This window comes from Panthera leo, chromosome B4 (assembly GCF_018350215.1).
Source record: "Panthera leo isolate Ple1 chromosome B4, P.leo_Ple1_pat1.1, whole genome shotgun sequence".
Lineage (NCBI taxonomy): Eukaryota > Metazoa > Chordata > Mammalia > Carnivora > Felidae > Panthera > Panthera leo.
Window position 1 is genome coordinate 49,432,488 of NC_056685.1, and position 60,136 is coordinate 49,492,623.

The 60,136-nt window shown below is 38.1% G+C and overlaps 1 protein-coding gene across 3 annotated transcripts; it reads left to right on the forward strand.

Moving 5' to 3' along the window:
- The first annotated feature begins 28,616 nt into the window (after positions 1–28,616).
- Positions 28,617–48,615, forward strand: MGST1 (microsomal glutathione S-transferase 1). Of its 3 annotated transcripts, none has more exons than XM_042945909.1 (4): positions 28,617–28,844; positions 34,812–34,959; positions 37,186–37,280; positions 48,000–48,615. In XM_042945909.1, exons 2-4 carry the CDS (start codon positions 34,834–34,836, stop codon positions 48,244–48,246), a joined length of 468 nt encoding a protein of 155 aa, XP_042801843.1. In that variant the 5' UTR covers positions 28,617–28,844; positions 34,812–34,833; the 3' UTR covers positions 48,247–48,615. The 3 variants fall into 3 exon arrangements, with proteins under 3 accessions (XP_042801843.1, XP_042801844.1, XP_042801845.1); XM_042945910.1 differs by having other exon boundaries at positions 28,617–28,813; XM_042945911.1 differs by lacking the exon at positions 28,617–28,844 and adding an exon at positions 28,855–29,037.
- The last annotated feature ends 11,521 nt before the right edge of the window (positions 48,616–60,136 follow it).

Consider the following 60,136-nt stretch of genomic DNA (forward strand, 5'->3'; position numbering starts at 1 on the left):
GCTAATATAGTGGGTTTATTCTCCACCCCGCGAAGTGCCCATGCCAGCATTACATTTCAGTCCTTTACAGAAAGGGTTATCCATTCACATGGTGTCTGACACAACATTGCCTTGGTGTAAGAGAGCCATTGTTTGGCAAGGAAGGTACAACATTTGGCTCATGCCCAAGATATTAATGTGTGTTTCTCATAACCCACAAGGAAGCTTGACAAAATGTGGAAGAGCCTATTTGAGGGCTCAGGGCAACAGCTTCGGGGCAATCTTTGAGGGGGGTGGCCAGTATATTGATTATACCTGCAACAAGTAGGTGGAGCCATGTCCCTCCCTGGTAGTAAAAATATTTAGAATAAAGAATGAAAGGATAGGAATAGGATTTGTCTATTACATATGTGTGTGTGTGTGTGTGTGTGTGTGTGTGTGTGATATATATATATATATATATACATATATATATATATATATATATATATCACATAATAAAGTTTGTTTATTTTGAGACAGAGACATCAAGAGTGGAGGAGGGGCAGAGAGAAAGAGAGAGAGAGATAGAGAGAACCCCAAGCAGGCTCCATGCTTCCAGTGCAGAGCCCAATGGAGGGCTCAAACCCATGAAACCACGAGATCATAATGGGAGCCAAAACCAAGAGTTGGACACTTAACCAACTGAGCCACTCAGGTACCCTGTCCATTTTTATGACACTTTCATTCTCCCACTTACCTCTTATCCTAGAAAATTTAGGCTCTGTGAGGTTAGAAGTGGAAGCTATAACTACTGCTTTGCCCCTATGGGGCTTTGTGCAGTAGACCACCAGGCAAAAAGGAGTTACTCTATAGGCCAGGGTAATTGACCCTGACTACTCTCAGGATCTAAGGATTCTACTACACGTGGAAGCAAGAAGGAACGTGCATGGAACTGAGGTGATTCGTTGGGTCTTTCCTTGATGCTTCTGTGCCCTATAATAACTGTGAACAGGTGACTGTAGCAATCACAATCACAACCTGACAAGGACAAGGACACCAGAGCTCAGACTCTTCCAGAAGGAAGATGTAGGTCACCCACCAGGTAAGAAATACAGACCAGCTAGAGTTCTGGCCAAGGATGAAGAAAATTGAAATGGATGAGAGAAGAGAGATAGGATACATGTCGATATGACTATAAGATTGGCTAAAGCAGCTGGGAATGTAGCTTGGGTTGCTAACCTCTTCAAGTTGTTTTAGGAGATGTCAACTGACACAATCTTAGATACCTGGATTTGTATGTCCAGGAAGTGAGGGCATCTTTTTTACATATAAGATCATATATTAGTAGAGGGTGAAAACAGAACTGAATTGCTCTGAGTGAGCTTTATCGGACTCGGTCAGTTGTGTCCCGACATTGGCTTGCCTCTTTACTCAACCTCAGTAAGTTGCCTTACTTTCCATCCAGATTCATCCCAGCAATGGCTCACACCATGCCGTGCTGCAGTCTTAGTCACCTTATTTCCTAATACCACCGAATGCTCACACCTTCCCCAGGAGATGAGGACTGGGCTTCTGCACAAACATCATGCCACCCACTGCAATGGGGGAGCCATAGTAGTTGTACTGTTAGGTCCTACTTGCTTGAATATATGGGGGCTCTGACTCCTCCAGTGGCTGTCCAGACAGATCCAGTAACCAAGATGGAAGCATGGGGAAGTTAAAGTCGCAAGAGGTAGACTTTGACCAGTGAAAGATGGAAGATAATCTGCTTGCCCTTCCTTTCCCATAGAGCTTTCTTAGCAATGCTTTTATTCTGCCTTGTGTAACTGAAAAATTCCTTGGATTTCTTTGAGAAGCTGGGCCAGTTCCATAACAGATCATCTTATATTTGCTTTTCCTTTTTCCCAGCCTCAACCTCTCCTTGTTCTTTATCCTTCCCCTCAATAAAATGCTGGTTAGCATTTGTGCTTTGCCTTAAACTCTGATTTTTAGAAAACCTGGGCTAAGATATTGCACTTTTGAGACATGTTGAAGACTTGGACTACATGAGTCACAATGCAGATGGCAAAGAGGAGTAGATGTGTGAGATAATTAGGGAGAATAAATTCCTGCATTTGCTGTTGCATTGGATTGGACTTGGAGAGCTGAGTGAGGATAAGGGAGGCAATTATGAAAACTTTGAAGTTTATAGCATTGGCAACTGCTGAAATGATACATTAACTGAGGTTTCAAATATTAAACGTTTGGGGAGAAGGTAATGAGCTGAATTTTGAATCCATTCTGCTTGAGATAGCTGTGGGACAGCCAAGTGTTGAAGTCTAGGAGGAAGTTGGAAATGTGTTCTTGGAGCAAAGGCAGTGGCTTTGGTAAATGAAAGGTTGAGGTCAGCTCACTACAGTGTAAATTTTTTATACACATAGATTTTTTATGGCCACATTTCTGGCAGACACGTAGGTGTGTTTCAGCAGTGAATATAACACCTTTTGGAAAATAAATCATCCAATAGCATTTATTTGAATGTCCCATGCCCTAAAACATTTTAACACTCCTGTCATTTATTTCTTCCAAATCATCTATCATTTATCCTTTCCTGGCTAAGGTTACATTTTTCCACAGGGCTGGCTACGATGTGCTATCACAGGAACCAGTAAGGCTGCTTTCTCAGGAAGCATCTCTCTACTGCCTTGCTCAAGCTTGATATTCACAATTAGTGGCTCTACTACTGAAATGAAAGATGTAATTCATCAAAACTCTGTAGGTCATTAGTGGGTTGGAGAGACTGAGATTTTTCCTAGATTTTTCCTGGGGGGAAGATTTTTATTGTAAAGAGAGATGTATGTGTGTGCATGTGTGTGTTAGGATTGGGGGAGTAGGAGGTGGGGAGCGAGAAAGAGAGAGAGAGAGAGAGAGAGAGTTAGGGGTGTCATGAACGATGTAAAATAGTGGTTCTATTTAGTGGTTAGGAGCTCAGGCTGCCTGGGTTCAATTCTAGCTATGGTGACCTTGGTTCTATCCTCTTGGAAAAGTTATTTTACTGAGATTTAATTTTTCCACACCTATAAAATTAAGCATAATCACTGTAAATGCCCGTAGGACTGTTGTGTGAATTACATGAGAATATGGATGAAAGGTACTTAGGTTATAGAAAGCTCTCAAAAATTATTAATAGTATTTTTGAAGTATAGATTGTGGAGCCAAGGACAAACATTACCTACTTTATAATTCTATGTGGAAAAGGCCTTTTTGGACATGTATCTTCATTTATTAGTGACTTTAGTTTCAGGATCCAATTTCCTTTCTCTCAATTCACTTACTGTATAATTTAAATAAATAAATTTATTCCAGGCACCCCTTACTCCACCCCAGTAGAAGTCTCATCCACCTGCCTCACTTCTTGGTTCGCTGAGAATGCAGCCTCAAGGATTACAATGTTCACTCATTTACTTGGAAGGTGTACTATCTGCTTTACCTCCAAAATACACCGTAAATTTTCTCCTCTCATCATCTACACAGCCTTGACAATGTAAGTGACCTCCTGATGGCACCCTAATTTTCGTTTTTTGCCCCTACCATCTGCTTTCCTCTCAAAACAGAGACCATGTTGGGAGTCATTCAGTTGATTCCTATTTTGATTAGAGTGAAAGCCAAACTTTTAAACATGGCCTCCAAGCTCTTCCATCAGTAGATTCCTGCCACACCTCCCACCTCATAATGTGTCACAAACGTGTCTTCACAAGTGATGTTCCTACTGTGATTGTTACCACAACATATCCTTCATTTTCTTCACAGCTCTTATATCACAGTTTTTTGTAATTATCTTGTTTATTTATTATTCCATTTGTATAAACCTCTCTCTCTGAGGCTAGATGCTTTATTCCTACCTTGTTTATCTTTGAATCTCTACTGTCAAAAGAGCCTGGCATGGAGAAGTTCCTCAATAAAGATTTGTTTAGTAAATGAATGAATGAATGAATGAACACAGGGACAAATACCGCCCATCCACGTCTCCATAAATAATGGTGTCAGAAAATGAAGTGACAAAGAAGACCACCCACATGACAGCAAATACAAAGTGGCTTTATGCCTATGGGTAGTTGAAAAGAAGTAAACGTGAAGGTTTTAACAGCTAAGAAAGCAGAGCATAATAATAGCAGACACATGGTTTTTGTCTGTTTACCAGGGATTATTCCAAGGAATTTAACCATATTAACTCATTTAGCTCTCACTACAACCTCACAGAGTAGAAACTGTTATTAGCATCCTTACTTTATAGATGAGGAAGAGTCACAAGGGAGTTGAGTAAATTGAGGCTCAAGATCACGCAGTTAACAAGTGTCAGGGCAGGGTGTGAACCCAAGCAGTCCGTTCCAGAACCCACACTCATGCGCACACTACTGTCTGACTCTCTAAAGTAGTCTAACAGACTCATCAGTGTGACACTGATGTGACGTGAAGAAAACAAGAAGCATATCTCATAAATGTTTATATCTACCCCAGCACTTAATCCATTGCCTTACCTGTGATGATTGTGTATCAAATGGAATCTGATATTAAAGTCCCTGAAAATGTCAGCAGGGCTGGTGAAGAAGTAAAGGCCCTAAGATAGACCTTAAAGATCAACAAGTTAGTTGGAAAAATGTTCTAGAGATTGGCAAAAAAAGTATGATTAAATAAAATTGGGAAGCATGGTGATAATAAATTCAAATAATAGACTGTTCATGGAATCCCGAAAAAAAAGTAGGGAGAGAATGAATGTGTTTCTGGGGAAAGAATGGCATTCAAAAGAAAAAGGGTAACTTTACTAGAGAATACAAATATATGATTAAATTGGCAAACATGACCCTTCAGTGGAGAGGAATGACTCACCAGACTGCAGTTTGATGAAAATATCATCTCTTGAGGCCACACGATTTCCATTTCTCTGATTCCATATTTACCAAGCAACCTTTGAATTTAAATTCAGTTTCTCAATGTTTCCTAGCATGGATGAGAAACAAAAAACCAAACACGCAAGCAACCTGTCTGCTTTAAAGTAAAAATTTTCATGGGAAATTATTAGACTTTCTCCGGATTATCAATTCCAGCCACGCTGTTTGAGCACTTTGGAAAGACCTCTTTGAGCTGTGGTGTCGTGTGGAGATGATTGGAACATCCTGCTCTCGGCTTACCTACGGTGGTTGTGAGGATGCCTGTTTTGGGTATAAATGTGGGCCTTATTATCATCTGGAGGAGGTGACCATTAAATTCCTTGGTCTGTAGCTGTGAGGATCATATACTGGATCCACATTGTCTTGTAGTAGTATATCTCCACCTTAAATGCTCATTTTTCTAGGAAGGAACGTCCCTTTGAGACAGTTTGCTTATTTGGCTCTGTTCGACCTTGATCCCTCCTCCTTCTCTATCCTGTGAACTAGCACTGATCTGGTGGACCAGCAATGGACATTTCCCCAACTGCAGACTAAAATAATAACTGGCCTTCCATGATAGTGGCATCCTGTAATATTGGTGCTGTGATCCCCTTTTTAGTTGTGGCCTTGGGAAAACCTAAGAGATAGAGGTTGTGTGATCTTGGCAATAACTTGGAAGATTTTTTTTTATTATTCACTTGCATCAAAAAGCCACAGAAGAATGAAGCATTTAAGCCTGTTTTAAAAGTAATCACTTTCAGGGCACCTGAGTGGCTCAGTCAGCTGAGCGTGTCTGACTCTTGGTTTCAGCTCAGGTCATGATCTCACAGCTCATGAGTTCGAGCCTTGCGTTGGGCTCTGTGCTGACAGCACTGTCTCTGCCCCTCCCCTGCACTCTCCCTCTGTCAAAACAAACAAACAAACAAATAAATAAACAAACTTAAAAATAATTTAAAAAATAAATAAAAATCATTTTCAATGAAGGATTATGTAGCATAATCTCTCTCTGTCTTTCTCTCTCTCTCTCTCTCTCTCTCTCTCTCTCTCACACACACACACACACACACACTGAATATCATTACACAGTCTTTCAATTTTTTCATCCCCCCAACACAGACAAGAACCACACATACCGTGTGGGGTGAAGATTTTGGAAAGAGGCATGGAAATAACATTAGCTTGAAAGACTTAAGTGAACTTGTTAACCACTGTGACCTTCACCTTTTGTCCTACTTCTAAGCTCCTAACATCTTCTGATTTTCAGCATCACTGCACAAGCTTTGGTGCATGGGTCCCTCCCAAGGCTAATGTTAATAAGTAGATATAAAAATACTCACAATTATGTAGATCTTAAATATGAACACACTCTAAGACAAAGGGAGTGGAGTTTATCACAGAATGGGTGTTTGATAGATAAGGAATATGGGCTGGATGGCTAGAACACTGCTTTGTACTCTTGCATCTGTGACCTTCAACCCCATGCTTACATACCTAGGCCTCACCTCCACCTCCAGTCTTGACTGAAATCATCTATACTACGTATGAGGCTTTTTTCTTCCCACCCCCTTTTCTCCTCTGTGCCATTACTTTTTCATACTTAATGTCTATGTGGAACTAACTCACTGCACTGTTTTTCAATTCGTACTCCCCAAAGCCTCCTCTGGAGTCATAAAACCATGAATAAGAGGAATTAGCAAACAGAAAGCCTATGATTTTAGAGTATCTGGGGTAAATGGGAATATAATTAGGCTGGTGCTGGTTTACAATTAGGAGAGGGATTATATCTGCTTTTACTCACTATCTCTGAAGGTAACCTGGAGAAATATGACTAATTTGGGGAAGAATTATCACGTTCGCCCATAGCTCTAGGTCAGGCTCTCTCTCCCCCAGCTGTGGTAACCCTACAGGCCCCTTCTTACAGAGAAAGCACCAGCTAGCACCCCTGCTGCTTTATAAATGCTCTCTCCAACCTGAAGGGATTGTGCTCACAGCACAGTGCAATTTTCATTTAGAAATGGGCTTCCAATTGTGTTGACACACCTCATTAGCTAAGCCCTACCTCTTAAGTCAGGGACTTTTGTGCAGGTGTTAAGTACTGGGGGAAAAAATAACAAGGAAAGGAAGAAAAGCATCATTCTTCACCTAAACAAATAAGGGACGACAGCATTCTTTGTCCCAAGTCCCTTGTACCATGTAATTCTAAACTTTATTATTGTTGTTGTTATTGTTTTGTTCTTGCTCACTTTTCTTCACCCCAGGGCAAGAAGCCACATTATCTGTGGAGGATGAGGGTGAGATTAGATATGGGTTTAGCTTTTTAGAATTATAGAAAAATTGCTCAATATCGTTTTTCTCTAAAGGGCTTCCACCGCTGTGCATTCTCTTCATTGTCAGGTGTGCCATTTGGAAGTATTCAGTTAAATTTATTTAAATGTTTCATTTTATCAGCCTCTGCTGAGGGCATATTTGGCACTTTATTTTACTTATTGGTTTATTCGATGAGTTGTTTCTCAGTTGTCTACGGGAATATGTGTACTGATAACTGCAGCAGGTGTTTAAGCGTTTGGAAGAGAACCAAGCCAGCTTGGGCCACGTCCTGTGGCAGTAAATTTCAGCTCCACTGTAGGTTTCTCTTGCTCGTCGATGATTTACACGTCAGGAAGAGCATCAAGGAGGTTCTATTGAGTTAGATGACTCTGCCATCCTCAGAAATATTTAATGAATCAATTCTCTTTATAAGACCAGGCTAGAGACAATTGCTCGTTCACTTCACTCTTTTTCTTCCTGTTTCTTTCCAAACGCTTTCCCGAGAAAGGGAATTGCAGCATAAACCTGCTGTGTGCAATTAATATGCGATGCTTGCTTTTTTCTGGACCCCTTTGTATGTTTCATGATTAGCTTTTGTGAACAGCAGAAATAGGAGACAGAATGTCAAGAGAGAGAAGGGACTGAAAAGGCTTTTGTAACAAACCATATTGTCAAACATTACCAGGAAACACACGGCGGAACAGTGGCAACGTGTAGGGAGGAAATGCACCAATGGCCACCGCAGACAACAGAGTACATTTAATTTCCTTTAAGCTCTTTATTTACAGGTTACGGTTTTGCAGAACATATTCTGGAATGCTCTTTGGGCAAATTGATAGTTTTTGGAGCCACAACATTCATCTTCATGAACTCAGCGCCCCCTTTCCAGGTTTCCTGGAATTATTTTTGTTTTGGCTCTCATTCTATGTCCTTTTCGTTTGACCTATTTTTAAACTGTACTCTTCCTTCATTCTAATTATTGGCTGCCTCTAATGATGTTTCCAGAGACGCCAAAGCATGATTCTAGTTTTGAATTGCGCCACTCCACCAAAAACAATCAGCAAAGTAGCCCACCACTTGAAACACAGATCCTATTCTGTTCAAAAACATTTCTTACAGTCCAGAAATTGTGTTAAAGTCTTCACTTGTTCATTGGAAACATGGAGACATCACAGTAATTCCAGTCAGTCTCCAGCTCTGTTCTGGAAAAATTGCCCTAGAGCGGTGTTCCAAAGCTTGAATAACCATAAGAATCAACTTCTTGAAAATACAGATTCCTGCCTAAAATTAGACTGGCTTAGATCGGAATCTCTAGGAAGAAAGTCTCAGGAAGCTGTGATTCTGACAAGAGTTTATTCTTACTATCAAACAAGTTTGGGAAATGCTTCTGTGTCTATGAGCTACTGGTCCAGAGGAAAGAGAATGATCTATGAACAGCAGACATAGGTTTAAGCCTCTGCTTTATCATTTACTAATTACATGGCCTTGAATGAGTGAACTTCTATGAATCTCAGTTATCTAATCTGTAGATTAAGGGTAATACTAAGAGTCAAGAGCTGATGTTAAAAATATTTGATAGCTAGAATGGGATGGCAGCAACCAATCAGCATCAACAGTGTCCCGAGCACTGGGCAGGGCACTAACTCTTTAACTGCTGGATCATGGATCATGGACCAGGGCAAGTGGTGGCAAGAGAACCGGGATAGCCAGGGACTCAGGTGGGGGCACTTGGAAGACTGAAGAAGTAGCTACTTACTAATCCATGAAAAAGTATTACAGGACTTTCACAATTGGGAAGGTTATGTTCATATGCCTTTCAGCAGGCTATCAGCCCTATTGACATGAAAATGTATGTACATTGTGACTAGTAAAATAATGCTTGAAAACACAGTGTCTGGTACTTTGTAGGTATTCAACAAATAGAAGTTATTATTATCAGTCATGCTTTTTTTATTATTTATATGGCACCTGTTCTACTTGGAGTACGAAGTTGAACCTGACCAAAGAAGGTTAGACCCAAGAGTCCATAGACACGCCAGGACTTCTAGAACAGGATAGCAACTGTATTATTGATCTAGACTTGAGGGGACAAGGATGTGAATATAAAAAGGGAATTCGAAGTTGGGAGATGACTCCAGGAACAAAGAACAGCTGGCATATGAAGCAGGGTTAGAATGAATCTCATGTGTCACCCTAAGCAGAGACAGAGCAGGGACTTATTATGGGAACTGTCTGCCCCCAGAGAGATCTGGCACAGATCCAAGGAAATAGCTATTCAGACATTCAGGAGTAGATGTCAAGAGCCTAGATGCAGAGATGGGGCATAAATTAGGTGAAACACCAGGTAATAAACATGGCTCAGGGACAGGAACCCAGACTTGCAGAAACTTGGCTGCATTAATCACAGTGTCATGAAAACAAATAACTTGATTTAACATGGAGATAAAACTTCTCAAATACGAACCCTTAAACTCCTCTGCCTAAGGACTGGGCTGATTGTATTGTATGGGTTAAGTCTTAGCCTATAGATGAAGGCTGAGTGTACATGTTCCCAAGCAATTCTCTGATCTACATGGTGAGAGCCAAAGACATCATTGCAAACTCCAGGGAGGTACCGAGGAAGGAATGCGTGAGAGACTATGGCAATGATTTGAAGAAAGACAGGCCTGGGAAACAGGAGTAGTCAGCAGGCATGGAAACTGTCTTTTGGTGACACATCAGTCTTTTTCTTCCTATAGTCACCAGCTCTGTCTGCCTCTCACCAATTTTTCTTTCATCTATGGACATTTGTTCCCCAAATAATGTAATTGTGTGTGGAAGCATATCTCCATTGCCCTGGGGAAATATTATATACATTTATTAAATGAAAACAGAACTATATGTAGTAAGTAAACCTGGTTTTTTTTTTAATTGAAAATACTACTTTTAAGGTAGTGACAGCAGTATAGCCTGCAACCCTGTCATTGAATTACTGTTGGAAGGAAGAATCTAGCAGCTGGCACCTCCGCGGGGCTGGGAGAACCATTGGAGCCAAAACTGAGAAAACTTCACGTTTTGTAACCCACAGCAGTATTGATTATTCTCTGCTGCCTTCTGTGGGAACCAGAAATAATTGCAGCAAGAAGGCTGGCCAGGGGCAAGTAGAAAAAGAGGTTTCCAAGTAGTTGAAGAAGCACCAGGGAGAGGAGTATCTATCGACTGGGATCTCCTGGTCCCAGGCTGCCTTTTGCAACCTGCCTCTTCCTCCATTTACCTCTGGCCAGTATTGATGTGGAGTAATTGGGAACATTTCTTCACTCCACTTAACCAGACTGCCTCCTGGTGCTCTCATTTCTAAATTTTGAGCTGGTGACTAGAGTTACTACAAGGTGGGTACCTGGTACCCAATGACTTAAATAATGCATATTTATTTATATCTTTGAATAAGTTTTTTTAGGCACTTGCTGTTCTAAGAACTGTCACAGTGAAGCTGAAGGGGGGTGAGTTTGGGCTGGGAAGACACTTTCTGTTTTTTGAGTTTAAATTAAATCCTTGACATTATAAAACATTACAGATACATTACCATTGTCGATTGTGTACCGTTCATATGTTTTTGCTATTGCATTATTCAGAATTAAGTTAAAAATTCTTTTTATTGTGTCTTAATGTTTCTAGGATGTGGACAGATCAATATTTCTAGTCTGTGCACACACTCTACCTAAGGGCTGTGAGTCATATTTGCTTTGAAAGAAATAGCACTTAAGGACTGTCAGTCAAGTCAGTTGTAAGAAACATAGAGCTCTTTAAGAATTACTCTGCTTCCTCCTCACATCTAAATATAGCTAACCAGTTGGAGTATCTGAGAAAGATAGCTAAGCTGTATTTAAAAAATGGTATAATTACAATTAATCAATGCAAAGAAGAAACTCAAGGTCTTTGTCCCTATATGTATCGAATATAGAATCTTTATTAAATTAAAATTTGTACAACACTATGAGTGAGGAATATTTGTAAGGAAATGACCCAGTTTGCTATGGTCATTTATATGTCAATATTATGGTGTTTTGTTTTAATAGGTCCCTATGCCCTGGTTGGGAAAGCACTGGGCAGTGTGTTCACACACTGGGATGGGATTTTTAGTCTCCATTTGGCCACTGCTTAACTTCATGGCTTTTAAAAGCCACTGCCTTCATTTCTTCCTCCCCAAGGTCTGAATCTCGTTTCACACTACAGGTTTTGAGGACTACTATTAAGAATTAACTGTATATCTTCAGCTTTACTTGCTGTGTCCCCATGAGAAGTTGACATTAATATCAGTACAGTTTGATATAGAAGAAATTCTCCTTTAGCACTAAAACTGGCTTGCCTAATTCAGATCTGTTTACTGTCCCTGATAGTAAATAAAAGCAAAATTGTCCCTTTGGTATCTAATAGACAAATAATGTGGCAACTGTTTATCCAGCGACTACTTACCTTTGCTTCGTCAATGTGTTAGGTGTGTGTATATTTAATCTTCTCCCTATATGAACTTCCATTTACCTACCACATAATTTATATTTGCAAAGTGATATTTGGATTCTTCTGGCATATTACTGTCACGGGTGCCAATAAAGGAACCATGCTGTGCCCTAATATCCTTGATTATATTTGTAGCAGTGTCTGTAGAGGTTGTATCAGCAGACGGAAGAATGGACTGTACCATTAAATTAGCACAATTTTGCAGCATTGCCTGGCAGACGCTCACGCTTAATCCAAGAGGTTATTCAACCCTATCCAATATGATTACTCTATAAATATTTGCCCAAGCTCAGCACCAGCCGTTATATCACTAATCACACACAGGTTTGTTATAGCGAAGACCCCCAGTGTCAGCAATTTGAAAAACAAAGCTAATTAGTTTTGATTTAGGGATGGGAAAACTTATTAAGTTGAAAGTGAAGAGTTTGCATAGGATGGCGGCTATTTAGAACACATATGAATAGGAAAGAGATTTACTATTGTTTGCATGGGATTTTGAGAAGGAATGGAAGGACTGCTAGGCTAAGGATAAGGGCATATGCGACAACAAGCAGTGATGACTGGGGTGAGAGTGGGACAATAGCACAATCCCTTTAAAAATGCTACAGCAAATAAATATACATGAAATAAACAGTGTACTTTCCATGCAACCAGCTTTAGGACAAGTCTTTGCTTTCCTATACCAAACAGATCACTGCTTCTAAACTCCTCCAATAGAGAATTCTGGTACCAACAACAGAGTTGACCCATATAGTTTGATTCATGAGGAAGGTAGCAAAGGAAACCTTTACCTCTATATCCCTCAGTTACCAGTCTACTGTGGTACTGAGGTTGTTGTTATTGTTGTTGTTGTTGTTGTTATTATAATGTTGGAATCCTTTAAAAAATATTTTGAATTGCAAAAATTTTCCATAGTAAAATATATCTTTTTTGAGAGAGAGAGAGAGAGAGCACGTGGGTGCAGGGGAGAGGCAGAGAAAGAGGAAGAGAGAGACTCCTAAGCAGTCTCCATGCTCAGTGCAGACCCAGATGTGGGCTTGATCCCACGACCCTGAGATCATGACCTGAACTGAAGTCAAGAGTTGGACAATTGACCAACTGAGCAACCCAGACGCCCCAACATATATCTTTATTAGTACCAAATAATCCAGTACTACTTATTCCAGGTTTTGAAAGGCACTGTCATTCAATGGAAAGATCTCTATCCTGAGACATGAAACGAAGAGAACTCACATTGAGTCCTGACATTGGGTCATCCTCTGGACTGCCCTCTTTAATTTTTTTTTAAATGTTTATTTATTTTTGAGAGAGACAGAGACAGAATGCGAGTGGGTTAGGTGCAGAGAGAGAGGGAGACACAGAATCCAAAGCAGGCTCCAGGCTCTGTCAGCACAGAGCCTGACGCGGGGCTCGAACCCACAAGCTATGAGATCATGACCTGAGCCAAAGTCGGACACTTAACTGACCGAACCACCCAGGCTCCCCTGTGCTACCCTCTTTAATACGCTTTCACTTAATTTAATACTCACAACAAGTTTACTTCGTAGGGCCCATAATTTCCCCTTTAAAGATGAGGAAACTCAGACCCCATGGGCTTAAATAACTTAGCTATGGTCATCTCACACTGTCTCCCATTGAAAACCAGATTCTTCTAATAATAGTTGAGATCTTGGTAAGCTGTTTCCTTCTTTGGGGTCACTTGCCTCCTCTGTGATCTCTTCTGTGAGATCACTGCTATCTCAACTTTTTTGATTACACTATCCTATCAGTAAAAAAATGGGCATTTACTCTCTAGCATATATGTATTATAAGATATACATATATACATATACATATACCATTATGAACCCATTCTCTAACTAGCAAGCTCATTTCTTTCTTAAATTACACATTTAAAATGCATAAAAATATAAATCCCAATATATTTCTCCCTCAACTGAATGAATCAAGACTCCTGTGCACCCTACTTTGGAAACTACTGGACTAGATGATCTCCGCAAGTTCTAAAAATCTATGATTTTAGGTTGCCTGTTCAGTTCTGTAAACTATAAAAAGAATGCACTGATAAAAAATCTTACAGCCATGGGTAAATTATGATAGAGGAGCCAGAAAGAACCTGGAAAAACTAGGCCAGGCAAGTTCAGCTGAGAGCAGCGAGAAATGTAATGTGGAAAAACTAGGAATTCAATACATAGGGGAGAAGTAGGGATCAAAGGAGATTATAATGAATAATAATAATAATAATAATAATAATAATTACAATAGCATACTTTCTCTGTTCCAGGCCCTGTTTTAATAATTTTACATGTATTTATTTATTACTATTATTTTTAATGTTTATTTTTGACAGAGAGAGACAGAGCACGAGTGGGGGAGGGGCACAGAGAGAAGGAGACACAGAATCTGAAGCAGATTTCAGGCTCTGAGCTGTCAGCACAGAGCCCGACGTGGGGCTCGAATTCACAGACCATGAGATCATGACTTGAGCCAAGTTGGACGCTCAACCAATTGAGCCACCCAGGCACCCCTACATGTATTTATTTATTTAATCATCACAAAACCCTATGAGGTAGGAACTATTATTATCTCTATGAGAAACAGAGACAAAAATGAGGAACAGAGACAGAGGCCAAGTAACTTACCAAAGGTCATTTATCTAATAAGTGGCTGAACTGAGATTCAAACCTAATCACTTGTCCTAAAGAATGAGCTACAAAAGGAAGCAGAGAGGACAAAAAGTCATAAACAATTGTTAAGCCTTTGTGGGTATTTGTTCATTGTCTTATTAGAAGCCAAGCCTCCCTACTTCCTTCCTAAAACCATTCCCAGTCTCTCAATCAACATTTGGATGAAGCTCTCTCTTATCCCTACCTCTGGAGGTAGAGTCACTCACCAGTTGTATTAGTCAGGGGTCCCTGGGGTTCCCCAGAGAAACAGAACTAGTAGGATAAATAGATGAATAGATGGATAAATAGTTAAATTAGCTAGGCAAAGAGGTAAATAGATTTATTATAAGGAATTGGCTTGTGTGATGATAGAAGCTAGGAAGTCCAAAATCTTCAGTATGGACTGGCAGCTTGGACACTAAGGAGAGCCGATAGTGTAGACGAACACCACTGGCAGTCTGCTGGAAGATTCCCTCTTGTTCTCAGAGGCTGGTCTTTTTGTTCCATTTAGGTCACCAACTGATTGGATGAGGCCCATTCACATTATATAGGACACTCTGCTTATTCAACGTTCACAAATTTAAATATTAATCTCATCTCAAAACACCTTCCATGTTGACACATGGACCACTCAACCACCACACGCATGACCAACTAACCACCACAACAGTGTAAGTATTTCAATGTAAGTTATTTTATCTACCCCTTTTCAGAGATGCATAAGTGACCTAATTAACACCAAATAAGGTCAGGAAGGCTTACCTCTACGACTTGATCTATTTCTGGGGACAGGACTACCTTGCAAACATGAGGGGAGAGGGTGCCTGCAATGCAGCCAACATCAAGCAAGCAAAGCTGAGTAATGGAGAGAGATTCCAAATTCATTTTATAAAACTTCATCTAAGTCCTTAAAGAAACTGAATATACTTGTGGACTAACCAATTGCGTGAGTTAATAAATCTCTTTTAATTGAATTTGGGTTGGGTATTCTGATACTTGGAAGGTAAAAAACAAGCAAACAAATAAATAAATAATAATAAAAAAACCTCTAACAAATAGAGAGAGAGAACTTGGGCAGGGGGATGAGTCCAAACTTTTTGACACTAACCTTAGAGTATAGGCAGCTGCCATGCTATCCCATACAAGAATCAGGACAGCTGACTCTTAGATCTGGAACAGCACTGCAGACATTTTCATATATTTCTAGGTGCAGAGAAAAGACTGCATGACATTTTCTGCCAGATGAACTCTTGCCTACATTATGGTTTTACCTAAGGCTCACTTAATGACTAATAAACAAAGAGAAGGATGTGGCCATACATGAATTAAATCAAAGGCAGATACATGAAAGGATTTATGACTATAATTATCTTAATATACTCTACAAAATTATTCATCTTAAACTCCAGTGAAAAATAATCTTGCATGAATCCTTCTGCAAACATTTTACTTTTTTTTTTTTTTTCAATCAGGTCAATCTCTATGTATTTGTAAACAATTTAAAAAAATTTATTGAGAAATAACTGACATACATCACTGTACCAGTTTAAAGCATACAGCCTTTGGGCACCTGGGTGGTTCAGTCAGTTAAGCGTCCGACTTCCGCTCAGGTCATGATCTTGCCATCTGTGAGTTCAAGCCCCGTGTCAGGCTCTGTGCTGACAGCTCAGAGCCTGGAGCCTGCTTCGGATTTGTGTCACCCTTTCTCTCTGCACCTCCCCTGCTTGCTCTCTCTCTCTCTCTCTCTCAAAAATACAATAAACATTAAAAAAAAATAATAAAATTTTAAATATTTTTATTTTTGAGAACAAGAGAGACAGAACACATGCAGGGGAGGGGCAGAGAGAGAGGGAGACACAGAATCTGAAGCAGGCTCCAGGTTCTGAGCTTTCAGTACAGAGCCTGATGCGGGGCTCAAACCCACAAACCGCAAGATCATGACCTGAGCCAAAGTCAGACATTCAAAGGACTGAGCCACCCAGGTGCCCCATACTTTTTTGAGGATCCTCAATCCTGTTTCCCATAGTGGCTGCACCAATTTACATTTCCATCAAAAGTGCACAGGGGTTCCCTTTGCTCTGTATCCTCACCAACATTTGTTATCTGTTGTCTTTTTGATGACAGCCCTTCTAACAGGTGTGAGGTAATATACCTCATAGTGATTTTAGTTTGCATTTCCCTCATGACAAATGATGTGGAGCATCTTTTCATGCACCTGCTGGCCTTTCATATATCTTCTTTTGTGAAATGTCTATTCAGTCCCTTTGCCTATTTTTAAATTGGATTATTATTCTTACTTCCTTATGGAGTCTAAGGAGTTGTTTATATATATTTTTATTTAATTTCTTATCATATACATGGTTTGCAAATATTTTTTCCCATTCTTTATGTTGTCTTTTCACTTTATTGATGGTTTCTTTTGCTGCACAAATCCTTTTAGTTTGACATAATCCCACTTGTTTATTTTTATTCTGTGACTTATGCTTTCAGTGTAATATCCAAAACATCATTACCAGGACCCATGGTGAAGAGCTTATTACTATACCTTCCTCTAGGAATTTCAGTTTCAGGTCCTGCATTTAAGTCTTTAATCCATTTCGAGTTGATTTTTGTGAGTAGTGTAAGATACGGGTCCAGTTTCATTCTTGTATGTGGGAGTATGCAAATATCCCAACATCATACATTTAGACTATTTTTGGCTTCCTTGTCAAATATTGGCGACTCTATATGCTTAAGTTCATTTCTAGGCCCTTGGTTCTATTTCATTGGTCTATTTGTCTGTTTTTATGCCGGTACCACACTGTTTTGATGACTATAGCTTTATAGTATAGCTTGAAATCAGGAAGTGTGAATTCTCCTGTTTTGTTCTTCTTTCTCAGGATTTCTTTGGCTATTTGGAGTCTTCTGTGGTTCTTTATAAACTTTAGGAGTAATTTTTCTACTTCTGTAAAAAAATGTCATTGGAATCTTGATAGGGATTGCATTGAATCTATAGATGCCTTTTGGTAGTATTGACATTTTAACAATAATTTTCCAATCCATGAACACAGGCTACCTTTTCATTTATTTGTGTCTTCTTCAATTACTTTCATCCATGTGTTAGTTTTCAGCATAGAGATTTTTCACCTTCTTAGTTAAATTTTTTCCTAAGTATTTTATTCTTTTTGATGCTGGTATAAATAGTATTGCCTTTTTAATTTTTTTCTCATAAAATTTGTTGTTAGTGTAGAGAAATACTACTGATTTTTATATGTTAATATATGAATTTTGTATACTGAAACTTTATTGAATTCATGAATTAGACCTCACAGTTTCTTGGTTGAGTCTTCAGGATTTTCTCTATAAAAATCATATCATCTGCAAATAGAAACAATTTTACTTTTTCCTTTCCAATTCTGTTAACTTTTGTTACTTTTTCTTGCCCGATTGCTTTAGGACTTCTAGAACTATGTTGAGAGGGGTGTGAGTGGGTACCCTTGTGTTGTTCCTGATTTTAGAGAAAAGCTTAGTCATTTGTTGTCTTATACCATTACTTTGTAGACTTGTGTGTATGAAAAAAAAAGAAGTTATATATCACTTCAATCATTCTTAGAAGACCAAGACAGAATGTACTCAAGGATTTTCTCTATGGGCTTGGCAAAAAAGAGAAAGCATAATAGCGGAAAAATCTGAATGTGTTGCTCAGCTTGGCGGTGGTAAGTTTAGAGAAAGGCACATGGAAGCTGAAGTGCTTTCAAAATGCAAGGTCAGCCCAAATGTGTAATAGAAAAGATGAACCTTCAGGTTCAAACAAATCCTGTCTGTCAAAAGAGGAACAATGTAGCAATGAGCATATGGTCAGATAACAGGCCAGGCATTAAGACAAGCCCTGGGAAATCCAATAAAAGCTATTGAGTATCAGATTTTTGGCAGGGAAACCATCTCTGAGGTCTCAAATGAAAGCAGGACTCTAGACATTGAAGACTAGCAAAGGGTAAGGAGCCAAGAATTCAAATCACATGTATGTCACAATCTAGAATTGAGTCAGAGAAATGTAATGCTCTAAAATAATTGCAATTAGGAATTAGGACATTATGGCATAATAGCCAGAACCTTAGACTTAGAAAGTGTAAGCTCTAGTAACCAGCTGAGTTATCTTGACAGATATTACAACCTCTCTGGATCTCATTTTCCTCTATGGTAAAAATAAGGGGATTGGACTAGAGGAACCCCAAGATTCCATGAAAGTGATTTAGGGATTTCCTAGCCAAGGAAATGCATATTTGCTCCAACCACTAGAGATTTAGGACCACCTGAGAAACCTGTACCTTGGTGTAAATTATTTAAATATTAAGAGTCTGTGTAAGATTTTGTGTAAAAACAGAATTATACTTAAAAAATAGTTTGAGGGGTGCTTGGGTGGCTTAGTTGGTTAAGCATCCAGCTCTTGATTTTGGCTCAGGTCATGATCTGACCATTCATGAGTTTGAGCCCTGTGTCAGTCTCCACACTGACAGTGTGGATCCTGCTTGGAATTCTCTCTCTCTCTTCCTCTGTCTTCCCCTACTCCTTGTGCATTCTCTCTCTCTCTCTGTCTCTCTCTGTCTCTCTCTGTCTCAAAAATAAATAAATAAACATTTAAAAAAGTAGTTTGAAAACCACTTGAACTGGTGCTACTTGAGTTTGTTTTCATTATTGAACATGAGAACTAAGATTATTTATCCTTCCTGCAAATAACCCTACGTGGTCAGTGGCTTGTATTTTATTGATATCATTTGAGAGTATTTTGTGGGGAAAAAAAGTTTGGAAAAGGGAGTACTCAAATATTTGAATTTCTGATAAAAAATGTTTATTATTGTATTTTACATTAAAAAAAGTAATGGATATTATGATGGACATTTTTCAAAAATAGAGATAAATAAAAGGAAGAAAATGGAGATCATACAGATGCCTATAGGCCAGAAAGTACAATTATCACCATTTTGTTTATTTCCTTCTAGTTTGTGTGTCTGTGTATGTGTGCATGTGTGTGTCCACATGCATGTACACACATGCACATTGTTTCTCAACGAGCTTAGAGCCCTATATATTCACTGTGTATTTAAAGGTGAGTATGGGTAGTCTAGTGGGAGTGTTATAATGTTATGAAAGCAATCAAATCATAAGATAATGTAAACATACCATAAAAAAGGTAAAACAAAAGTTCAGTAGAGAATGAAATCACTTTTAATTTGGCAAAAACCTCAAAATTAAGGGAAAATAGAAGTTAGGTTAAGCTATGTGAATTTTAGATAGACTGAAGTGAAAAAAGAAGATATTCTCAGATAAGACAACAGAGGAGAGGTACAGCAATGGAAACTGGTAGAACATATGTCGATTAACCAACCCCAAAGTAAGCAATGCATTTAGACTCTTTTCTCCCAGTCTTCTGATTTCTCTGCCTGTCCTGGAAATTCATATACAGTTAAGATATCAATCATTTGTACACTGGCCCCATAAGCTATTAAAGCATTTTGGCATTCCTAAGCCATCGCTGACAGAGATTAGGAAGGATAGAAGCTTCACAGTATTGACAGAAAGAGTCTTGTCACTGTCAATGTAGACCAATCTATTTTCAGATCTCATGTTAAGCAGGAAGCAACTTTATCCTACTAGAGGGTTTAAACTCCATCTCTAACTTGCTTGTTCATTGTGAGTAAGAGCTTAGATGGTCACTGATATTACAAAGAGATAGCAGACGTAGAGAATATTATTGTTTGCAGCCAGTCAGCACTTAAAGATCATATTGAAAAGAAAAACTTTTCCATAGAAGCTATAAATAGACTTCCATATATGTGGACTGCACTAAGGGCAAGTGCCCAAGTAAAGACCAAGATATCACAGTAAAATTTCTAAAGCAAGATGCAGCATGGGTTTTGCTGGACAAAAATAGAGTAGAATATATAGGGGGAAAAATCATTCTGGATCAACTTATTGCCAGTTATTGAGTGATTGAATCCAATTATTGCCATTTTCTTCCCAAGGAGGACTTGGAACTGTCATCAGAGTTGCTCTATATTCATTGTACGTTAGTGGTTTAAGCAAGACATGGCTGTGTTCAAGGGCCCTCTACATTCTCGATCTGTTTGTTGGAGGCCAACTCAGCACCTCTTAGGAGTTCCACAAAGAAAATCAACTCCCTAAGACTTTGGAGAGACTTGGATACTTTACTAAGGACTATATGGGGAATGAAAGAGAAGGAAGGTTACATTACACATTGTGCCTGAAATCCTGATGAGAATCCTCATTGGTTACATCTGTTCTTCTTCTGAAGCTCCTCTCTTCCCCAGCCACCTATCCCCATCTCAATCCTTTCTCCAATAGCTCCTGCTGACCTACTGGCTCTGGTTTGTAAAGTTTCTGCTCTAGCAACCCTTTCTTCTTTTTATCTCTCTTCTATCTTCTATAGAGTTATTTAAAATCTCTCTTTTTTAGTTGCCACCTCCTTTTGAGGGTTTCAGGAAAGGCATGAGTTTTAGTAAACTAAAAATTTTCCATAATGCAAATTTTATAGTTTCACATATGTATAACTAGGATTTATTGTCTATTTTCAAAATGTCTCGTTAGCAATTTCCAATGAGTCCTTTATGCTCTTTTCGAAGAGAAGCTCCTTTGGCTACTATTATAGCTGGGTGCAGGTCCAACTTATTTCCGTATTACATCAAGATTTAGATGTCCCAGAAGTTGTCCAAATGAAGTAAGAAAGTCCAGTCCATTTCCCAACATTTTACTTTTACTGTAATATAATGCATCCTACAGATGAGATTGGAAAGGTAGGCCGGTTGAAATCATTGTTTCTTGAATCCTATCTTGAATTTCTTGTATAGGAGAGTGACTTTATCAGAGCTGTGTTCCAGAAAGTCCAAATAGGCAGAGCTGGGTAGGCTACACTGGTGGGGACATAAGATAAATTGGAGAATCCAGTTAAAAATTGTGGTAATATTTCTGTAGTCACGTGGAAGGTATCCCCTGAAGGGCACCTGAGATCATTTTCCAAGTTCTACTACAACCTGGTGAAGTATTTCCTTTGTTCTGGACAATTTGTTATTTCTCCATTGGTTTCCCACTTAGAAAAGGAGTACATTGTAATGTAGGTAGGACTAGTCTGGCCAAAGGGAAGGCAGAACTTCCTCTTTTTATTTAATATAAGAATTCTGATTTATAAATCAACAAAAATAGATTAGTATGAATTTATTTCGGAGAGCCTGAACACTGGCCTGGGTCAATAAAAAGGAAATATTTAAAGACAGAGGCATCTGAGAGGCATCCTATCCATGTTCCCCATCCTTCCCTTTATTTTTTCAATGATCATAGCACATTTCAAGGTCATTTAACCTCTGTTCTTAAGTTTTTAAATCTATGCCAAGAAGGTAATACTTGTCCTAAAGTGCTGTTTTAAGAATCAAATTATCAGTGGAAGAAAAGACCTTTGGAAAAAAATTGAAGTGTTGTAAAAGTGTAAAGGGTAGAATGTCAACTTTTAAACAGAAATTGTTTGGCCTGTGTTCTTGATGGGTCATACCTGGCTGTGCTGAAAGAGTAAAATACATTTAATTTATAGAAAATCTATGTCCCTGTCTATGAATATTTGCTGTAATGTGCTCCATTCTTGGGCTTTTTAAAAAGTTGAGAAACATTTCTATTAGATTTATATGATTTCTAGGATAAAAATTTTAGTTCGTATAAACTGGTAACCCTCTGAATGTTTTCTGAAATGGTTGGAAAGATGTCCAACTAAGATGAGCCAAATCAGATGTTCTCAGTTTGAGGTATGTTGTTCTGTGCTCATCATAAATACAGTACTTCTTAGCATTTAATAATCTCAGTGCCCAAGTCTCCCGTTTCCAGCACTCATGCCATACCTGAGACTTGCTTGAAAATTTGTATTGTTGCTACCACTGATATATCTGTTCTAGAAAGAAACCAGCTTTCGTTTCTAGGACTGTCAAGTCAGGAGCGTTCACAAGAGCACAAAGATTCACTCTATTACTGCACATCATAGAACTCATGCCTGTAGCTTGAAAATAGAAGTCTTTGGTGTAGGCATTTGCTTGTTTGACAGTTCTGTTCTAAATTTTGAAACTACTGGTACCGTAAAGTGCCTGTCTGACAATGGTGTACCAGAGCTTAGTCATGCAAAATAATTATTGTTCACGGTTCCTTAGCTGAAGTCAATAGCTCCGTGCAAAACACAACATAATGCAGAGATCTAAAGTTACTAAATCAAAACTGAGAAAAAGAAGACTTTTAAACAGGTTTGGCAGGAAAAAAATGTAGGCTCTACGAGATTTGCCAAGTGATTTCTCTCAGCACATGGAAGGCTCTAATATTTGTAACAGAGGCTCCATGGTAGAAATGATGGGATTAGTACATTCTGGTTATTGCTGTCAGTAAGCTTATATGATGTGAAAGAAGCAAGAGCAATTACGGAGATATTAGCAAATGGTGCATAGTGCTTATTTTCTAAACTTGAAATATTTTCACGTTTGCTTCTGGGAATTCAGTGTTTTAAAGTCTCCAATATATCACCTACACTGAAGGGCTTGGTTAAATTAACCTAAATTATGTAACTAAACTGGAGTGTCAGGATGCCTTCCCTGGACTTATAGTAGCATCCATGAATGAGTGTAGTGGTATGTGCCCGAGAAGTTAGCATTAATCCTACAAATGAAGAATTATGTCTCCATGTTGCCGGCCACATTTGCCAGAGAATCTTGGCGGGATTAGGTGTTGCTATTTGACTGCTTCAGTGAAAGGGATGATGTCCTGCTTAATCCTTGGCAGACAACTGCACTTAAGAATATCCCTTTTCTGGGAAAAACAAGCAATACCTACTGTTTCTATGGAGGAGGGAGAAGCACAGAAATAAACAAGGAGTTCACAGTTTCCTCTGTAACATATTTACCTACATTTTCCTTCAATACTTTCAAACCAATATTAAGAAGGAACTGATAGAGGTGAATATGCAATTATTTTAGGTTTAGCCCATTGCCGCCTTTCGTAGAATTCATAAATTTAAAAAATGTTTATTTTTTTTTTTTGAGAAAGAGAGAGAGGGAGGGAGAATGCATGTGCGAGTAGGGGAGAGGGACAGAGAGACAGGGAGAGAGAGAATTCCAAGCTGGGTCCACACTGCCAGCACAGAGCCCAACGTAGGGCTCAATCCCACAAACCATGAAATCATGGCTTGAGCTGAAACCAAGAGTTGGATACTTAACTGACTGAGCCACGCAGGTGCCCCAAGAATTCACAGTTTTTTAAAATTAATTTGTTATTGAGGGGTGCCTGGGTGGCTCGGTAGGTTTAGCATCTGACTTCGGCTCAGGTCATGATCTCATGGTCTGTGAGTTTGAGTCCCACATCAGTCTCTGAGCTGACAGCTCGGAGTCTGGAGCCTGCTTCGAGTTCTGTGTGTCTCTCTCTTTCTGCCCCTCCCCTGCTTGTGCTCTGTCCCTGTCTCTCTCTCAAAAAAATAAACACTAAAAACCTAAAAAATTAATTTGTTATTGAAGTATAATTTGTACACAGAGAATTATATATAATTTGTATATAGATTTTACATGTGTAGTTCATTGAGTTTTGATAAACGAGTACTCTCATGTAGATATTCTGAACATTTCCATCACTCCAAAAGTTTTCTTAGGTTCTTTTTCAGTCAATTGGTACCCCATCCGACTGCAAATAGCCACTTTTCTCATTTCTATTGTCACAGATTAGCTTTCCTTTTCTTTGAACTTCACATAAATAAAATTTTACAGGATACAGTCTTTTGTATTTTGCTTTCTTTTTTTAAATGTTTATTTATTTAATATTTATTTAAATGTTTATTTATTTTTGAGAGAGAGAGAGAGAGAGAGAGAGTATGCCCAAGCAGGGGAGGGGCAGAGAGGGGGACAGAGGATCTGAGGTGGGCTGCGTGCAGACAGCATAGAGACTGACATGGGGCTGGAACCTGAACCTGTGAACCATGAGATCATGACCTGAGCTGAAGTGGGATACTTAATCGACTGAGCCACTCAGGCACCCCGATGTGTTTTTTTCTGTGTTGGTTGTTTCTTTTTATTTTGTTTATATTGACCTAGTTAGTATTTTTATGTGAATGTTACCACAATTTGTTTTCCATTCTTCTGCTGATGGACATTTAATTTTCCCCAAGTTTCAGCAATTATAAATAAAGCTGCAAAAAAATTCTTAAACAATTCTTTTTGTGTCTATATGTCCTCATTTCTGTTGAATGATACCTCAGCATGGAATTATTGGATTATAGCCTGGATCTATGATTATAAGAAACTACAAGAGTTTTCCTAGTGTGGGTGTTACATTTTATACTCTCACAGTCAATTTATAAAAATCTCACTTGCTGGGGCACCTGGGTGGCTCAGTCGGTTAAGCATCCAACTTCGGCTCAGGTCATGATCTCATGGTTCATGAGTTCAAGCCCCGCGTCGAGCTCTGTGCTAACAGCACAGTGCCTGGAGCCTGCTTCAGATTCTGTGTCTCCCTCTCTCTACTGCTCCTCTCTGTCTGCCTCTCTCTCTCAAAAATAAATAAACATTAAAAAAATTTTTAAAAATCTCACTTGCTTCACACCGTGATCAATATTTTATTTTCTCTGTCTTTTTAATTCTTGCTGTTCTAATGTTTGGGAAGAAGTATTTCATCGTGGTTTTGATTTGCATATCTCTGAATACTAATGACATCAGGTACCTTTGTATATGACCCTGGGCATTTATATAACTTCTTTTGTGAATTGTCTATTTAAATCTCTTGCACATTTTTCTAGTTTTAATTGTATACTTCTGTCTCTTAATTATTGTTATAGGTATTCTTTGTATATTTTGCATACAAGTTCTTCATCAGATAAATGTTTTGAGAATATTTTTTTCCAGCCTATAGCTTGCCTATTCATTTTTCTTAATGATATTTTTTGATTAGAAGATTTTAATTTTGATGAAGTTCACCTTATCAATTTTTCTTCTCTTATAGATAGTGTTTTTTGTGCGTGGTCTAAGAAATCCTTGCTCACCCCCAAGGTATTTCCCTGTTTTCTTCTAGAAGTTTTATGGTGTTAGTTTTTAAGTCTATGATCCATCTTGAATTAATCTTTGTGTATGGTGTGAGCTAGAGTTAAAGTACATTATTTTTTTAAATATGGCTGTCTAGTTGTTACAGCTCCACTTGTTGAAAACATCCCTTTTTCCATTGAATTGCTTTGGCATCTTGTTGGAAATCAATTGACTGATTCAGTGTGATTCTATTTCTGGACTGTATTCCGTTCTTTTGACCTACTTGCCTATCCTATACCTTTGCCATATTCTCTTGATTAGTTTCATGAGTTTTGTTATTCTTTAGTCCTGTTTCTCTCATTGTAGCTACTTTTACCTTATGTAGGTAGTAGATTCAGAGTTTATGTCAGAAGTTGGTAAAACCCAAAATGCTCCGGAATTATCTCACAGTGTATATATATGTGTGTGTGTATATATATATATAGTAGGAAAAATAAAAAAAATAAGAACTCTGTTACAGGATTGTTGGAAGAAATAAACAATCTAGTATACTTTTATTTATTTATTTTTTAATTGTTTATTTATTTATTTTTGAGAGAGAGAGAACACGAGCAGGGGAGAGGCAGAGAGAGAGGGAGACGCAGAACATGATCCAGGCTCCAGGCTCCGAGCTGTCAGTGCAGAACCTAACACAGGGCTTGAACTCACAAACGGTGAGATAATGACATCAGCTAAAATCAAGAGTTGATCATGACCTGAGCTGAAGTGGGATGCTTAACTGACTGAGCCACCCCTCTAGTATAGTTTTAAAAAGCACATTATAATTCTAAAATAAAATTTGTATGCTTAGAATGTTGCTTATTTTTATTTCACTTTTCTTAAAAGTTCTCAGGCATGTTTACTCAAATCTTCAAGAAGGATATGCCCCATTAGTTTCAGATTATAGGGACACGTTTTCTGTGGATTTAGAAAAAAAAAATCTAAAATAATTACAAGAAATGATGGGCACCTGATCCCTTCCACTTACAGTAAGCCATGCCTTGTAGTGATGTCAGTCCTTTCTGATATTTCTCCTCTGTGGATTTTTTAAAAGGCAAGAACTGCAAGATTGCAAAAGCTTTATTCTTCTAGACCTTTCTGATTTGATTTCCTTTGTCTTTGCTGTGGCAGCTACTGTGCTGAATGACCACTGCTCTCCCCACCCCCAAATCACTGACCTTTTAAACTGTTTTAATATTTACTAGGGAATTACTTGTCCTGGAGCTTGGATAGGACTTCCCTGAAAGATTTTATTATAGACTTAAAACAATGATGAAGAGAAGGGTTCAAAGTCTGAACCCCTCCCTTTACCCAAGGTAAAACAAATTGGATAAAAACTTTATTTTCATTTTTTAAATGTTTGTTTATTTTTGAGAGAGACAGAGTGTGAGTAGGGGAGGGGCAGAGAGAGACACACACACATAGAATAGGAAGCAGATTGCAGGCTCTGAGATATTAGTGCAGAGCACGAGGGGGACTGAAACCCGGGGACTGGAACCCATGAGCCATGAGATTAGGACCTGAGCCAAAGTTGGAAGCTTAACCGACTGAGCCACCCAGGTGCCCCAAAGGTGTCAATTCTTTATTGCCCTAGTTCATACCCCAATTATCATTCTCATTTCTAAACGGAAATATTTTCTTCCTCAAGTCTGGTCGCCTTCTTACATTTTTGGCCATTGTCTTTGTTTTCTAGATTATAAACTCCTTGAGCAAAATTATCTGATGCTATTTATCTTAGTTTCAGATTTTAGCATCAAGCCAAGTGCTTTGAATTCACTTCATAAATGGCTTTTGAATTAAATTAATTACTGCCAAGGGTTGACATTGTACTAAAGACAGTGTCATATATATAACAGGCAATAATTGCTCATGGATTATTGATAGCAGGAGCTCACGGTTTCTTCATTGATTAGTTAAGTTTGGATACATTTTATAATTAGAGCATCAGATGAGTCAGGTGCTCCTTTCGCTCCTTTCTTTTCAAAAACATGTTAGAACTGCTCAACTGGAATTCTAGAGATAAAGTTACTTAATAATAGCTCTCTGTGCCTTTGTCTGTAATATTATGGTTTGGGCTGTATCACCTCCTAATAGATGAAAAGAGTACTAACCTCCTATGGTGAGAATTCATCTCAAAGTCCGTCCTACTCCTGTTAGTATTATAGACAGGTTCCAGAACACTTTACTGAGATAAGTAAACAAGTATAATTTTCAAAGATACAGACCTGAAAATGAAGCACTGATGCTAGATTCCCAAATACTCCTACTGAGATGCTTGTACAGAAGTTGTTCTCAGACTTGTGATTAATTTCTGCTTCCTAGAGCAAACTGGTAAGTCTTACTTCCCTTTTTGGTAGAACAAGGACTTGTCCATCAAATCCTGGACAGCTAGTCCTGAGGGCACTCCTTAGAACCTGAAGTAGGTAAAATTAGGATGAAAAAAAAAGAAAAAAGAAAAGGCAGTATACTACACAGGAGGTGGTAAATGTGTGAGAAGTATTACCAGGAGAGAAGTAACATAGATTGCAAACATAAATCCTTAAACGGTTTTAGATAAAACCAGGGAAGCTAGATCCATAAATATTTTTGTGGGGACTAGGAAGCTTGGAAATATCCCTAATCTAGATATTGACGTTAGAATAACCATGCCTCCCTAAAATACTCCCTAAATGTCCCTGAAAAACCGTACTAAGCTGATTGTGTAATCAACTGATCCAATATAATCTCCTCTAAATCCAGTTTGGACCCTGAACAAGAGGGGACAGAGTGAGGAAGCAAGTTGCTTGGGATCCCAGATTTGGAAGACTATAGGTGCTCTTTACTAAATGTTATATGGTGTCCCTGCCAGCTTTTGCCTGCCACGTGCTCAGGCAAAGCGAAGTTCACTGGAAGGCAATTTTATCAATGATTTCTAATCAGGTTTTGTTTTCTCCCCCAGAGATTTAAATCTTCTATAAAGCTTTAAAGCTTTCAAAAACGCTACAGTAAAACCTTTAAAAACTGTTTTCAGCTAACTAGGACTCACCTGCCTTTTCCTTGCTTTCCACTCCCACATTGGAAAGGTCCGAGGAGACCAAGGTCCTATACTAACCGCTCACACCCCCACCCCCCCCACCCCCCCCCCCCCCCCGAATAGGGGACACAGCGGGGGGGGGGGGCGGGGGGAGGGCAGGGCTTCGACCCGAGCGCAGCGGAGGAGGTCCCAGCGGGGAACGCATGGGCCGCGGTTCCTCCCTCGCACAACAATCGGGTGACTTGGGGGAGGTGCTTCGCAGGGCTGGGAGTCCTGCTTCTGGAGCTGCAGCGCGAGTACCAGGAAATTAGCAGAGTGGGTAGGGCGCCTGCCTGCTGTCCCGTCTGCCCGCGCTGTGAACGCCCCGAGGTGGCAGCGCGACACGCCCGCTGGGGACAGGTTTGTGGCTGGATTCCTACTCGGATTCACTGTACGTGCCGGGCAGGGGATGCGGAAGGAGAGGGCACCGAGAGGGTGGTGGGCGGGCAGGAGCCTTGCAGGAGGCGGGTGTGGGCTGGAGTGGTCTTTGCCCGCGTGAAACTCCTTTGCTCCATTTAGCTGCTACGCGCTGGCTTTTCAATCTGTCACCTCCGAAAGGGAGCTGAGCCCCTCCTCCCTTGTAGGTAAGTTTTCCCCTTTGTCAAACTCCGGGAAAGAAACTTGAGTCAGTCTTGAGTTTCAGTGGTGAGTTACTCATGTTTTCTTCTCAAGCCAGAGGAACGTCCACTTTGAATGGGCCCCCTGGAATTTAGGGAGAATGAAAAGTAGGTGCAAGTTGTAGTTATATGTGAAGGTGCTACCGTTGAAGCAACGTCTGTTCACCCTGAGAGTGTGAATTCCTGCAGCCCTGGGCCAAGTTGGCTTTCCCACCTCCGGAAATACAGGAAAAACTTGCTCCTCGTGGTTCACTTTCACAGGCAAGAAAAACACCAGCAAGTCTAATGATAATGAGATAACCACAACGGCCACAGCAGCCGCAAAGTGCAGGAGGACATAGGTTAAACTTTGTAATGTTGTAGCCAGCTCCCCAGTCCAGAGGCAGAAGCCGTGGGAAACTCTGATTTGGGAGTTGAGGCCTCAGACAGTATTGCTATCACTGGACTGGGGCAGTGGAGAGAAGGGTGCATGTAAATCTCCCATCTCCTTGTTTCCTTTGAAATAGTCCCAAGGCCTCTTGGTAGTCTGGGCACTCTTATTTTCTCCTTTGCCTTCTGCCTGTTTTCTCTCCAAGGGAATGCCAAGTGGGTTGTAATCAAGCATTGTTGTACGGCAGATGGAAAATTCCCCCAGACCCTCAGGTTACAGCCTTTCAGCCATGTAAGACTAGAGTTCTTAGGGCCTTAGAACCAAGCTACACACACCTTTTGCATCCCCTGGCGGCTTCCTGCCCTGGGAGTTAGCGTAGATTATAATAGAGTTTGTGGTCCTGTGCAGTTTCCAAAATAAGAGGACTATGTGTGTTCGTTGACCATCTTTGGTCATTTTTTAAAATGACAAATAGTCCAAATTTGAATATTGCTCTGTGGTGGACAAGTACAGTTTTTCTAAGGGTTTGTTTGAGAGCGGACTTTATTAGTCACTGAGGCTGGGAAGGGAGGTCAGCACTGGCCCCTGAGAACAGCCTTACCCCACATCCACCCAGATCCCTCGGCGTTTTCCTCCCGGCACCTGGGTTCTGAAGTATAGGAGGCCAGGGCTGCAGTTGCCTCAACCGGTCCAGAAATTCTAGAATTGATAACCAGCAAAAAGGCCATTGAATTATCTTTTTTCTTTATCTTGTGGTAGCGTTCTATTTGTTTTAGAAGGTGAAAAGTTGCGGAGTCATGGCTCCGGAGATGTATGCCCAGATTTTTTGTGTGTTTCGCAATATTGATGTTGCAAGGCCACCATAAATAAGAACTTTGTCCTTTTGGCCAAGAGCCTGTAAAGACAAGAGGAATAGTCCATAGTTGAGAGATAGACTCAACTGTAATAGATACAATGGGGGTAGGCATGGTGTTGGGTGGGGACAGCAAGGTAGGAAGATGAGATTGGGCAGAAAAAGACTCCCAGAACACCAAAGTAGTCTAGAATTCTTAGCCTTGATGGTGGATAGCCCATGATGAGCTGAACACTTAAGAAAACTGGATTCTAGTCTTGGTCCCTCTACTGTGAATTTGGGTCAGATTACTCACTCTACCTCTCCAGGCCTCGGTTTCCTTATACCTTAAAGGCAGAGACAAATATGACTTGCTCCAACTACCTTAGAGTTTTCTAGATCAAGTGACATCATGTAAAAGCTTTTTGAAAACTCTAAAATGATCTCCTCAGCGCTTAGGACAGTGCCAAAGTAGGAACTTATTTACCAAATGCTTATATAGCACTTACCAGGTCCGAGTACTTTTCCAAGATCTTCAGACTTTACTCATTTGACACTCACAAGAATCCTGTGAGAAAGGAAGTATTAACCTCATTATACAGGAGAGGTAAGTAAGTCCCCGAGAAGTTAAATCCCCACCAGTAAGTGGCAGAATCTAATTCACCTGGACTCTAGTCTAGTTCCAGAGTCTCTGTGTGCTCAACACTCTTCTCCTTGTCCCTTCAGAGGAGAAGCAGTCACCTCTACCTTAGGGGACCGAGCCCTACTCTCTGGCAAAAATGATGGAGGTATTCTCTGCTGTGCTGACCCATGATGGACAATGAAAGGAACAGTACACTATACAAATATGACATCATTGTAATATTTTATTTTCTTTTTTTAATGTTTATTTATTTATTTTGAGATAGAGAGTGGGGAAGGGACAGAGGGAAGGAGAGAGAGAATCCCAAGCAGGGCCTGCACTGACAATGCAGACCCCGATGTGGGGCCTAATCCCATAAGCTGTGACATAATGACTTGATCCAAAATCAAGAGTCAGAGGCTTTACCAACTAAAGCACCCAGGCGCCCCGTAATATTTTATTTTCCATAATTCATAACCAACTTGGATTTGTACCTCACTCCTAGAATACTCAAAACACCTAACATTTTACTCTTTTAATTATTAGTACTACTATATTGCTCTCCTCCCTCCTGGCAACCTTTTCTAGTAAAAAGCTTTCAGTAATTGCATTTTGACTACAGTGTCCAGCCATGACGTGGGCTCAAGGCAACTTACTGACAAATCAGCTTTGAAAAAAAGTCTAGTCCAGCATCATTTTATTCCATGCCATGAATCACTTCTCTATCTCTTAATGTCTTACCTTCATTATTCCTCACCTGGCCCTCAGGTCTCTGAGAGGTGGTTTGTGGTATGAAATCAGAAGCTTGGCATTGGCCCATTTCCCCAAACCACAGACCCGAGGAGTTCAGCCACATTCTCCGTGTTGGAAAAACTTTGTGAGGTGCACTTTCAATGTGTTGTTCACATTTAAAGAAAAAAAAAACCTCTCATTGCCCTTTTCCTCCAACTGATGACATCTTTGTGTGCTTTTACCACCAGCTGTTCTGGAAAGCTTCCACTTTCTCTCTACTTTTTCTTAAAAAAAAATTTTTTTTCATGTTTATTTATTTTTGAGAGAGACAGAGTGCGAGCTGGGGAGGGGCAGAGAGAGAGGGAGACACAGAATCTGAAGCAGGCTCCAGGCTCTGAGCTGTCAGCACGGAGCTGGATGAGGGACTCGGACCCACGAGCTGTGGGATTATGACCTGAGCCGAAGTCGGATGCTTAACTGAGCCACCCAGGCACCCCTCTACTTTTTCAATACCAATTTTCTCAAAGGGAAGACCATTCTCTGGGCATTCCACTGCTAAATAAATTTTATTCTGAAAACATTCGTAGAGACCTACAGAAACTGTTTTAGATGTAAAATTATTGTTAAATAACAACAATTCCTACTTGATAAACTTTTCTCAATTTTTTTAAATTAACATTCCTGCTATGTTTCTTCAGATCTCTGTCCAGAGGCTTAGGGATCCCTTATTAAGCTAATTACATGAACTCTGAGGGATAGTGCAGTTTATTCATGACTTCCTCCCCACCCCTGCCCCCACTAGTGGAACAAGATCAGATACGTTAAATGGCACTAAAAGTATTGTCTTGCACTGAGAGCTTATATAACATTCTGTGCTTTCAAGACTACTGACCTGTGGAGGTGGATTAGTTTATTGTATGTATTTGTTTTTGTTTTTTAAATGGGGGCATATAGTTTCTGTTTGCTTAAATCCAAAGTACATTTTCAGCCTACCTTGTAAAACAGGGGTTACTTGAGAAGCTTTGGTTTCTTTATCTGAAAAATGGGAATAATAGTACCTACCCTGTGGCGTCATTGGAAGAGGAAACAAGATAACAGATGTAAGATATGCCAGCTGGCCACAGAGCAGGCATTCAATCAATGTTAGTTGAATGAGAATTAAACAGTTTGCAGTCTCTCTCTCTCTCTCTTTTTTTTTTTTAATTTTTGAGAGAGATAGACAGAGTGTGAGCAGAGGAGGGGCAGAGAGAGAGAATCCCAAGCAGGCTTCAGGTTCTGAGCTGTCAGCACAGAGCCCCATGTGGGGCTCAAACTCGTGAACTGCAAGATCATGACCTGAGCCGAAGTTGGGTGCTTAACTGACTGAGCCACCCAGGCACCCCAGCAGTTTGCAGTCTCTTGAAGAAGATAGTACAGTGTAGTTAGTGTACAAGATATGAAGTCATAGGCATGGGTTTGCGTCCTAACTTGGCTGCTTAATATCTTGGAGTCACATTTGCTTCATCTATGAAATGGATATAGATATAAGGACTGTAATGGTATGGTTACAAAGATTAAATAATGCATATAAAGTACATGACAGAATTGGACACCTAGTGAGCTCTTACAAAATTAAGCGTATATGTATGTTGTTTCGATCATACTAACAGCAATGCGTAGACACAGGATGACCAGTAACACAGTATAAGAAGAGATATAAATTTATAGATTATTGGTAGATGGATAGAATGATCAGAATTTGATAGATGTCACTCTAGTAAGGTGGCATTCAGGGGTTGAGTTTTAAAGGCAGGAGTGGACATTGCGTATAAGAGACAGTACTACATGCCAAGGGTGGATATGAGAAAAGATGTGTGTTTATGTGGACAAGATAGAAGAAGCAGATAGCAGGGCTGATCATAGAATGAGAGGACATTAAAGAGAATGGCTACCAGACAGGGTAGGAAATTTAAATTTGAAGCTTTACTTAATCCCTACCCACTTTGACTTCAGTATCACTGGTCTATCTTAGCTTTCCTTCTGAGTACATTCCCAATTATACTTCCAACTCCAGACAGATAGTAACATTCATTGCAATGTGAAGTAACCTGAAGACTTATATAAAGATAATCTTCCTGGGGCATCTGGTGGCTCAGTCAATTGAACGTCTGGCTTTGGCTCAGGTCATGATCTCATGGTTCATGAGTTCAAGCCCCAAGTCATGCTCCCTGCTGTCATTAAGGATCCTCTGTCCCCTTCTTTCTCTGCCCCTCCTCACTCGTGTGCTCGCTCTCTTCCTCAAAAATAAAATAAAATAGAATAAATTAAATTAAATTTAAAATATTAAAGATAATCTTTCTTCCCTTATTCCTTCTATGAAAGTACCATCAATGCCAATTCCTTACTTTGCATTTGCCTAGCATTTTGTTTCTAATATCCTGCTTCCCCTTCTTCACTTGTGTTGGTACTGATGATGACCATAATCATGCTGATAATGATGATCATAATATAATAAACCTTACTGAGGGTGTTCCATGGGCCAGGTGCTGTGCTAAGTATAAATTTATTCCACATGCTATGTCAATTAAATCCTGGCAACAAACCAGTAAGTTAGGAGCCGTTACTATTGCTATCTTATAAATGAAGAATTTCGTTTCAGAGAGGTCGAATCTCTGAACCAAAGTTAACCAAATGGTGGGACTGGAATTCAAATCTTGTAGCCTGGGATCCTAAACACTACTGAAATGGCAAAAAGCTATAAGCTGGGTTTCTAAAGCAGGACGTGTATTAGAATTTAGGCATTCCCAATCAAACATTAATGGTGCTAGTATGTACATAATTTGATGTTTCTAATGAGATCAGTCCATGAACTCTGGTCTTTTGGGTCCAGCTTGCAGTTTGATGCAAAAATATGATTTTAGTCTCTATAGAATTTTGCCCATTTATCTTTCCTTCTCATACCCCTACATTTTCATTTTCGCTCCATGCCTGTTTGATATCTTCAAGCTTAATGTTATAGAACTAGAAAACAACCTGATACTATTTATTTTGAAATTGAAAAAAAGATGATTTCTTCTGTGAATAAACCCAAGATCCTTTTTTAAGAACAATATAGTTAATGCTGCAATGTAAGTACATTATGTGACTATCAAGTTATTTGGGGTATTTATGTCTGCTTTTCCTATCTTGTCTAAAATATTTTTAAGATTCCAGACCAAAATTGAAAAAATGGTTGACCTCACTGAGCTTATGGAAAATGAAGTATTCATGGCCTTTGCTTCCTATACAACGATTATTCTTTCAAAAATGATGTTTATGAGTACTGCAACTGCATTCTTTAGATTGACAAGAAAGGTAAGACATTTAGGGGCGATATTTTCCTTTAAGACTTGAAATTTGGGAAAACAATTTTCTTAATTTACTTTTTTTTTTTTTTTTTTTGGTAAAGCCCAATGGCACGTTGTTTAATATTGCAAATGCATTATGCAGTCATTTGGTACAGATGCATCTGATATATTTATGGAACAGGCACTTTCTCCTGGAAACTACTAAGTGGTTGTTTTCATTGTGGCTTTTACCTTTTGTCATGCTGCTTAGTATATGAGATTCCTGTATTCTGTAAGCAGATTCCATGCTTCTTAGTGTATGAGATTCCTGACATTCCTGTATGTTCCTCATATTAGTATATGAGATTCCTGTAGTATCAAAGTTTTCAAGGAAACGTTCTATAATTTTGGAGTTAATTTTGCCTGCTAGAGTTTAGAAAATAGTCATTTTCCAGACAGTTAACTCGTGTGTTCAGTTCTATGACAGGTGAAGGATATACCTTTGGGGACAGAATTAAGTTCTTATGATTATCAATAGAGTCTTTTATGACTGGGACAAGACATTTGAATTTTGTGTAGTTCCAACTTCTTAAGTAGGTGCTATTTCTGCCCAGCATTATAAGAATGTGATTTTTTCCTAAAATGGAGGGTTGGGGAAGGTATTAGAAAGATTTTGGAACATATATCCTGTACTCAAGCAGGGTTTCTAACACAGTAAGGGGGGTAGAGCAAAACTACCTTGACAGAGAAACTATTTTCATTGGTGTCGTCCCTTGTCAGCAACTACTTCCTGGAAACACCTATTTCTCTAGGAGTGCCTGTCCTGAGTTTTTGTCCAGAGACTTACTTTTGTCTAGAGCTCACAGTCATCCTTAAGATATTTCCCTGTTACTGTCTTGAGGTATAATTCCTTCCCAAGGACATTTACATTTTAACGCGGGCATACACAGACATGTTTAAGGCTCTAATAGGTCCAGGTGTTAGAGCAGCAAGCAGTAAGGTAGTTGCCTACCACCAGCTCCACAGTGTCCTCTAGAAACATGGCACACAGCATAGCAGAAATGTTCCCTGTCTTATAAGGAAAAGAGAAAGGAACTCAGATTTGTGGAATACCAATGATATGTAGCCGTGTGGTGCTCTTGGTATGTGTGAAATCACAGGATCATTTTACATCATCGTTCATATTATCACGGGAAATGAGGGTTAGCCCCCCCATTTTACAGTTGAGGAACTGAAGATCAGAGACATTATGCACCAATAAAGGGTGATGCTGAGATTCTAATTCAGACTGCTTTGAACTCAAATCTCATGCATTTGCCATTGTAATACATTTGTTTACTTGTTTGAAACATGTTTATTGAACATCTAGTGTGTGCCAGACAGAGCTGACTTCAAGAGCTGATCCTGTATCATGTCCTTTCTCATCAGTTCTCTTCAACATCTTAATCTGAGATAAATGTTTATATCATATTAAGAAAAATATTATAATATTTATGGATTTCTAAGTGTAAATTAGGCTAATTTTGTAGTTCATGTTTTTCTTTGCTTTGAATTATTAAGCAGTGGAGCATACTTAAATATTTCTTAAATGCATTTTTCAAGTTTCAAGGGATGGGGAAGTCATATCAAAGAGCATAATCATTGCAGGAAGAAATAAATGAATATATGCTGTAGAACATGTCCTTTATAGGAATGCAATTCAACTTATATTTCACTATATTATTCAACCCAAAGTGTTAATTCAGCAAAAGAAAAGAGATACACATATCCTAACAAAGTACAAAATACATTTCCTGCCCCTCACTCTTTTATGTTTCTTGCCCGTTCTCTAACATCCTTGGCTGGTAAACTTACGACTTTCCTATGAACCGGTCAGTTGGAAATGTTAATACCCTTGAGATAAGTTATATCAACATCACTATGAAAAAAAATGCCAATTCACCATAATAATAGTCAATGATAACTTAAAATTATGCTCTCTTTTCCCTTTATGGTTCCTTTTTGCTATTTTTATACGTTGGTTTTTATTTAAGTCCCTATTTATTCTTTTCTTTAAAAAAATTTTTGGACTGTTAATAAAAATGCAGATTTAAAGTATAGACCCTTACCTGTGCTTGAGCTCTGAATTTTTTCCTAAGGGCCAATCTGGATGCCTGTATTTCTTCTGTTAAAATCCAAATAACTTATCAGGTAGAATACTCACCTGTTATTTGGTATTTGAACAACGTTTCTTATTCCTTGGTATTTGGAATAGGTTTTTGCCAACCCAGAAGACTGTGTAGGCTTTGGCAAAGGAGAAAATGCCAAGAAATATCTTCGGACAGATGACAAAGTGGAACGTGTGCGAAGGTAAACACACTGCCTCCTGAAATTATCTATTTTATCAAAGAATTTTGGTCAAGGAGCTCAGTGAGATGTTGAGGGTCATAAGAAGAGGGAAAAGCAGTCATCTTATATAGTCCATATAATAATTATGGAAAATTAGGATGTAGAAGTCTCCAACTCTCACTGCAATTGTACATGTTGCCAATTTCCTACTTTGTTGGGGTTAATAACTTTGTTCTGTGTAGGGATTTTTCGAAAGTAGTTACAGGTAGGAGGTAAAATGAGGATAGAAGATTCTTGTGTTTTGTCATCTTTCTCTAAAGTTGAGAGTGTCAGCTTGTGTGAAAGGTTGAAGATACTTTTGCATAAGACTCAAAATGTGGGTGGGTGACTCAGTCAATTAAGTGTCTGACTCAATTTTGGCTCAGATCATGATTTCATGGTTCACGGGATCAAGCCCCATGTCAGGCTCTGCACTGACAGCATGGAGCCTGCTTGGGATTCTCCCTCTCTCTCTCTCTTTCTCTCTCTCTCTGCCCCTCCTCGTCTCATACACACTCACTCACTCTCTAGCTCTCTCTCAAAATAAATAAATAAAAATTGAAAAAACAAGACTCAAAATATGAACATGGGAAATCTTGCCCTTCTTTCTCTCTGTCCTTTGTAGGTATTTTGTTTAATGCACTGAGAATTCAATAAACAATGAAAAGCAATAAGCCAAGATACCATTCACACAGGTTCCTAATATAATTAATATACTTAAAAAAAACACATTGAATTCTAGTTCCAAGTGTATATTTCTTAATCCTTTCCATAAAGTCATGTAAATTTCAAACTTTTTTCACCTCTGCTGAACTGTAATTGACAAAATTATAAGACATTTGAAGTGCACAGCATCATGATTTGATCAATATATGTTGTGAAAGGTTTATCCCCAACGTGTTCATTAACACATCCATCACCTCCACATTTACCAACCTCTTTGTTTTTTTATGAAAACATTTAAGTTCTAATCTCTTAGCAAATTTCAATTACACAGTACAGTGTTATTAACTATAACCACCATGTTATGCTTTAGATCCACAGACCTTCTTCATCTTATGACTAAAATTTTGTACCTTTTCACCAACCTGTTCTTAGTTCCCCCAAGCATCTGGCAATCACTTTTCTACTCTGTTTCTATGAGTTTGACTTCTTTTCCCTGTCTTTTAGATTCCTTATATAACTGATACCATACAACATTTATCTTTCTCTGTCTGCTTTATTTTATTTAGCATAGTGTCCTCCAGGTTCATCCATGTTGTTGCACATAACAGGATTTACTTCTTTTTCAAGGATGAATAATCTTCCATCGCATATATATGCCACATTGTCTTTATCCACTCATCCGTTGAGGGACACTTAGGGTGTTTCTGTATCTTGGCTATTGGGAATGCTGTAATGAACATGGGAATGCAGATATCTCTTTGGAATAATGGTTTCTTTTTTTGGATATATGCCCAGAAGTGGAATTGCTGGATCATCTGGCTAGAACCTCCATACTGTTTTCTATAGTAGCTGCACTAGTTTGCATTCCCACCAACAGTGTTCCCTTTTTTCCACATCCTCCCCAGCATTTGTTATCTCTTGTCTTTTTTGATAATAGCCATCCTAACAGAGGTTAGGCTAATCAAAACCATTGCCAGCCAATAGTTTTGGATGTCTTTTTTGGACAAAAATGACTATTCAGGTCCTTTGTCATTTACCAATTGGATTATTATTATTGCTATGGAGTTGTATAAGTTCTTTGTATATTTTGGATATTAACTACGTATCAGATATGTGATTTGCAAATATTTTCTCCTATTCCGTAGATTGTCTTTCCATTTTGATGATGGCTTCCTTTGCTGAACAGAAGCTTTTTGGTTTGATATAGACCCATGTGTTTCTTTTTGGTTTTGTTGTCTTTGCTTTTGGCATCAAATCCAAAAAAAAAAAAAAAAATCATTGCCAAAACCAATGTCAAGGAGCTTACCTTCTGTGTTTTCTTCCAGGAGTTTTATGGCTTCAGGTATTACATTCAAGTCTTCAATCTATTTTGAGTTCATTTTTGTGTATAGTATAAAGTGGGGTCCTGTTTTCATTCTTTTGCATGTGGATATCCAGTTCTCCTAACACAGTTTATTGAAGAAACTGTACTTTCTTCTTGTATATTATTGGCTCTTTTGTCAAAAATTAATTGACTGCAAATCATGGGTTTATTTCTGGGTTTTCTAGAAAATTAGTTATAGGAAATTAGTTGACTATAAATACATTGATTTATTTCTGTTCCTTTGATCTATATGTCTACTTTTATGCCAGTACCATACTGCCTTGATTATTATAGCTTTGTAATACAGTTTAAAATCAGGAACATATGCCTCCAGCTCTGTTCTTCTTTCTCAATTGCTTTGGATTATTCAGGCCTTTATGGTTTCATACAAACTTTAGGATTGTTTTTTCTATTTCTCTAAAAAAATGCCATTGAGATTTTGAGAGGGAGTGCACTGAATCTGCAGATTGCTTTGAGTAGCATGAACATTTTAACAATATCAGTTCTTCCAATCTATGAGCACAGAAGATCTTTCCATTACTTTGTATCTTCTTCAGTTGTTTTCATCAGTGTCTTATAGTTTCCAATTATAGATCTTCCACTTCCTTGGTTAAATTTATCCTTAAGTATTTTATTCGTTTTGGCTCTATTGTAAATTAAATTGTTTTTTAAATTATTCTTTCTGATATTTCATTGTTAGTGTATAAAAATGCATCTGGTTTCTGTGTACTGATTTTGTATCCTACAGCTTTACTGAATTCATTTATTAGTTTTAATAGTTGTTTGGCGGAATTAGGGTTTCTGATATAATATCATGTCATCTGCAAATAGAGACAATTTTACTTCTTTCTTTCCAATTTGGATTTTTATTTTCTGTTCTTGATTAATTAGTCTGGCTAGGACTTCCACACTGTGCTGAATTAAAGTGGTGAGAGTGGGCATCCTTATCTTACTCCTGATCTTAGAGGAAAAACTTTCAGCTTTTCATGATGTATGACATTAGCCATGGGATTGACATATGTAGACTTCATTATGTTGAAGTATATTCCCTCTATGTCCGATTTGTTCAGAGTCTCTATCATGGGGAATTTTGAATTTTGTCAAATGCTTTTTCTGCATCTTTTGAGATGACAATATGATTTTTATCCTTCTTTTTGTTAATGTGGTGTTGATTTATAGATGTTGAACCATTCTTGCGTCTCTGTATTAAATTTCACTTGATAATGGTATATGATTTTTTAAATCTTTTTAAATTAAACTGTTGTATTTGGTTTGCTAGTATTTTGTTGAGGATTTTCCTATCTATGTTCATCAGGATATTGACCTGTTTTTCTTTTCTTATAGTGCCTTTATCTGGCTTTGGCATCAGGGTAATGCTGGCCTTGTCAAATGAGTTTAGAAGTATTCTGTTCTCTTCTACTGTTTTGGAAGAGTTTGAGAAGAATTGGTATTAGTTCTTTAATTGATCAGTAGAATTAACCAGTGAAGTCATCTGGCCCTGGGTTTCTTTGTTGGGAGGTTTTGATTATTGATTCAGTCTCATTACTAGTAATTGGTCTACTCAGATTTTCTAGTTCTTCATGATTCCATCTTGGTATGTTGTATGTTTCCAGGAATTTGTCCATTTCTTCAAGTTTGTTGTCCAGTTTGTTGGTGTCTAATTGTTCATACTAGTCTCCTTTGTATGTCTCTGGTATCAGTTGGAATGTCTCTACTTTCTTTTTTTTAAAATTTTTTTAACATTTATTTATTTTTGAGACAGAGACAGACAGAGCATGAATGGGGGAGGGTCAGAGAAAGAGGGAGACACAGAATCCGAAGCAGACTTCAGGCTCCGAGCTGTCAGCACAGAGCCCGACGTGGGGCTTGAACTCACGGACCGTGAGATCATGACTTGAGCCGAAGTTGGACTGAGCCACCCAGGCGCCCCGGAATGTCTCTACTTTCAATTCTAATTTTATTTATTTGCATCCTCCCTCATTTTTTCTTGTTAAATCTAAAGGTTTATCTATTTTATCTTTTTAAAAAACCAGTTCTTCATTTCATTGACCTTTTCTATTGTCTTTTTAGGCTATATTCCATTTATTTCCACTATGATTTTTGTTATTTCCTTCTGCTAACTTTGGGGTTAGATTATTTGCCATTTTCTTGTTTCTTGAGGTGTAAAGTTAGGTTGTTTATTTGATATCTTTCCTTTTCTTCCTGTAGGATTTATCATCACAAACTTCCCTCTTCAAACTGCTTTTGCTTTTCCCATAAGTTTTGGTGTTTTCTGTTTTATCTTCATTTGTCTCAAGATATTTTTTTTATTTCTCTTGATTTCTTCTTTAACCCTTTGGTTGTTTAGTAGTATGTTGTTTAATCTCCACATATTTGTGAATTTTCCAGTTTTTTTTTTCTTGTAATTGATTTCTAGTTTAGTACAGTTATGATTGGAATTGATGATATGATTTCATACTTCTTAAATTTATTAAGTCTTGTTTTTTGGCCTAACATATGATCTGTCCTGGAGAAAGTTCTATGTGTATTTGAGATGAATGTGTATTCTGTTGTTGTTGGGTGGCACGTTTAAAAAAATGTCTTTGGGTTCATCTGAGCTTATGTATAGAATTTAACTCCAATGTTTTCATATTGATTTTATGTATGGATAATCTGTCCATTGTTATTTTTTAAATTTTATTTATTTTGGGGGGGCAGAGAGAGAGAGAGAGACAGAATCTTAAGCTGATAGTGAGGAGCCTGACACAGAGCTCAAACCCACAAACTGTGAGATCATGACCTGAGCCAATAATCAAGAGTCGAATGCTTAATCGACTGAGCCACCCAGGTGTCCCTGGATGATCTATCCATTGTTGAAAGTAGGGTATTAAAATCCCCTACTATTATTACTATATTGTCATTTCTCCCTTTTGGTCTGTTAATATTTGCTTTATATATTTAGATGCTTCTATGATAGGTGTATAAATATTTACTAATGTTATATCCTCTGGATGAATTGACCTCTTTCATCATTATATAATGGCTTTCTTTATCTCTTATAATCTTTAGCTTGAAGCCTGTTTTGTCTGATATAAGTGTAGCTATTCTTGCTTTCTTTTGTGTTCCATTTCCATGGAATATCTTTTTCCATCCCTTCACTTTCAGTCTATGTGTCCTTAAAGCAGAAATGAGTCTCTGGTAGGCAGCATCTAGTTTTATCTTGTTTTTTTTTTTTTTTTTTATCCATTCATTCTGTATCTTTTGTTATAGTTACTTATACTACTTTCGTCTTTTAGCCTTTTCTTTTTTAATTTTTTTTTAGTGTTTAATTTTGAAAGAGAGAGAGAGAGAGAGAGACAGAGCACGAGCAGGGGAGGGGAAGAGGGAGAGGGAGACACAGAATCCAAAGCAGGGTCCAGGCTCTGAGCTGTCAGCACAGAGCCTGACGTGGGGCTCAAACCTACAGACCATGAGATAATGACCTGAGCTGAAGTCGGTCACTTAACCGACTGAGCCACCCAGGTGACTGTCTTCTAGTCTTTATACTAGAGTTATGTGATTTACCCACCATCATTACATTAGTATATTTTGAATTTAATTATATTTGCTTTTGCTGATGAGTTTTATACTTTCATACATTTTCTTCTTACTAATTGCTGTCCTTTTGTTTCAGCTTAAAGAACACCCTTTAATATTTCTAGCTGCTTTAGTGGTGATGAACACTTTCAGCTTTTATTTGGAAAACTCTTATCTCTTCTTCAATCTGAAGGACAACTTTGTCAGGTATAGGATTCCTGATGGCAGGTTTTTTATTGTTGTTGTTGTTATTTTTTTTCTTTTAAAACAGTAGAATATATCATCCACTCCCTTCTGCCTTGTAGTTTCTGGTAAAAAATATTCTGATAGTCTTATAGGGTTCCTTTGTATAAAACAACCTGCTTTTCTCTTGCTGGTTTTAAGAGTTTCTCCTGTCTTTAACTTTTGGTAATTTACTTATAATGTGTTTCAGTGTGGGTCTCTTTGGATTCATATTTTTTTGTAGTTTCTGAGGTTCCTGTATCTGGATATCTGTTTATTTCTCCAGGTTAGGGAAGGTGTTAACCATTATTTTTTGGGCTAAGCTTTCTGCCCCCTTTTCACCCTCTTCTACTTCTGGGACCTCCATAATACATACATACATACATACATACATACATACATACATACATAAAATTAATGTTTTTAATTATATTCCATAAGTTCCATAAACTATATTTACTTTTTCATTATTTTTTTTCTTTTTGTGCCTATAATTGGATGAATTCCACTGCTATGTCTTCAAGTTTACTGATCCTTTATTCTACTTGATCTAGTCTGTTGATGAACCACTTTATTGAATTTTTAAATTCAGTTACTGTATTCTTCTGCTCTGTGTTTTCTTTTAGGCACTTTTTAATATTTTCTATTTCTGTTGTAAATCTAGCTTTGTTCATGCATTTCTCTCCTGACCTTATTGAGCATCTTATGATCATTATTTTAAACTCTGTATTAAGTAAATCTAGTTATTTCTGTTTCATTAAGATCTGTTCCTGTAGATTTATCTTGTTCTTTGGTTTGAAACATATTCTTCTGTTTTTTCGTCTTTCTTGGCACTGTGTTGGTTTCTGTGCATTAGATAAAACAACCACTTCTCTCAGTCTTGACAGAGTGGTCTCATGTAGGAAATTAACCTTGTCAATTATCCTAGCCTGAGCCCTGTTGTCTCTCAGACCTTCGTGACAGTCCAAGCTGCCATCTTTGTTTTTACTGGTCCCCAATAGTTCAAGGTATGTCAAGATTTGTCAAGTGTTCCAAAGGGAGGATAACAGTCAACATTTAAATATAAGCTAATTGGAAGCTGGACATTTAAGTAACAGCTGGGAAAGTATGTAGTTATGCCCCTTCTAAGGAGATACTGGGGTTTGGGCATTTTAGTCAACTCCATCTGTGCTGGGCCTGCGTATAGCCATGTGGACAGATAGCCGAAGTGACTGCTTGAGCTTGTGGAGAACTGATTCTTTGTTTGCTATGTTTTGTGGGAATAAAATCTAACTAACTAACTCATGACTGTTAGTGCTGATCAGGGCCAGGTGACCCAGGGACCCCTCCCTAGGACTGCAGCCATAAAGGTTGGAGTGAATACATGTGTATAAACTCCTTGCAGGGAGATAGTGGTGACTGGGATCAAGCTAGAGAGAGAAGGCCAGGGAGGTATCCACCAGCTTCCCTGGTTTCTACAAAGGATCAAAGACTGAACCTAGATACAAGCGTGCTGATGCTTAGGCAGTAGATTTCAAAGTATGTAGTTGCAGACCTTTAAGAGAAAGACTGGGAGATGGACAATTTTGCCTGCTCCCTCTGTGCTGACACACAAGTCTTGTACATCCCTTAACTTCTCTATTTTATTTGTTGTAAGTCTCGTGGGTCTTTGAGATGCAATCCTCAGTAATTTTCAGAGCAAGATATTTTGGGGGTTCTGTCCTGGGGTGAGAGTCTTAAATGTTTGGGCACTAAATGTGAAGTCCAAACCCACTCCTCCTCAGGAAGAAGCTGGGAGTTGGAAATTCCCTCTCAGTTGTGTGACAGTAAGCTGGGGGTAGGGTTTATGGCAAGACTGTGTCTCAGCCTTAAAGATGGATATTGTTCAATGTCTAGGAGTCACGCAGTTGTTTTCTGGATTTCTTTCAGATGTAATTACTTTGTGTGGAGCTCTACATTTGATGTGGCTGTGGAAGGGAGGGAGTTCAGGAGCCTCCTGTGTCACCATCTTGGCTGTCCCTTTTTCACCCACAGAATTTTTGTTGTTGTTGGGATTCTATTACTGATCTATTAATTACCGTATCCTAACACTGAAACATCAAAGTTATATATCAATTTCTCATTTAGTGTATTCTTTTCTCTTTTTTTAATATTTATTTATTTTTGAGAGAGAGAGATACAGAGCATGAGCAGGGAAGGGACAGAGAGGGGGATATACTGAATCTGAAGCAGGCTCCAGGCTCTGAGCTGTCAGCACAGAGCCTAACACAAGGCTGAGGCTCACAAACCACAAGGTCATGACCTGAGCTGAAGTCGGATGCTTAATCTACTGAGCTACCCAGGCGCCCCACATCTAGTATTTTCTAATGCTCATCCACACATGGTGCAATTCTAGGCACATTTCAAGGAATAAGTAAACTTACATAAAATTAAAGAAACAATGAAGTGTTTTCACAACCATACTCAAACATACAGATAGTTAGTTTTGTGGCGAATAGTTAAGATAGGAAACATCATGAGTATAGCTGATGGCACCACTTCTGTTTGGTGAATATGAAGAGTGAAATGGATACTGAAATAAGAAAAATTTACTTCTGTAATTCAGGTATCAGTTAGAGTCTCTAGTCCCTTTAGGATCTAGATCATATTTACATTATCACATTTTTGATTCCCAGTGAAAGTCTGAAACCTCTCCCAAGATTTCTGCAGATTCCCTGTCAGTCTGGTCCCTACATTTGTGCATGTTTCCGTTGTCTACATTTTGTGAGACTAGCATAAACTTGGCTCTTTCCTCAACTCTCGACAAACCAACTTAAGAAATGTGGCTAAAATAGACTTGACTAAATTGAGTCACGTTACGGCAACGCAAACATTTCAAGTTGTAGGTTAGACAGAGCTCTGACGGTGTCCTTCAGCGGCCTCTCCCTGGGAAGTTGCACTGTACCTTCTTTGCTTTGGATGATGCCCAGCAGGACATCATTTTGCAGGCTCTGCTTTTGCCCCATGCATTCTCTTGTTCTACCAGTACCAAAATGAAATTCACATTTTTTTCTTATGCAAAAATTCAATCCCAAGTTATTTATTAAACAAGAATGTTTTTCTTCTAAGAAGAAGTCTGTGCTAGATAGCATGAATAAAATTTTAGCCTCTGCTTCACTTAGTTATATATTTGTTAAGTTAGCAGTCCTGCAGAGTAAATCAGCCAGTCTTAAAAATGGACTGTGTCAAGCGTGTGGATCTAAAATAGTTTCAGGACAGAGAATCAATGTGAAAATTTCAAACTGTATCAGAAAATTATAAGTGTTATGGTGAAAAAGAATAAACTTTAGAAAAGGTGAGTAATGCTTTGTGGAGTTCCTAAAACCACCAAAAAGACAGTAAGCAGTTTCAAACTTTGTCTTTACCTTTCTGTACCTCCCTTCTAGAGAAGGTAACCACATCCATGATGCTAATCATGACCCTATACTCATAACATTGCCCGGGACTTGAAAGTGATAACAATTAGACTCTCAATAGCATTAGTAAGTTTGAAGGGAAGATCCAAGTGTCATGTGTGAAAGCTTAATAAAAGATATTTTATTATGAGATTTTAGATTCTTCCCCACTTTCCCTTCCCATTCCCACCCCCCATGCCCATTGTACTTCCAGAGGAGAAAGCCATTATTGAAGCTGATCTTGTGGAAAGCCATTATTGAAGCTGATCTTCTAGTCAGGTTGTGAATAACCATTGACCTTAGTTCTGAAAGGAGTCCGTATCCTTAGAGATGCAGCGAATGTGTGCACAGCGCCCCCTGGTGATCAGACACTGGGTTTTCAGTGTGGAGACAGGAGAAAGCGTCTCCAAGAAAGACTGTCGGGTTTCCTGTTGTAATTTTTGAGACTTTATCGACCCCACCAAAAAGTTTCTAGTAACAATTCGCCATTGGAGATACTTTGCAGATAAAGATTTTCCAGAATCTCCCCATTTCGTTTTTAACCTTGACTTTTTTTTCTTTTCATTACTTCCACATGTAAAGCTATTTCTATTAGTATAGAAATATGTAAATTTCCACATGTAAATCCAATGTCAGGGACTGAGTGGGGCTACAAATGAAGTGAAATGAAGTATGCTTTCAGTATGCAATACTGAAAAAATTGATATCGATGACATGTGGGACAAATAATTAAAAACATAAAGTAATATGTCTTGGAAATGTTAAGATAAATGAATGGCTTAAAGTAAGTTACTTGCATTTGGGCAGACAGAAATCAGTGATGATTAGAAAACATTTTACATATGTATTTATTTAATCCTATCTCACCATGTTCTGGAAAGAATTTGAGACCATATATACATTCAATACAAGATAAAAGGAAAGTTGCAAGGTAATCAGAGCAGCTGGAGAAATAAAGGGTACCATTCAAAAGGAAAAGAAGGAAGGCTTGGCTTTGGTATATAGGGAAAGGAGAGATGTTTAGAATATACTACTTTCAAAGGCAGAGAATCCCTTTTCCCTCAGAGTGCTTAATCAAGTCTAGGTGATACTCACTGGGGATTCTGCTAAGGGACTGATGCATGGGCTAGGAGTTGAACTAGATGGCTTCCCTTCTGGCCCCAGTGCATGAACAAAGCATTCACTGAGACATTATTGTGTGTGTATCACTGTCACTGCTTCTATTGGGATAATATAAAAGAGCTTTAAGACTGATATTCCTGAAAGTGCAAAGTGTCTTCGTTATTATATGTTGAGATACACTAATAATAGAAACAAAAATAATGATATGTTAAATAAAAGCCAGATTTTTAAAGGGCAAGGCAATTTAAACAAAAATGAAATAAATACGCATTTTAAAAAATCCGTTTAGTTTTAAAAGAAATGGAAAAATGAATATATGTCTACTGATTTTGAAAGTAGTGTTTTGCTAATTTCCCACAGAGCTCACCTGAATGACCTTGAAAACATTGTGCCATTTCTTGGTATTGGCCTTCTGTATTCCTTGAGTGGTCCAGATCTCTCTACAGCCATCCTGCACTTCAGACTCTTTGTTGGAGCACGGATCTACCACACAGTCGCGTATTTGACACCCCTTCCCCAGCCAAATCGTGCTTTGGCTTTCTTTCTTGGCTATGGAGTTACTTTTTCAATGGCTTACAGGTTGCTAAAGAGTAGATTGTACCTGTAAGGAGAATCCTACAACTCATCATCCAGTTATTTTCTAAGAATTCTGTACTTCCAATTTATGATGATTTTTTTTTTGTTTTTAGATTTTAAGTGGGAGGGGAGCAGAGAAATTTAGATGGGGCAGACAGCCTGAATATTAACATGACCAATATCCTTTATTCTTATGCTTGTACTGAAATTTTAACACAATTCTTAAGTCTTTTGATTTCCTATTTAAGTGCCTTGTGATAAATTCAGATTATAATTTGTAACATTCATTCAACATTTAATATTTTAAATCTATAAAAAGGGTGAGTGTATGTATGATACCCCTGTATTTCAATATTGCTGAAACAGACATATGAAATAAAGAATTTGAAGAATAGTTTAATTTGGTTTAATTTTTCCCATCTTATATTTTCAAAAAAAGAGTTTAGAGTGGGAGAGAGCCAAAGCATAAGAGACTGTTAAAAACTGAGAACAAACTGAGGGTTGATGGGGGGTGGGAGGGAGGGCAGGGTGGGAGGGAGGGGAGGGTGGGTGATGGGTATTGAGGAGGGCACCTTTTGGGATGAGCACTGGGTGTTGTATGGAAACCAATTTGACAGTAAATTTCATATATTAAAAAAATAAATAAATAAATAAATAAATAAATAAAAAATAAATAAATAAAAGTAAAAAAAAAAATTAAAAAAAAAAAAGTTTTAAACCTACAGGAAAGTGGAAAAGTAGTACAATGCTCCTTTATATATGTTTCACCCAAGTTTACCAACTGTTAACATTTTTCTTACTTGCTTTCACTCTCTCACTCAATGTTTTTTTCTGAATCATTTCAAAGTAGGTTGCAGAAATCATGATACTTCACTTCTAAATACTTCAACATGTATCTCCTATGAATAAGACAATCTCCAAATAAGTGCAATATCATGATCACACACAAGAAATTTAACATTAATATAATAATGTTATATATAATTCATATCTAAATTTCCCTGATTTTTCTAATAACGTCCTTTATAACTGCTATAGTTTTGATCCAGGAATCAAACAAGGACCACACAAGCATTTTGTTATTGTTTCTATTTAGTTTTCAATGAAATTGAAGAGTTCTTTCATTTTCTTTTCTTTTCTTTTTTTTTTTTGTCTTTAATAACATTGACATTTTTTTGAGGAGTAAATGCTCGTTTTACGGGATGAACCTTAATCTGACTTTGTTTTTCTATTGTTTTCTTGTTCTTATGTTCAGATTAAACATTTTTGGTGACACTGTGTCTTCCACATTACAACATATCAATAAGCATATGATGTCAGTTTGCCCTGTTAATTGGTGCTGTTCAATTTGATCAACTTAGTAAGGTTGTATCAACCATATTTGTCCATTGTAAAGATATCTTTTTATTTTTGTAATCATACATGGGGACAAGTTGACACTACCCAAATCCTGTTTTCCTATAAACTTTCACCCAATGGGTTGAGCATTCTAATAATGCTGTCTGGTTTCCACATAAAAATATTAATATATACATATAAAAATTCATGAAATATATATAAGTATACAAACATATAAACACATATAAATCCACACAGATTTAGATTTTTAAATGGAATTATGTGTACTTAATATCTTATAATAAAGGATGAACTTCTAAAATATCAATATTACACTTGCCACTAAATTTATATTATTAGTTTTGCTATCTCTTGATTAGTCTCAATTATAAATACATATTTCTTAAAAAAAAGTGCTTTTAGTGGCTCTCATAATTGTTCATTCAGGTTTACCGCACAAGAGAATATCATTGTGTAATATTTTAGGTCTCATAATTTGAGCAACTCTTAAGTACATAAACAGAAACTGTTGGCCTATGGAGAATTCTGTACAAGTTTCTTTTTACATTTTTTTTTTTTTCTGTTTAAAAGCAGCTTGGGCATAGCATGGGTCTTGGCTTCAGAAAAGCTTGTGGTGTAATTAATGGAAAAGTCCATAAGCTTAGAAGTGAAAGGCCCAAAGTTCAAGGATTGGATCTACCTGCATAAACACACACACAAACACACACACACACACTCTCTCTCTCTCTCTCTCCCTGCTCTTTGGATTTGGATTACCTATTTACCCTGTCTGAGCTTCATTTTCCTCAAACTCTTTGTGAGATTTTTTAAAGGTCTAATGATCTCTGTGTGTGGAGCCTATAAAAAAATACTTTCTAAACAAGTAAGTGTTCTCCATGTGAAAAATTATCTGAGTAATCTATCAGGCTTAACGATTCAGTTAGCTGAAGTTTTCTTAGCTTCATGTGAGATCTTTAACCATGGTCATTCTTCTCTTTGTTTTTTTTAAATTTCTACTTCCCTAGTAATGCTTCTCAGAGTATTAGCTGAGTAGACTGTGGTTATCATAATGGTTATCCATTCAGTTACTAATATTTGATACCCATCACTAAACTGTCAGGACAAAAAAACAGACGTTTAAGTTTTATATTCTCAGAGGCATAAGAACTATGTGTATGTGCAGAAAACACTTAAGAAAAAATGAAAATGTCCAGAAGTAACCTACTTCATTTAATTCCCAAGTTTGAATAATAGTTGCAAAGACAATTTTATTTTTTTAATTTAAAACAATTTTTTTTAATGTTTATTTTTGAGAGACAGAGAGAGAGAGAGTGCAAGTAGGGGAGGGGCAGAGAGAGAAGGAGACACAGAAACTGAAGCAGGCTCCGGGCTCAGAGCTGTCAACACAGAGCCGGACGCGGGGCTCAAAGTCATGAACTCCGGGGTCATGACGTGAGCTGAAGTCAGATGCTTAACCGACTGAGCCACCCAGACGCCCTGTAAAGACAATTTTAAATGGTTTCTAACTCTATTTTCCCTTACAAGAGAAGCTTTAGATGTTGGGAGATTCACTAGTGGAATCATTTTTTTTTTAATGTTTATTTATGTTTGAGAGAGATGGGGAGGGGCATTGAGAGGGAGACAGAAGATCCAAAGCGGACTCTGTGCTGACAGCAGACAGTCTGATGCAGGGCTCGAATTCACAAACCATGAGATCATGACGTGAGCTGAAGTAGGAGGCTCAATCGACTGAACTACCTACGTGCCCCAGTGGAATTGTTTTAATGGAAGCAGATGGATGAAGGGGACAAATACTGGTCTAGTCTCTCCTGCACCAAGGATTCCCCACTTGACTGCATAATACCCTGGGCTTTAGAGCAAAGTGCACAGTGAGCAACTCACCTGTGATCAGACAGACATGGAAAAGAGAGTGCACAGTTTACACACACTGTTATCTGCGAGGCATATGGTGGATATGTTCATGTTTCTGCCACTTAATTGGAACTCTGAAAGTGAGGATTGTGTTTTATTTATTTTTGTATACGTGTTCTCATTCATGTACACAGACATGCATATAAATACTCGCACCCACACACGTCGTATTCTCAAACCCTACATCACACACACACAGCCGGTACCAGCACCATCACCAGTACTAACCGTTATGGATACTTAGTGATTGGGTAACATGTTACTTCTTCAAACTTCGCCATCTCCCTTCACTCATGCCTTGCTATCCCCTCACCTACCCTAAAACAGCTCTACCGTAAGTCAAGATTTTTCTGCAGAAATCAGAAGATATTTATCTGTAATTCTTATAGATGCCGTATGTAGGGAAGCGATGGGAGTTTTGTTGGAGAGGATGCAGTGGCTCTCGAATGAGGGTGAAAGGTGGGACATGTTTCATTAAAATCTCTACAGCTAGCATCTATACACACAATTTTATATATAAAATTGAATCTATATTATTTAGGATATAAGCCCTATTGTTTTATCTTATGATATTGCATAGAATCTTCTAAGCAGGTGGGGACATCTATTTATAAGATGTACTTATTTGGATGGGGCATGTTGTGAAAGATGGTGAGTTTCATGAATATCAAAGGGCTCAGCGCTTTAAAAAAGGTTAAGAAAACTTTACCAATCGATGCCGAATGGAGTCCATCTGTTTTGAAGGCTCAGAGATTTACTCTTTCATTGCATAGGTGCCCTCAGGACCTGAGACGCAAGTCGTAAGAACCAAAATATAAATGAGACTGCAGTGTAAACCAGAATGGCAGGGAATTCATCGAAAGTCAGTCTTATAAGTGTCCCATGTTCTGGTCTAAATCCCAGGGACCAGTCCATTGTGTCGCCATGGTCACAGTAACTTAGAAGCTAAAATCATGATCAGAAAGCCTCTGTTGATTTTATCTGAAGGAGTGTTGCCAAAAGTACCAAAGTTACTCCACCCCTTAACACTCTACACGTTGTAGGTAGGCTTATGTGGAAAAAAAAAAAAAAAAAAAAAAAAATCATACTTGGTGAGCATGGGTTTAGACCCAAGAGAGTTAGATGAATCAAATGTTAAATGGCATAAGACTAAAATAATCTGATACATCCATTTCAAAACAGAGATGATCTCCTGAACAGGATTAAAAATACTCAGAGTCCCCTGGCTATAGCACTTCACATTCGTCTCCACACTTGGAACAGCCTTGCAAGTGGGGACTAGCAAGACCTACACTGACAATGCGAGCCCCTCTCCAACCTGGGTGCTTAGACGGTCACAGTCAACGCGTATCTTTGTGTTCTTCTTTTCCCGTTTCCCTAGCTATCTGATCCTTCTTCCGACTGAGAGTCTAGTCTACCTCTTGAGTCTTAATGAGTTGGAAGCTAATGACTTATACCTACACTATGTTCAGCTAGGAGATTAACTGTCAAAAATTAATTGTTCAACCTTTGATTCCTAGTAATAGGGGAACCTCCAGAAACACCTAAGCACTGCTAACAGCAGTTAGCGCTCTAACATTCAATGATTCTAAGGCCAGATGTCTCCCCAGGTGGTGTGAAGAGCATGGAGTTTCTGGTGCCTAAAGCATTAAACTTTAAGGCAAAGAGACTCATATCCACGGAATCCTGCATGGGCTGTATAAGCCATTCACCTGAAGGGTCTACTTTATAAATACAAAAAAAATAATAAATTTGTGAGATGCACAGTTGCATCACACTGACTCTTCTTGAAGGCAGTTGGTGAGACGTGAGGCAATTTGCCTCGGGAGTCGCCACAATCCATTTAGAAACGGCGGCACAAAAGTCCCATGATCGTCTCCCCCCTGCCAGCCTGAAATGTCAGCCCTGTGGGAAGCTGATAGGTGTTCCTGCTATCAGCGGAAGCAGCACCTCTACATGCGTATCTTCCAGAGTATTTTATTCACTCTACATCCTATGTAAACTGTTGGATTTGACAAGGAGGAGTTGTCAAAGGCAGACTACTGGGAAGGGGCTATGTTCGGTTGAATTTGGCACCAATCTCTCACACTTGACAGCTCAAGTACAGGGTTGCGGATGAGCTATAGAACCTATGAGCCCCCTCAGTCAGCGTGCGCAGACCCTAAGTCACATTTAATTCAGGGAGCCCTGACAGCCCTGCATAAAATGGGAGCAGTAAAATGAAGAAATAGGAGCTGTGTGCAAGAGTGGGCCATTTAAGTTATTTCCTTTTACTGGAGTTTTGGAAAATACGAACCAGGACAACATAGACTATGAGACACCACGAGGAGATCGGAGTTAGCAGTGTAAGGAAAATAAGCCAAACGTTACACCTGAGTGAGGTGATAGGATTTTTAACAGCTAAAAGCTAAAAGCGGAAGCAGGGAAGAGTTTGAAACTGCTTAAAATTCTTATTTTTTAGCCTACATTGTACTTATCTGTATCTGTATCTCCATGTAAACAAAACGAAAGAGAGAGAGAGAGAAAAGAGAAGGATCAAAGTAGTTTTGTATAGTGAATAGAACATTGGATTTGAAAACATCTATATCTAAGTCTTGACTCTGACACTTTCTGGCTGCCTGAGATAATGACCAAGGTATTTAACCTCCTTAAGCCCCATCCTTAATTCTCAAATGGCAAAACTAATACTTTACCTACTATATGAATGATTATTCATGCCACGATAATTCTGTATAACAAATCACCCATGACTCAGTGGCTTTGCAAATCATTCTGCAGGGTTGAGCTGATGTTGGCTGGGTTTGCTCACGTGTCTGCTGTAAGCTACGCGTTGGCCGGGCAGTGCTGCTGGACGTGTGTCTAGTTGTCTGATGTTTCTGGGAACCGGCTGGAGCTTGGCTGATTCCAAATGATCTCAACTAGGATTACTGGGGCAACTCACCTCTATTCCATGTGTCTCCTCCTCTAAGGCAGAAGCCAGCAAACCATGGATGGCTCTTCAGCCAAATCTAGCCCACAGGCTATTTTTATAAATAACGTTTAATTGGGACACAGTTGTGCTCATTGGTTTTCATTTTTTCTACGGCTACTTTCCTGTCACAATGGCAGAGATGAGTAATTGAAGAGTTGCAAAAGAGACCACATGGCCCACAAAACCAAAAAAAAAAAAAAAAAAAAAAAAAAACCCAAAAAATTACGATCTAATCTTTTACGGGAAAAGTTTTGCTGACTCTTGCTCTAGTAGGCTAGCTTGATGTGTCACCATGGCCATGGCAAAGAGCAATAGAGGAAATGGGAAAATGTAAGCACGTTTTCAACATTCTGCATGCATCACATAGGCTAACACGCTATTGGCAAAAAAAAAAAAGTCACATGTGTAACTGCAGAATGAAAATGCTAGGAAATAGACTCAACCTCATTAGTGAGAACTGCAAAGTCACATGGCAAAAAGGCATGGATGCACAGAGAGAGAAAGAGTTTAGGCTGTTTATGCAAGCAGTCTACCACATCTGCCCATGTTATGATGTTGTTGTGTAAGGTTCAGTTCGAACACATGTAAAGCATCTTATAAACTCTACCACATTAAAACAGCATTCATTCTAATGTGTAATAATTCTTTTCAGATTCGTGGTAATCTGTTATAGACTCAGTATGATAGCAATAGTTGTAACTAAATAAAAAATATGATACTGGGTGTGTGAACTTGGCCTTCTCCCTCTCATTTGCAATGTGCTGCCTAGGGAGACAGATGGGACAAGGAACAAATATTTGGATAGCCTTATTGCCTCCATAATCAAGTTGGTTCCCAAACTGTGCCCAGTCTGTTCTCTTGAATTATGATCTGCACCCTGCTCCCAACCAAGTGTTTCCTCAAATCTAATCAATTTCTGACTATTGGTGTATAGAATATAGAATAGACAATATTACTGGCCCAAATGTAAAATTTTTGGTTTAGTATTTGCTGGAATAATTGTATATTATCTTTCTATGCATTGTATTAATCATGAAAGTAAGAACTGTGCTAAATTCTTCTCTGAGCTACTAAATCTATAAGCTTGATAACTAATGGTATGTAATTTACTTTTCCTTAATAACTCATATTTCATGACAATACAATTAGACTTGAGAACCAAGAACTGGTTCCAACAACAGTTTTGCCACTAATTTGCATGAGACACTCTTGCACATCACCTACCCTTGCTCTCTCCATTTTTCACACTTAAAAGAAAGAGGTTGAATTAGAAAAACATTTGACATATTCTCTGACTCTAGAAGTTCTATTTGTTTTAAAGGCAGGTATTGGACTCTTCTTTTTCCAGTGGTAAAACGTGAATGGCAAGATGTGGGAATAGTTATAGCAGAAAGCTTGTAGCATCTATTAATGAAGTCAAAGATAAGTTTGTAAGTTAAATATCAACTTGTGGTTTAATGTCTTAGAATATTAATCTTTAAATTAATTTTCTCTGAGTATCCAATGTGATGTCACCAAAACCAAATGATCATTTGTTAATTTTCTGGAAAAAAATGCATTATTGCTCCCACTTTTAAGCTTTCTTTCTGTTAAACTTTTTCAGACATTAAACATACTATCACTGCAGTAGTCCAGTCACTAGTAGCGGTGATCATTTGTGGGACAGAGCGGAATAAGATTCCTTGTTTTTTTTTAATTCTTGGCTTCCAGAATGTTGACTCTAAGAGTTAACGAGGTTCCATCTAGTCCAAATATCTACATGTAAAACAGCAGAAAAGGTTTTATTCATTGTTTTATGAAAGAAATATTCACTGAGGGCCTCTTCTGTGCCAGGCACTGCTCTAGGTGCTTGGTATACATTAATGATAGACAAATGAAGGTCTTTGCCTCATAGAGTTTGCATTCTAGTGGGGATCCTTTAATTTAGGACTTGTAAAGAAGGCCAAAGGAAAGCAAAAGGATTTGTTCAACTGATTGAACCTATGTTATAATGGGAATTGTCTATGCCAGAGTTCAGGTCACTGTGGCCTGTGGGCCACATCTGACCTGCTACCTGTTATTGTTAGATCCATAAGCTACAATTTTTTTTTCTTTTCTTTTTTACTAATGAGCATTTGCACTAACTTTGATAATTGAGCACACCCTGAACCACAAATAAGCTAAATGGTATCCTTTGAATAAAATTCCATTCTTCTCTCTAGTGGATCTGAATTACAAAAACAGAATTGGGCTCCATTATAATTGTCTTTTGAATTTCCTCAATTAAAAATGTGGAAATTTGCTTTCTCTCTTGTCATAAAAGTAGCTGCGTAACACACTCAATTTTGCTTTTAGTTCACAAAGTTTAAATATTCACTATGCAGGCTCTTACAGAAAAAAATGTTGTCGGTTCCTGATCTACACAACTGAATCAAAAGGACACAAATGGATGCAGCAATGTCTCTAGTTCTTTTTCACTAAATAACTTATGCCAGAATTTAATCAAAGCAACTAAGAAAACTTTATTTCAGGGCACCTGGGTAGCTCAGTCAGTTGGGTGTCAGACTTTGGCTCGGGTCATGATACCACAGTCTGTGAGTTTGAGCCCCACTTGGGGCTGTGTGCTGACAGCTCGGAGCCTGGATCCAGATTCAATGTCTCCCTCTCTCTGTCCCTCCCTCTCTCACATTCTGTCTCTTTCTCTTTCTCTCAAAAATGGATAAACATTAAAAAAATTTTTAAAAAAACTTTATTTCAACATTGATCCTCTTATGTTTGACTTAAGTTATCTATTTTTATTACAAATTATTATGTCCTACATGATATGGCGTATGCTGGAATATTTGGTAATCTTTTAAGCATTCGCTCAATTGTTAAAGGGATTGAGATATTGTTAATTGACCTCTGTGAAAACACAGCTTCTTACCAGCATGTTTTGAATCTGGATGAGTGCTCCCTGGTAGCTGAATTTTCTCCTTGAGATCAGTACTCTTGATGTTGCCATGAGGGATGTTGAAGTTTGGAAAGCCTTTTGGCTGTAAAAGTTTCGTGTTGCTTGGATTAGACGTACAGAAATCATGACACTTCCAGTGTAACACTATTACTCACTCACATGTCAGACACGGTAGTTAAAACCATTAATGTTTAATCACTTCAGGTAGTTTACACTAACAGAGAGCAGAATAAACTGTGGGCAAATGAAAGTGAATGGGAGACTCAGAAACCATTGACGAGATTTAATTCAACATCTTTGTTTTTTCCTGGGACATTTATGCTCATGGTGGTGATTTTATATTGCATACATATAATATAGTCATGGTTATTGATTTTAAAATTGTTCTTAGTTTCTTTGATGGATTTAAATTTATTACTATTTTATGGAGAAATAGGATATTGTTCGACTAGAAAAATCACTTCTCATTGCTCTGCCACACAAACGAATTTTAAATTCACGAATTCAAAAATCACCCCAAACCCTTTACCAAAAACAAAAACACTAACCATTACATTTAGAATTCTGAGTTAGAGTTTTAAAATTATTTCAAAATATGAACTAGCAAAATTGCATAGATACCCATTTTTAGGAATCCATCCCAAAGATATACCAGTCCAAAATATGAAAGTACTTGTGAACAAGGCTGAAGCACCTGAATTCACTGAAGCACCAATGAATAGCAAAATACTGAAAATAATCCAAATACCCACCAATAGGGAATAGCTGAATTATCTATGATACACATGGATTATTATGCAGCTATAAAGAATGAGAAAAATTTCTATGTTAACTATGGAATAATCTCCAGGTTGTAAGAATGTGTGTGTGTTCATGCGCGTGTGTGTGTGTGTGTGTGTGTGTGTGTGTGCATGCCGGTGTGTGCTTATATTTTAAAAATCAATAAAAAGACAAACCATAAGGTTCAAAAAATAACTATTTTTTTTTCAGGGGACAAAGAAGGTAGAGTGGAAGGGGGAAGGATAGAAACTATTCTTTTCTTCCTTTAAATACTTTGTTTTGAAGATGTGACTTTGGAAATGTAAATATTTTACATAATAATAAAATTAAATTAAACACAAAGAGCAATTCCTAAACACTGAAAGTCAAAAGAAAAAGAATCCTCAGAGTGTGTGTTGATGGCATAACCTCCCACAGAGGAACTATCCCAAGTGACTTTAAAGCGTAACAGATTGATTGTACATCCTTAGTGGGACCAAAGAACATAAAAAGACAAACAAACAAAATCTTCTTTTCCGTGATGCTATAGCTGGTGGTAGTGTCAATATTATTCTAAGACGTTTGTGTACTTAGTGTGAAATAAAGCAAATGAGTAGTTATCCTGGCATCGTTGAAAATCAGGATTTAGGGGCATGGCAGAAAGGAGATACAAATATGAAATCAGTTAGTAGAGTGAAAAGCCTGTACTCCTGATTTTGAATTGGAAGTATTAGTTTGAACTTATGATGTGTTTCATCTAAAATGAAACAGAGATAACCTTATTTTCTATCTACGTTCACTGAAAAGAACTAACAGCCAGATGCAGGAAATGTAAGATGAACCTGGTATATAGCTTGTCACATCAGAAAATAAGGATGCTATTCAACACCACTAGTGTCATCTTGAAAAGGACTCAGGGGCCTAAATGAATAGACTCCTGTGTCAAATACAGGATGACTTGAGTATCAGGAGGAATAATTGCAGTAAATTGTAAAACATCAAAGATGTTTAAATCCATGAGTTGATAAAATATTTACAAATACATACACATACATATGTGTACATGCATGCATATTATACATCTAATATACATAAAAGACCACATATATTATCTTCTTTGAAGGATGTTAGGGGTCCCATTGTTTTTGAAAACTGTTAAAAAAAACAAGCATTTATGTTGCCTCTTTTACAAACTGTACCTCAGCGTTACCAATTGCTGTTGAGAGGGAAATGTCTCTTTGTAGAAGAATGCCAGCTAATAATTGAAGAAAAAAAAATTGTCTTTTCAATACCTTATGAATTAATGGATCCAAACAATGATTATTAATGACCACTAACATCACAAAAAGAAGACAGCCAGCGATAATTTATTCCTGAGGGTAGTATACAGCACCACCTATGAAGTTGTCTGGGCAAAAAAAACCAGCATGAGTCTCCACAAGCCTCTAATTTTTAATACAAACTTATAGGAAATACAAAGGATTAAAAGTCACCATGAGGATGAGATTAAAAATTCAGACTGAAGCAAACTTTAAAAGACAAACAATCCATTTTTTCAACAAAAGCTTGAAGAAAGAGAATAAAAGCAACATAGAAAAAGAAAGACACAGACAGAGAAGGAACCGATAGATAAAAGAAATTTGAGAGATTTATCATCTGTCCATGTATGGATGTCATTTGGATTCTAAATCAAGAAACAAAGTGAAAACCAGTAAATAATTGGGGAAATGTGAACATGATTGAATATTTGATATAAAGGAATATTTTTTTAGAAAAGAATTCCTTTAACATTTTTCGGGTGTGATAATGAGATTGAATATGCAAAAAAGTCTCCATCTTTTAGAAACATCTCTGAAATATTTACAGATGATGTGGTGTCTGAGATAATTTCAAACTGCAGGGATGGGATAGAGGACAAGAAAGGGTGGGTGTAAAGAAAGCGACACTGGTCTTGAGTTTTGAACTGTTGAAGCTGAGTGATAAGTTCAT

Bases quoted from the DNA above. Each gene is read 5' to 3' on its own strand.
- MGST1 (XM_042945909.1), top strand. From the start codon at position 34,834: ATGGTTGACCTCACTGAGCTTATGGAAAATGAAGTATTCATGGCCTTT. The intron at 34,960-37,185 runs GTAAGACATTTA...TATTTGGAATAG, and splicing joins TCTTTAGATTGACAAGAAAG to GTTTTTGCCAACCCAGAAGA. The intron at 37,281-47,999 runs GTAAACACACTG...AATTTCCCACAG, and splicing joins AAAGTGGAACGTGTGCGAAG to AGCTCACCTGAATGACCTTG.